At 44.4% G+C, this 72089-nt stretch overlaps 1 protein-coding gene across 2 annotated transcripts; it reads left to right on the top strand.

Moving 5' to 3' along the window:
- Window positions 1-15034: 15034 nt before the first annotated feature.
- Window positions 15035-70075, top strand: ITGA3 (integrin subunit alpha 3). 2 transcript variants are annotated; one of them, XM_044296936.1, is made up of 26 exons: window positions 15036-15548; window positions 34714-34841; window positions 37975-38054; window positions 42352-42595; window positions 42724-42807; window positions 50046-50250; window positions 50664-50857; window positions 50938-51026; window positions 51191-51321; window positions 51997-52080; window positions 52831-52898; window positions 54092-54228; window positions 55503-55649; window positions 57162-57259; window positions 58855-59020; window positions 59100-59168; window positions 59255-59334; window positions 60384-60461; window positions 64292-64394; window positions 64484-64660; window positions 66403-66498; window positions 66809-66922; window positions 67228-67326; window positions 67430-67555; window positions 68485-68635; window positions 69121-69259. In XM_044296936.1, exons 1-25 carry the CDS (start codon window positions 15367-15369, stop codon window positions 68593-68595), a joined length of 3090 nt encoding a protein of 1029 aa, XP_044152871.1. In that variant the 5' UTR covers window positions 15036-15366; the 3' UTR covers window positions 68596-68635; window positions 69121-69259. The 2 variants fall into 2 exon arrangements, with proteins under 2 accessions (XP_044152870.1, XP_044152871.1); XM_044296935.1 differs by lacking the exon at window positions 68485-68635 and having other exon boundaries at window positions 15035-15548; window positions 69121-70075.
- The last annotated feature ends 2014 nt before the right edge of the window (window positions 70076-72089 follow it).

Below are 72089 nucleotides of genomic sequence, written 5' to 3'. Positions count from 1 at the left end.
AGATACCTGACCTCACGGTCAGTACCTGAGTTAGTCTGGCAGTCCAACCACAACCCCATACTGGACCTGTTGAATTTTGGGGCCTGGCTCTGTTCCGTATGTCCCCAGCTGTTGAGTGGGCATCTGCGACTCCTTGCTGCCTTGTGGTTCTCCAGCTTGGAGCTGTAGGTACTTGGTGGGCAGAGGCCAACTGCGCTCTGCCCAGATGCCAGCTCTTCCGCTGGGGTCGCTTGTGGGGAGTCTGGCTCTGAAGAAGAGGATAGGGGAGGGCAGAGGCCGACTGCGCTCTGCCCAGATGCCAGCTCTTCCGCTGGGGTAGCCTGTGGGAAGTCCGGCTGTGGAGAAGAGGATAGGGGAGGGCAGAGGCCGACTGCGCTCTGCCCAGATGCCAGCTCTTCCGCTGGGATGGGATCAGGAAATCCTATCCCCAGGACCTTGTTGCAGATCGGCTGTGGAGAGGAGGAATCGCTTACCTCCTCCTCCAGGCATTCCTGCAGGGTTGGTGGGGGATCTGAACCGGCCGTCCAGTATCCTGGTAGGCCTGGTGCAGAGACCGCGGTCCCATCTGCACCATCGAAGTTAGGGGTGCTGTCCCCCTGTGGTTGGGGATAGAGACCGGTTGTCTCTTCTCTCTTTACAACACACTGCTGCTGGGGAGTCAGACCGACTGTCTCAACTCTCTGTAACGCTGCCTGGTGCTGGGTAGTGGGTGCGACCATCTCCACTCCTAGTAATGCTGGTTGCTGCAGGGACGGGGGACTGACAATCTCCTCTCCCTGTGATCCTGTCTGCCGCTGGGGAGAGAGACCGGTTGTCATCTCTCCCTGTAAGTTAAGCTGTCGATGGGAAGTCAGACCGACTGTCTGGACTCCAGGTAATGCTGGCTGTAGTTGGGGATCTGGGCCGGCTACCCAGCATCCCTGTAGGGCCGGTGGAGAGACTTCGGTCCCATCTCTACCTGCCGTCGGGACGTCTTCCCAGAACCAGTCAATGAAGTTCCCTACTTTCGCAGTTGGTAGGGAAGCAGGGGGTATCTACGGCAAGTCTTCCCAGTTGTAGGAGGGCAGATCTGGCTCTACTTGTCGGGTAGGTTGGGGATGAACAGAGCTGAGCAGGTGTTGGTAGGTCTGCTCCAGCTCCCACTCCCTTGTTACCAGGTGGATCATGTCTTTGCTCACCTCCCTTCCGTCAGCATAATCATGCATGCCCATCCGGTAGTCGTAGATGTCCCAAAACCTAGACTCCTCCGTGCTGTCAAGATCAATGTCCTCCTCCAAGGCATCCCATAGTAACCCAGGTCCATCATAATCCTCACCCTCGGGTCTGTCGTGCTCAGCCATCCAGGGGGAATGTTGAATGACATGCCACCTTAGGGCCTGGTAAGCGTCCTCTAGCCAAAGCTCCTTACATACCAGGTTCTGGAGCTCTGTTACCCAGTCATCCAGGGGCTGCTCTCCCAAGAGACCCATCCGCATCGCCACACGCTTTTGTAGCCGCTGCTCATAACTGGGGAGACTCTCACCTCGCCGCCGCTGGGCATCTTCCAGGGCATCATACCAGACTTCCTTTCTGTCTTCTTCCCTCCAGTCCGGGTCATCATCCTCCTCGTAGTGGAACGCTGTTCGAAGACTAGCCGATTCCATCCTGCTGTAGCCAGGGGCGCTGTACGGATACTAGCGTTGCCCTCAATATACTCCACGAACGGTGTCTCCGAGCTGCTTCTCCTCACACTAGGACGCCATCCCACTGCTTGCCACCAATGTAATGGAACGCCTGGCACCCCGACCGGGTACCTCCGTCGATAGATGCTCCTAGTGCTTTCCGAGGACTCCAAGCACTCCACTTGACACCGTAAGCACTGCAGACCCCACGAACCGCCGCAGCTTGGTTGGGGTCTCACCGTCCTCCACCCACGCTGGACCTACGACAAGGCTCCAGGCTCCAGTGGGTGAACCTCTCCTACAGCCAGAGAGCAGGAACAGCTCTTACAAGAGCTAGTAGTTATGCCAGGGGAGTATAGCAAATCTTCAGCGTATAGCAATCCCCCAGTTTGATCAGTTATCCAAACACCAGTCTCAGCATGATGAAGGATAAAACAGGAACACTTTATTGAGGGCTACTCGCCCGTATTTATGCAGGTCCATATCTGGTGGACACGCCCCCAGGGGACCAGAATGGAGACTGCGACACACCGAACAGATACAGCACATCCCCCCAATGCATCATGGTTTCCTCCTCTCTGCCCCAGAGACAACCGAGGGATAATCTAATTATCTCTCAGGACAAAGGGGAGATCGCCAATACACATATGGAGACAACAGGACAGACATCACCAGTTAAACACACAATGTCACACCCTCCCAGCAACCACAGACATTTAACATATTCCCAGATAGCTCAAGTCTGAGTGCATATCATTAGGTGAATGGCACTCAGACCACACGAATACAATTAAACTAGCCATCTGGGTACCCTCACATAATAAAATACAATTCCAAAGACAGATTTAAGCTGTGCGGCCGACCTGTGTTCTTTAAAGTTAGTATGGGCCATAATCCTGAGGCAAGAGGCTAGCAACCAGCCCCCTCCAAAACACCGTGGCGAGGTTGGTTTCGTCACAACAGACTTCTCCTCTGCTTATTTTCCTGGCTTGATAATGAGACCATGAATTGGCTACTCTGGGCCGTGGAGCCCAAGAGAGAGCTGAGAGGAGAGGGCTCCTCTCCTTCCCCCTTGCTCCTCACTCCATCTCCTTCAACTCCCACGCTCTAACTCCAACCAACTAACTAGCCTGAACTGTCCTATATATATTGTGGTGCTATCCCCATCTAGTGGTGGAAAGTGTGAAATGCACCTAACAGCCTGGTAACAGTGATTCCACATAAGAATGAAATACAGCATGATATAACATGACATAATAAGCTTTTGCAGTGCCCACGTACAGTAGTGGGACGCTGCAGTTACAGCTTCTTCTAACCTCAACAGCATTGCCCTGTAGCGCATACCTCTTCATACACTATACATGAAGGTGTTTTGCACACTCAATGTACAGGGAACAGCTTTGCAGAGGCCTATAAGATGCTCATTATTTATTGATTTTCCAGATGGACCACTCGATGAGAGTAAGAGCATCTGAACACCTTTATACACCATTAGCATGATCTTTGTAATTTATTACTATCAAGAACCAGGATGTCTTGAATTGAGAGTCAGACTGGCCCATCAGTGTACCAGAGGCTCCTCCTGTAGGCCTAGTATCATGTTGTATAACAATAAAGTCCAATGCAATCCAAATTAGAAAAACTTGAGGTATCATGACCTTGGCAGAGAAATAGCATGATTGATCTGCAGCAAAAGCATCAAAAACAAGAGAACATTGAAATGTATTCAAACTTTGAAGGGGCTATATGAGAATCAATTCATTTTTATACAAAAACAGCAACACTCATGTCCACAGGCTGTGTCTGGTATTGCAGCATGAATTCAAGCAAATGGTAATGGGATTCCTAAAAAAGGCCAGAAAAAAACATCCCCTATGATGACTACTTTATGGCATGTATTCCTAGTTCTAAGAACCTTCAAAAGCCTTTCCATACGTAGGTGTGAATGATATCAGTGTCTCTTCTATAATGGTACCGCCGACTTTAGATTCAGTGCTCGGATACATTCAGCTTTTACTTCTGAGCAATTTACTGGACCTATGATGAAGTAATAAAAAATTATACACAGTATAAGCCAAATGTAGAGCACCCGGCCCTTTAAGGAGAATGTGATTGAATTCGTCCTGAACTGTGACCACCATAACTGAATCCACCGTATAATAAATGAACCCTGCAGCCGAAATAATTTCATTACCCTGTTATATTGTATTTTCTCAAGGGCTGGCATTTCACTGTGCATAAAATTACTCTCTGTCTAGCATGTGTGTACTTATTTGGTGGATCAAGCAGATTCTATGTCAAGTGCCCTAGAATGCATGACTCCTGGAGTTTCAGAAATGACAACAGTCCAGAACTATCCCACAAACAGGTTGTAAAATGACTTGGGAGTTATGGAAACAGTGGCGTGTTGGCTGCTCAGATAATTCCGTAATAATTTCCAGACACCCTGCTTAGGGTACTTTCACACTAGCGTTTTTCTTTTCTGTTATTGAGTTCCGTCATAGGGGCTCAGTACCGGAAAAACTGATAAGTTTTATCCTAATGCATTCTGAATGGAGAGACATCAGGATGCATAAGTTCAGTCCCTCTTACGTTTTCTTGAACACCTGCCATTAAAATGTATTAGTGCCGCATTGATGGATCCGTTCTTCCGGTCCGCGCATGCGCAGACCTTTAAATCTGTGGAAAACAAAATACCAGATCCGTTTTCCCGGATAAAGACTGATCCGGTATTTTAATGCATTTGTCAGACGGATCCGCATCCGGATCCGTCTGACAAATGCCATCCGTTTGCGTCCAGATTTCTGGATCTGCCTGTCAGAATCCTCTGCCGCAAGTGTGAAAGTACCCTTACTGTGGGTTATTACTATTTTGGTCATGAAAGGGCTAGATGGGACAACCCCATTGAGGACAAGAGTGGATAAAGATTTCTGTCACCTGCAAAATCGGTATCAAGCTGGCTGACAGTAGCGATGTACTAATGTCAGCTGAACATAACTATATTAGTGCCATCTCACTGTCTGCCGCCGTTATTGAGAAAAATTTACTTTTATAATATGCTAATTAGCCTCTAGGAACAGGGGGGGGGGGACTTTGCACCTGCTCCTAGATGCTCTGTTTGCCCACCTCTTTTCACACCCTTCTTCTCTTGATTGACATGGCCAGGGCAGCGCTGCTCTCCTCCCGCCGACGGTGTCTGCAGTGTAAATCTTGCGCCGTTCAGTATTCGGCGCAGGCGCAGTGAGGAAATCAGCAGCCACCGAGCGTCCTTCCCTCACTGCGCCTGCGCCGAATACTGAACGGCGCGAGATTTACACTGCAGACACCGCAGGCGGGAGGAGAGCAGCGCTGCCCTGGCCCTGTCAATCAAGAGAAGAAGGGCGTGAAAAGAGGTGGGCAAATGGAGCCTCTAGGAGCAGGTGCAACGCCGCCCCCCCTGTTCCTAGAGGCTAATTAGCATATTATAAAAGTTAGTTTTTCTCAATAACGGCGGCAGGCAGTGAGATGGCATTAATATAGTTATGTTCAGCTGACATTAGCACATCGCTACTGTCAGCCAGCTGAATACCCATTTTTCAGGTGACAGGAACCCTTTATAATGCCCCTCAATTTGGTTTCAAATGTCAGCAAGTAAGGTGTCTTCATAAGAAATAGTCCTTATGCTACCCAGTAGACAGAGTTAATATGTGGCACGTGAAGCAGCAATCTTATACTTTAAAAGGGCTGTCCCACAAAGGACATTTATCACCGAACCACCACAACATCAGTGATAAAGTGATAGTTGTCTAATTGTTAAAAAATTACAAACATGTCCTATTCTTGTCCGTTTTACAGAGAAGGATGGGACAGTTCTATAGAGGGCAGGAAGTTCCATCCCGCAATATGCGACCAGTATTTGTGTTTTGTGGATCCGCAATTTGAGGACAGCAAAAAAGGCAAAGGCCGTGTGCATGAGCCCTAATGATGAAAATTCCCATGCAAGACTAGTTAAGAATTACAACGGTTGTTAATGGAGTTCCTCTATCCGAAATACAGAATCATTATCACACATTGCTGAACTGTATACAAAGTTAAGGTGGCTACATATTAGTTGATCAAAACAGACGATTTTAACCAAAACGAATGTTCGTCGGTGAAATGTAGGAAGGAATGATCGTATCAGCCAACAGATGACAGACCATTATCATCTAAAAAGAGGCCGGCCGTGTTTAATATTTTCATCCGATAGTCAAACGAAAGATCTTTCTTTGAAAGAACGTTCCCAGAAAGATGTTACATCCATCACCCAGGATCATTGATCATGTATGGGCAGTGTGAACAACTAAAACGGCCAATATGGACTAAAATGTGTATGGTCGTGTCAGTGAAATGAATGTTCACCAGATGTTCGTTCAACTGCTGTTCAACCATTAACTGTGGTTTCTTTGTATGCTCTGCCACATTGTATCTTTAACATTCATGAAGTCTTCCTTTTTAAATTTGGAGAACCACATGCGAGCTATGAAGACAGCTTAGATGAAATCCCACATCAATGACTGGTCCCTAGCTACTCGCACTCATCATCTCCCTCCAACATCTACTCTATTGTGGTTGGACATCGCCCCTTTACTGCTATATTAGACCTGGTTTCATTGCTGGATGTTTAGCTAAAGGGGATCTAAATATTACATTTGAAAAAAATCCATTATATCCAGTTTTTTTTGAATTCTTGAATCACTCATGTACCCTCAATACTTACTCAGATACTTTGGGACCTTCATCTGTTAGCCAGAGTGGTGAGCTGCTACAAAGAACATCCAGTTTGAACTATGTTATGGTTGATTTGTCCTCTGGTGACACTACAGGAAAACTGCACACTTGCTGATGGGTTCCCTATGATCATTTTAGTGCTGAATGACTCTTCCAACAGAAGAGGTTGTCCAGAGCAGCCAACCTCTTTATTAAAGACATAAGCCAATTTAAGAGCATATCTATCAGGACAGCCCAACTACCACCCAACTTTAAAGGTGCGTTAGCGTTCCTTCCTGACAGTCGGCTGCTCGTTCGTTGGAGGACACTGCTGCATTTACATGTAGTGATCACCTCCACAGTATGAGGACGAGGGATTGCTATTATGATTGCTCGTCCTCACATAGCTACATTGTTTCTGGGCAGCAGATCGCATGATCTGCTACCCAGAAAAGATCATTTAGGTGCCTGCATGAACAACAGGATCACCCTAATGAAAGAGCGTTTCACTCATTCATCGGGTGATCAGCGGCACCTTTACACGGGCAGATTGTCGGGAATGAGTGTTCGCAGGAACATTCATTTCCGATAATCTGTCACACAATGTGCACATTTAATCCACCTTTAGATGCTGAGCTACTCTGGAGAGAAGTGTCTCAGAGGTGTCTGACAGCTGCCTATTCATCCTCCCTCCATAGAAATAACATGGCCTTTCGGGCCAAAAAGAATAGGAGCTGGAAAAGACAATCGTTGGCCAAATGACTGTTGAGCTGATAATTTCTATCTACAGAGAACTTAAAGGGAATCTGTCACCAGGAAATTTACTGTTGGACCAGACACAATGGGGAGGATTTATTCAACTGGTGTACAGTAGAACTGGCTTAGTTGCCCCAATCAGATTCCACTTTAAATTTTCCAAAGGAGCTGTGAAAAATTAAAGGTGAAATCTGATTGGTTGCTATGGACAACTAAGCTAGTTCTACGTTATTATTTATTATTATACTCACTTATATAGCGCTGACATATTCTGCAGCGCTTTACAGACATTAGCATCAAGCTGTCCCCAATGGGGCTCACAATCTAAGGTACTTCACACGAGTTTTATAAATCTCCCCCAATGTCTTGTGCGTTTAGCTCATAATACGTTTCACTTAGCGATCGTTCCTTCTCTTTATGCAAATGAGCAGTTACGTGCATCAAAGGCAGGCTCAAGCCACTCTGTGAACACTTTCTCCTCCTGCCTTCTCTCCGTCTCCTTGATTGTGTGAGCCCCCCAGAGCGTATAGCTTGGGGGACGCATGATGACACGGTCACTTGTTTTGGCATTCGTTCAAGTAGTGGTTTTATTGTTCTGGCGTATGTGGTGCTGTGGTGTTTTCTCCCCCAGCCCCCCCCCCCCCCCCCCCTTCCTTGTTTTGCTACAGGGCCTTACCTGAAGAGAATCCGGTTTCAGGTGGTTCAGGTGTTCTTCTGCCTGGTGACAGCTGTCCATTGGTCCAGTCGTCCAGCAGCGGAAAAAAGTGGATCAGCTGATTGGTAGAAGGCTCTTGCAACGGGAAACCTGCAGGTTTAAAAGAGAGGACATCGCTATTAGGTTCTGTCAGTTTAAGAAGACCTGGACCAGCGCCCCATCCACCCTCCCTTTATATGTCTGTTGCTCTTATTAGGGGGATATTTGTCGGGGTGGTCTGATTGGTCTATTTTTATATTTGGTGATTGGCTAAATTATTTATTGATTGATGGTTATTTATGGATTATTTATTAAATATTTATTTATTTATCTTGCGTATCCCCGAATAAAACAACACGGCCTAATTTTACCCACAAAGAAATGTGTGGTTTCTTTTTTAATTGGTTATTGGTTGGGTTATGTGACCTGTGTTACCATGACACGGCCTAGAATAGAAAGAAGAAGTGCATCATGTGTTGGACAGTATGAAAAGTAAGATCACGATGAACAGTAGCTGTTCACCTTCAGGCGTTACGCTGAGGATGCAACACCTCTCCAGGCTCCCAGTTTCCAGCTGTATGGGTCCACTGCTGCACTCCGTCTACTCATGTCCGGGTAATGGCCCAAATTCAACATGGTAAGTATAGATCAAAAAGAGCACATGGCACTGAAGATGATCCAACAGGAATAGGTATTAGGAGCAGGGGTGCACCTACTAGCCTTTCTGCTGCCTGAGACGAAAACGGTGCCCCCATGCCAATTTCTTAACCTAACCCCTTTGCCACAATGCAGGTACTCATTGTCCATGGCCCTTCCGCTACCCCCCTCTTGTCCCTACCTGGTGCTGCCTGAGGCGATCGCCTTACCTGGCCTCATTGGTGGTGCACCCCAGATTAGGAGGAGGCTTTATTGGTTGTAGATACAAACAACGCATTTCAGGGATGAAAGTCCCCTTCATCAGGTTCTTAGTGAACTTGATGAAGGGGACGTTTCATCACTGAAATGCGTTGTTCGCATCTAAAACCAATAGTCTCCTCCTAATACCTGTTGGGTGATCTACAGCGCCACATCCTCTTTTTGATCTATACTTACCTGATTGACAGGGCCAGGAGAGATGACTATGCAGGAACCTATCCCTGTCAAGGGAGGTAGGGGAGAGGGGCTGGCAGAGTAAGCGGAAGGAGCTTTAAGCACTCCTCTGGTGCACTTAACTGCTCATTTGCATATCAACTAAAGGTACTTTTTCTCCAGAATGAAGTAACCGTTTGCTAAGGCTAGTTTCAGAGTAGCATTAGTGAGATTCGGAAGGCTGTTCCAGCATTGCTGAAAACGACATGATTGCTGTCCAGCCCCATGCTGCACAGCGGTTTTAGTCCAGCCGATTCTGAGCATATTTGCCGGGTTGCAGCTGGATCTCCTCCTGTCCCCATTATACAGTAGTTAATAGAGCTGCACGGCAATCATGTAGTTTCGGGCAATGCTGGATCCAGAGAGACCCGCCAGGATCCCACTAATGCTAGTGTGAAACTGGCCTAAGTGAAAAGTATACCTTCAGCTGAGCTACACCTATACAGCATTGTGCATTTCCTGATGACAAATGACCTTTAATAATCTGAGGAACACCACGTCCAAAGCAGCAACACAAGAGGACTGAAATCTGTGACTTGCTATATATGAGTGTTGATGTTAATTAATGATTTTCTCCAGGGGACTAGTAAGTGATCATGGGGTTCTGATGAAAAACAAACATGTTGCCCCCCTTGAATTATGCCTATCCTCAGAAAAAGTCTATGATTTTCTTGTATATTTTGCCTATGGTTTCTCAGTGCTGTCAGCATTTTGTCCCCTGCCCTCCTTTCTCTAGACAACAGTTCATGTCAGTATGTATGGGGTCTGCCAGACAAGCTTAGGCATTATATGTTTCCTGTCTGGCTCTATAGTGTTTCCTGAGATAAGCAGTGTCAAAAGTACCTGGCAGCCACTCGTCCCTCTCCAGCCTCCATAGTTATTCATAGGCACATTAAGTCATGTTTGGGACGTAGAGTATCCATAAAAAGTCAATATTCTGCTTATTTTGCAAAACAGTAGAAATAATGATAATATTTAAAGGGATTCTGTCACCAGGTTTCACCCCTTTCAGATAAAAATATGGTTATGTTCAGGGCGTCTTCACAATTCCTAATGTGGTCTTATAAATGTAATCTGTAGGCTCATTTTGCTTAAAAACCGCTATTACTAACCTGTCAGTCAAAAAAATAAGGTGCCCAAGGGGATGTTAATGGATCCAAGCTGCCGACCGTTCGTGCCTAGCGCCGCCTTTCCAGACCTCTGCGCCGCCTCATAATCCTCTGTGACGCCTCCCGCACACTTGCGCCAGCCTGGCAGAGCCCTGTGCGCACACGCGAGATGTTACAGCAGAAGGAGGGGGGAGGGAGGGAGAGCGGGAGGCGCCACAGAGGATTATGAGGCGGCGCAGAGGTCTGGAAAGGCGGCGCTGGGCACGAACGGCCGGCAGCTTGGATCCATTGGGCACCTTATTTTTTTGACTGACAGGTTAGTAATAGCAGTTTTTAAGCAAAATGAGCCTACAGATTACATCTATAAGACCACATTAGGAATCGTGAAGGCACCCTGAACATAACCATATTTTTATCTGAAAGGGGTGAAACCTGGTGACAGAATCCCTTTAATAACATTCCCAAAGACAATAGTAACAACAGCAACAACTGCAGGTTTAATAATGGTAATAGTAATAATAGTATCATTTTAGATAGAATGCACACCCCTCCCCCCACTTAGAAGAACTACAGCATATTCTACTGTTAATTCAATTCACAACAAACCTAAAACCCCATTCTCTAAAATTATGCACCTAGTAGCTTCCAGCCACAATGCCCCCTATGCCAGCCTCAATGCCATCAATGCCCCTGTTGTCAGCTACAATGTCCCCATGACAGTCACATGCCCAATGACAACCACAGTGCCCTCAATGTCCCCTATGCCAGCCACAATGCCCACTATGCAGGGGCAATGTCTGTTATGCTTGATATCCATTTGATTGTTAGCTATGGGGAAATGCCCCCCTTTTCCCTTGCACTAATCTCCCCCAATGTGACTACAGGGACTGACCATGTTAGCGTGTGGAGGCAACATCTATAAAATACACAACTTCCTCAATTTGACTTGGAAACCTTTGTAGCAGGAATTACCATCCATTGGTCCACACTGTATGATTTGCATGCAGTCACGTCTGTGGTCTATGAAAGTAATTGAGAGCTTCTCAGCCATGGAGACTAGTGTGGGGCGCGAAAATTCGAATCACGAATAACGCCACTTCGAGAATTCGCGAAGATTTAGAATATAGTGCTATATATTCGTATTCGCGAATATTCTAGATTATTTTCTCATCAGTAACCTCCCTTCTTGCTTGTGGGCCAATGAGAAGGCTGCAATGTCTTTGTCCTCCCTAGCAACCAATAGGAAAGCTGCCTACCCCTTACTATATAAGAAACTCCCAGCAGTCATTTTCTGCAATTCTGAGAGAGACAGCAGTGTCATTGCTGTGCTCTGTGCTTTGCTGAGTCATTACATTAGATAGTCAGATAGTTAGCTCATATATATAATACAGGTAGTTAGGCTCCATTCACACATCCGTAATAATGGGTCTGCATCGGTTCCGCAAATTGTGGAACGGGTGTGGACCCATTCATTCTCTATGGGGCAGGAATGGATGCAGATAGCACACAGTGTGCTGTCCACATCCGTATTTCCGGAGCGCGCCGCCGATCTTCCGGTCTGCAGCTCAGAAAAAAATAGAACATGTCCTATTCTTGTCCGCAATTGCGGACAAGAATAGGCATTTCTATTAATTGCCGATTTGCGCAATTGCGACTATCTTGGAGCACTCTATCTGCTGTGGGGATGAACCCCTCCATCAGTATTTGGCGGAAACAGGTATATGGCACCCCTCAATCAATATTTTGTGGAAGCAGGTGTATCGCAGCCCTCAATCAGTATTTGGTGGAAGAAGGTATATGGCACCCCTCAATCAGTGTTTGGCAGAAACAGGTGTATAGCACCCCTCAATCAGGATTTGGGGGAAACAGGTATATAGCACCCCTCAATCAGGATTTTGTGGAAGAAGGTATATCGCAGCCCTCAAGCAGTTTTTTTGGGGGAAACAGGTATATCACACCCGTTGCAATTAGTTACTCCAGTAGCGTTTGTCCCTCTATATAGCTGCGGTATCGCAGCAGAACTGCACTATAATATAATCTCTAAGTTAGAAAGTATATTATAAGTATATCACACCTATACCAGTCCTTAAAAGGACTTTTGTGGCCCTATTAGCTAGCGTTTGGTGTCTCTAACTGTCCCTGCTCCAAAATGCAACCTCTCCCTACATTGGCAAAACACATAAGGTAAAATGGCTGCCAGATCGGGTTTACTTATAGGGTAGGGCAGTGGTTGGCGAACCTATGGCACAGGTGCCAGAGGTGGCACTCAGAGCCCTCTCTGTGGGCATCCGCACCCTGGAAAAAGTCTATGGCAGGGATCAGCAACCTTTGGCACTCCAGCTGTTGTGAAACTACAATTCCCAGCATGCTCCATTCATTTCTATGAGAGCTCTTAGAAGAGCAGAACAAGTATGCATGCTGCTGGGCACTCTGTCTTTAAAAGGTTCACCATCACTGGGGTAGGGGGTGTGTCCATGTGCTGAAACATCTCAATTGGCTGTCCTGTCCCACCTGATGGATGTGTCATGGGTCAAAGATTGGCGTTATGCAAAAAAAATGCTGCGTGCGAATATAGCCGTATGTTCGCATGTTCTGCGAATCGCGAACGAGCAAATTTCATCGCGAAACGACCGCCGTGCGAACCGCAAGGCCATCTCTAGAGGAAAGCAGGCAAGCACAAGGAGAGCTGGTGGTGGTATTCAAACTCCTAACTTTCTTAAAGGGTTATACCCATCTCAGACATTTGTGGCATATCGCTAGGGACCTGCTCACCGAGCTATTTTCAGAACTTCCACAGTAGTGAATGGAGGATGGTCGCGCTTGTGTGGTGTGCTCAGGAATGGGTTCCAGAGGTGGGAACTACACCCATTGGCAGTGGCGTAGCTATAGGGGTCGCAGCGGTCGCAATTGCGACCGGGCCCCTAAGTCAGGGGGGCCCATGGGGCCCCCCAGGAGATAAGCAGTAAATCCCTGGCCTGGGTAGTTTACAACACTTGCGCGCTGCAGGCGGCGCCGGCGGCCAAGTTCACAGAGGGGCAGAGGCTCAGCCAGAGGAGGGAGGAGGTTTTTTCCTTGTTGCTATGGTGACGGGGACGCTTCTGCAGTGCAGTCCCGGCTCCGCCTCCTTGAACCCGTGCGCAGGAAGTAGCCGTCTGATGTAAACTATTTGGACGCTTCAGGCAGCGCATATTCGGCCGCACCGCTACTGGCGGGAGCAGCTGTCACGGGATCTGGCGGCGGGTCTGAAGCAAGAAGCGACGAAATGGCGGGTGACGGTGATCGGCTGGAGCATTTTCGCGGTGGTGCTTCTGGTAGGCGCTATGTGGTATTAGGGGGCTAGAGGCGAGCTCTGGCATACGGTGCCCACCCATCCAGGAAGTAGAAGGCGGTGTCGTACTGCAGCCTGTGCCATGGGGTAAACAATGCTGGGGAAACGATTGCGGTACCGCACACGCGTCTACAACATGCTACTCATCTGAGGTTGTAGCTGTACTGAGCAGCTGGGTGTGGCTTCATACAAGTGGGCGTGACTTGACTGTGAACTGTACTTTGGTAGCAGCAATCTCCTTCAGGCAGCCTGAACCACTGTCAACTACTGATGACTCTCCAGTGCCCCCATAATAGTCCCCTAAGAGAATCCCGCACTGTCCACTACTGATGACTCTCCAGTGCCCCCATAATAGTCCCCTAAGAGAATCCCGCACTGTCCACTACTGATGACTCTCCAGTGCCCCCATAATAGTCCCCTAAGAGCATCTCGCACTGTCCACTACTGATGACTCTCCAGTGCCCCCATAATAGTCCCCTATGAGAATCCCGCACTGTCCACTACCGATGACTCTCCAGTTACCCCATAATAGTCCCCTAGGAGAATCCAGTGAGCAGGTGAGTGTTCACCTCAGCGTGACCAAATTAATGAGGTGAGTTCCCGAAGATTGGGGGCATTCCTATTACTGGCGGGCACTAATTGGGGGCATTCCTATTACTGGCGGGCAGAGCAGAGGCGCTCAGGATTAGCACAGCATCAATGATGTGTTAATTTTTTTTTATGGGGAAGGTGATGCCGTGCTAATCCTGAGTGCCTCTGCTCTGGCACTAGTTTGTGTGACCGTGACACTGACATGATGGAGCCGGGGGGGACAATGTAAATGTCTGTACTCTGTATGTGACATGGGAATGGGGCCAGGCCGCCAGGAAGGGTTGGGTTGTGTGTTACATTTCTCTCCCCCCCCCCCCCCCCCCTTTGGCCGACCCTTCCTGGCGGCCTGGCCCCATTCCCATGAAAAGAAAAATAAGGTAAAAAAACATCTACCGTATGCACAGGAGGTGGGTGCGGTAGGTGCATTGCGTGTGAGCTCTGGAAGGGGTGGTGGGAGGCCCGATAGATATGTGGGGGCTGGGGGGGCCCATACATTTTTTTTGCTATGGGGCCCATGCATTTCTAGCTACGCCCCTGCCCATTGGACATCTATCCAAGCCACATGGGAATACCATTTTACATGCTTCCAACCCAGGACCATGAATGATGCAAGACCTAGATGTAACAGAGAAAGCTTACAACGCTGCAGCCTTCATTGCTCTTCTAGATTTCTGAAGATCCCCTTGAAGTGACCTGTCGGTGATGAGAATAAGAGTGATAGTACCCATGTGAGGATTAGTCCTTGCTTGTGTGTACACAGGGTGGGTGGCTTGTGTGCACAGATTGTTTGTGAGTGCAGTGACAGAGTTGTGTGAAGTCTGCTGGAACTTTTCACTGCTGCTCCCCCCTCCCAGCATCCCCCTTCCCTCCAGTCATTCCCAGCATCGGCAGGTGCAGGGGGGTGGGCGGCCCCTTTAAGGGAACCTGCATGGGATCTGTACCGGGTGTAAGGGAGAAGTTCACCGGAAGAAAAGAGGGAAGGGAAAGCCCAAAGAGAGACTGGGAAGGTGGAAATGAAGGAGAGAAGGAAAGGGGCAGCAGCCAGTGCAATGGGAGGGCCTGGCACAGGGTGCAAGGGCTGGAGGAGGGTCTGACAGAGGGAGGGAGGCCAGCACTCAGGTCTCACTCTGCAGGAGGTGACACAGGAGCTGCACTAGGAAGCGATCTCCACTCATGGCATAGTCAAGATTCCTTTGGGATCAAGTTGAATCTTCTGAGGAGCCGAACTGCAGCCTGCACTGGGACCTATGCTGCAGCTGGGGGCAAAGGCAGGACCGAGAGAGAGAGAGAGCCCACTGACCCAGGATTCTGATCAGCACCAGGGACAGAACCAGCAGAACACCACCTGATTCCGACATCTGAAGGACTGGGATGGCTGCAGGGATGAGGCTGGGTCCAGCTGGGCTCTGCCTGCTCCTGGGACTGTGCCTGGCATGCTCCGGCTTCAATGTGGACACCCAGTTCCCGGTGATAAAGCAGGCGGGTGTCCCCGGAGGGTTCTTCGGCTTCTCGGTGGCATTTCACCGGCAGAGTGAGGGGCAGCAGCGCTACCTGTGAGTATAAGAGACGGGCATCTCCGGGGCACAGGGCAGGGGCATCTCTCAGGTGGAATGTGTCTGTACAACAGGTGGGGGGAGGGAGGAGAAGAATGGCCTCCTGGGGTAAAGGGGTGAATGTGGGCATCTCCGGGCAGTGGGATGTCTGCTAAAGGACCAGGGCACAAGGTGTGTAGGGCATGGATATGGGTACATCAGGGGAACCTGAAAGTATGTCTACAGGTGAGGTACTCAACAGGGTACCCTCTGGAGTCTATGACCTATTATTTATCTGTATATTCTATCTATCTATCTATCTATCTATCTCTATCTATCTATCTATCTATCTGTATATTCTATCTATCTATCTATCTATCTATCTATCTATCTATCTATCTATCCATCTATCTGTATATTCTATCTATCTCATATCTATCTATCTATCTATCTATCTATCTATCTATCCATCTATCTGTATATTCTATCTATCTCATATCTATCTATCTATCTGTATATTCTATCTATCTATCTATCGATCTATCTATCTATCTATCTCTATCTGTATATTCTATCTATCTAATATCTATCTATCTAATATCTATCTATCATCTATCTATAATCTATCTATATCAATCTATCTATCTACCTAATAGCTCCATCTATATGTTCTTACTTATATACACAAACAGAGCTATATATATCTATACAGATAGATAGATAGATAGATAATAAAATTGATAATAGATAGACAGATATGATATATATATATATATATATATATATATTAGATAGCTATAGATATGGCAGTAGAATACCTTCCTTCATACATGTTGGGTAGCGGCTGGATTGGACATGGTTAGTAAAATGGATGATACCTGTGGCACTCTGGTCCGGTGTGCTGTAATGTGATGTGGTGGACTGCTTGCTTATTGATTCATTGATGGGACTCTCGTCTGGATAGTGTACCATGTCTGGTGATGGAAGAGGGCATATACATGCATGAAAATAGATGATGTCTGTGTGGGTGGTGTATGAGGGGGTCTACCATGACCTGTACCAGAGGATATATAGGGGTGTCTTTCAGCAGATGTGGAATGAGACAGTATCTGCTTGAGCAGGGTCCTCCAACCTGTGGGCCTCCACCCTTTACAAAACCACAACTCCCAGCATGCCCAGGAAGCCACATGGAAGTTGCGGTTTTGCAACATCTGGAGAGTCACCGGTTGTTAAACACTGCGGTACAAGGCGTAAGTCACAGTACACATGGAGGCCATGTCGCTCTTTGTTCAGCAAGGTGTGCTTTTCTGGGTGTGAAGAGTCTTTTAAGAATTACACGTGGAGGACATGGAAGGATTAACTCAGCAAGACTGTATCAGTATTGGTGGCTATGGGGATTAGGTTCTGCATCTTACTCCTTGGGTGGGGGGCAATGACAGCGTTGAGGGTCGTGACTGATATTCTGGAGTTGTTGTGGACCGGCAGCTAAGGTGTTAATGCGCAATGTGCTGCAGACTGGCACAGAAGAGGTTAATGTGCAAGGTCTTGGCATGGGAGGGGCTCCTGGGGATGTTCTGCTGAACATGTAGCTGAAAGCCTTTACTTTCTTCCGCCTTTGTTCATCTCACCTGCAGATAAGAAAGTTTTACAGTGCCTGCAGGGCGGGGTGTGCAAACAGCTATGTACAGACCAATGGTACACACTGACACAGCAGTGCCGGGTAGTATGTGGCGGTAAAAGACAGTACAAAGCAATAAAAAGTCTACACGACCCCCTATGGTTCTACTGAACTCAACTGGATCATATGTTAGTTCAGCAGAACCGCAGGGCCTGAGATTTAGGCTAGGGGTACACGTAGCGCCTCTATCAGCTGTATTCCACAAGGTTATGTACAACTCCGCCATAGCATGGTAAAAGGTAAAATCAATCAGCACTAGTGTAGACCTGGCATAAAGCTGGCCACACACGTTAAACAGCTATCACTCTCGGCTGAGCATTCATGTGAGAGTTGTGGGACACCCCCATACATATTGGATGTTAGGCCAGTCCCACCAAAATCGGCAGGCTGGGTTGATTCTCTTTAATGTGTATGGTCATACTTAGACAGGCTGGGTTGATTGTCTCTAATGTGTATGGTCATCTTTAGACAGGCTGGATTGATTGTCCCTAATGTGTATGGTCATCTTCAGACAGGCTGGGTTGATTGTCTCTAATGTGTATGGTCATCTTCAGACAGGCTGGGTTGATTGTCCCTAATGTGTATGGTCATCTTCAGACTTAGGGCTTATGCAAATGGCTTTGCTGCATGTATGGGTCATGTATGGTGGTATGTAAGCCACGGTGAGAAGTAATTAAAGGAAATTCCCTCATAAAGCCTTTCAGAGTTAATAAAAGTCCACGTGCCGCTGTTTGGAGCCACCATGGGGCACCATATCCTTCCCCAGGAGCTAATATGTGCTAATATGTACCTAATAGGTTGATGGTTGAGCAACCGTGGATCAAACGATTGTTACAGCTACGTTGCTATACATATTTTAGTCCAAATTGGTTGTTACGGTTCTTTAGACTGGAAATACATGTTCTTTGACAGCATATTAAGGACAAATAATGTTTCTGGGAACATTCTTTGAAAGAAAGATCAGAAATAAAGGATCTTTCTCCTATCAGCTGAAAGTTTCAAACATGGCCGTCTTCTTTTCATTGATGGTGATGTCATTGGCTGAAACGATCATTCGTTGTTGAATTTCTCCATCAAACGTTTGTTATAGTTGAAATGGTCAATTTTTGTCAATTTTAGTTCAGTGTATATGGGCACCTTATGGTCCATAAAACTGCCATACTAATGTAGTGCCAAGTACAACACTTTTCGGACATGTTTTATTTTCGGTACAGTAGTGCTACAGTCTCTAGTGGCGCTACTATATGGATAGACTAAAAAGCCTTGAGGTCCTGGTACATGGGCCACCAGGGCAGTTATTGGGAAGAAGCGTTCCTGGGAAGGAAGGTTTCTTCCTGATTATTGCCCTGTGTAAAGGTGTCACCGATCACTCAATGAACGAGTAGGCCCTCTTTCATTGGATGAAAGCATCATTGATGCGGTCACCTAAATAATTTCTGGGTAAATACGGATCTACTGCCCAGAGGCAATTATTCTCTATGGTGATGCAGCTCGTCCCCGAGAGAGGAGATGATTCCTGCATGAAAATGCAGCTCTCACCTCCTCTGACAAGCATGTCTACCTGGGGAGGTGCAGCACCCCCTCAGGCCTGGTACTAGACATAACAAGTGTATCAGTTCTACTGGAAGTGTTCCTATAAAATGGAAATGCCTATGCAAAATGGACATGCTGGGCAGATTTCACTACAAGAGGTACATGGTTTTCTCTTACTTGTGACCTTACCAAGTGAATTATTGTGTTAAGTTATTAGATTTTCAGTGGATGTTGTTTTGACTGCTGTGTCTTATTAGTAAATTCCTGGTTCCTGACCACAGACCTTCTGTCTTACACATGATAATGGGTGATGCCCTCCCATGCTTCCTGAGGAAGTGTTTGTCAGTCTTCCAGTGTGTCCATCTTACCAGGATGCTACCGGATGTGTCGATAAATTGAATATTGAGATCTGAGGGGAAAGCTTCGTGAAGGAGTGGACCTCATGCACAAACATCCCGATATGCCCTGACAGCCACAGGTTGAAGATCACTGGTTTATGTTTTGAGCTCCTTCTTTTAAACCAAGGCAGGGAGTTTGTAGTTTAACAAATTTGTAATTTTTACATTAGTAAATTTTTGAAATTGGCACTTTTTAGATATAAAAATATTGTAGGAAAATGTGAAATTCCCTGTAGCTGTCCACTGTTTAAGCTCCTGGACCTCCATCTCATGTCTGTGATATGCCAGAAGATAGAAAAGTGTGTACAAAAATGTACATGCCCTTTAATCGGTGCACTTAACTGACCAAATGACAATGACAAACGAAAGAATCTTTGTCTCATGATCCGCCCCCTAAGGCGGAGTGCTCTTTTAAATGCAGGTGTTACTGTAGTTAAAGGGGCTTTCCATCACAGAATGATCACTTTATTATCAGTGGGCGGTCTGACGCCTAGAACCCTTACTGATCTTGAGAATGAAGCAGCCATAACGCTGCAGCCCTTTCAGAGTTTTTCCATGCACCGAGCAGCTCCTGGCCATCTGCTGTGAATATTTTTTACCTTTCTGGCATTTTTTTTCCATAGGAATGTATTAGTGCCGGATCCGGCATTCAAAATACTGGAATGCCAGATCCGTCCTTATACACAGTCCGAAAAAAAGGGGAAAAAAATTAATGCCGGATCCGTTTTGCCGGATGACACCGGAAAGACGGATCCGGCATTTCAATGCATTTTTCAGACTGATCAGGCATTTGTCAGACTGATCAGGATCCTGATCAGTCTTACTAATGCCATCAGTTGGCATACGTGTGAATGTAGCCTAAATTACTACAATGTCAAATCACCCCCCTTTTCCAATTGTACATATAAAAATAAATGATGAAAAAATAAACCAAATTGGTATTCCTGTGTGCTAAAATGTCTAAACAATTCAAATATGAAAGTATTTATCCTGCACCTTGAACACTTTTTTGGTCATCTCACCCTCTGATTTTTTTTTTACCGTAAATGAAAAGTGATTAAAAAGTGAACTGTATCCCAAAATGGTACCATTAATAATTACGGCTTTACCCACAAAAAATAATCCATCACATGGCCCCATAGATGGAAATCTAAAAAGTTATGGGTGTCAGAATATGGAGACACAAAGCAATTTTTTTCCAAGGTTTTAGTATCGCTAGATCACAGTGAACACCCAAAAAAGGTAATGCTACATTCACACTCTCGTTTGGTGAGGATCCGTTTGTATTATCATTACCATAGCCAAGACGGATCCGTCTTGAACACCATTGAAAGTCAATGGAGGACGGATCCGTTTTCTATTGTGCCAGATTGTGTCATAGGAAACGGATCCGTCCCCATTGACTTACATTGTGTGTCAGAACGGATCAGTTTGGCTCAATTTTGTCAGACGGACACCAAAACGCTGCAAGCAGCGTCTGTGTCCGCCTCCAGAGCGGAATGGAGACTGATCGGAGGCAAACTGATGCATTCTGAGTGGATTCTTTTCCATTTAGAATGCACTAAGGCAAAACTGATCCGTTTTGGACCGCTTGTGAGAGCCCTGAACGGATCTCATAAACGGAAAGCCAAAACGCCAGTGAAAGTAGCCTTACTTAAAACACTATGGCCTCACAAATAATTTTTTCCCCATTTTTTAATGTATGATACAATAAATTAATTGGTCAAAATTGATCAAAAAATAAAATAAAACTTGTCCCCAAAAAACAAGCCTTCATATAGCAATGTGAAAAGTAAAAAATGTATGGCTTTTGGAAGACGAGCAGACAGAAAACGACAAATTGATAGTCCACCTTCACGATGAGTATATTTTTTGTACTATTTTTTATTATATTTTTTATTATAGGTGAGGATATCCACAGTTTATACTGCTAGTTACAGTACATAGCTGTGGTGCCATACTCTGTGCCCTGTTTACCTGTATGAGTAGGAGTGTGCAGTACAGTATATAGTAGGAGTGACTATATAGGTGTGTGTGCTTAGTCTCTCTTTCCTGCCACGCATTCCATAGATTCTTGGAGTGTTCTCTCACCACCTCCCTTCTGTACATACCTAATCTCTAAGAAAATCTGTGCCCTGTGGGGGCAGAATTCATTCATTCACCCTTCAGTAAAAAGAAAGAAATGCTGCTCAGTCTATACCAGGGTGCGGATCACGCTCCTGGCAACATGTACTGTACCTGGGAACAATAGGACCAAAATCCCATAATCCTTTATAAAAAAAAATATAATTACCACGTGTCTAATAAAGTCCAGGGAAATTTTTCAGCTTAAAGGGCTCCTAAAGCTGATACTAAAATAGAAGAGAACATGTCAGATTCTCTTACAGTGCTCATGGAGCTCCTTGTTTGTGAACATACGCTGCCTTAGATACAGATATATGAATTATATGAATCTAAGATTTCATCAAGGAGAAAACCTGGGTTAGACAACTGGTGAGTAGATATAGTTGGGTACTCCAATCTGGACACCCCCATCTAACACAGATCTTGACTACGGAGAACCATCAATGTCGATTGAAGTGAATAGAGAATCTTCATGGGTGCTATGACCTGGGGTTGTCTCACCATCAGCTTTACCCCCTGGAGAACTATAGGCCACTGCTGTAACTCTTGCATTGAGACTTGGTCCGGTGGTTTTAGTTGACTCAAGAATTCCAGTAAACGAGTAAAAACCTGTGTACAAATGAATGTGTAAATTCTACCTTGTGAATCTCAAACACCTAGTTTAAGGACTGTTTGTAGACTACCCGCGATCTCTGTAGGGTCAAAGTGTTAAATTACACACATACACATCTATAACAAAGCCACCCCCATCCTTCCCATTCAAAGTTTGTTCTTGGTCACTTGCAACAGAGAAAATATTCATCAGTAGAGACAGTACTGGAGACAGTAGAAGTTTTATTGAGATTGTAATAGGGAGATCCATCCATGCTCTGTAGCTCATAGTCATGCCAGATCAGGTGCCAACGGTGCTGCCATGCCAGTGGTAAAACATATTAATTTTCTGTTGGGCCCTCCCTCTGCAATGCACAATGAGAAAAAGTACACTTAAGAACCAAGTTGAAGTCCTAAACTATGTCAGATGGACTATTCCATGGTACTGCGCCATCCATTGTGTCCCAGGTGTTGTGTGTGTCTTTTTAATTTGTTCTGGTTCATCGAATGAAGATACCATTATTAAAACTGTCCCCTTGAACATTAGACACACACTGTTAGTTCAGGGTGGTCTTCAGGATAACATGTACAGTTGCCTTGTGTTGACCCAGTTGCATTTTGTTGAATTTCAAGAAACTAAATGGCATAGTACCCAATCCTTATTCAACCAAATGTTTTGTGATCCTCCTGTGTGAACCATAGGTTTAGTGATCATTAATTGTGCTTAGTGATGGTGTTTTTAGCTGTCTGTGATGATCTTGTAGATTAAAGGGGTTTTGTGGTATTTTTTAACCAACGACCTATCCTCTGGATAGTATCTGATTGTTGGGGGTCTAACACCCAGGACACCCCCCTCCCCGACCAGCTGTTTAAGAAGAACGCAGTAGCGTTGTGGCCTTCTTTCAGCTTTGCCTAGGCCATGTGATATCATGTTCACATGACCTAGACGCAGCTAGGCCTCATTGAAGTGAATGGGGTAGGGCCGCTATACAATGTATGCTGCTATGCGAGCCCTTCTCAAATAGCTGATCGGCGGGGGTCCCAGGTGTCAGATCCCCACCAATTAAATACTGAGGATAGGTCATCAATTAAAACATCCCGAAAAACCACTTTAAGGTCCTTTTTATAATTTCGTGTATAGTGCTAAGTTCCATTGATCTATTAGTTTGGTAGCAAATGCTTGTGATTGAGAGTTTTAGTCCTTTGCTGGTGCTCCACTAGTTTAGTGTCTATCTTGTCTGACACAGTGGATTAATTGTCTTTGCTTCTAATACATTTGTTTAGCACTTTTCCGTGGTGACCTACAGTGTATTTGGAAAGTCTTCAGACCCTTTCACTTGTTTTACATTTTAAGTTGGGGACTTGTGCTAAAATAAAATAAAAAATCAAGTTTTCCCCATCAATCTGCACTCAATATCCCATAATAATAAAGCATAAATAAAATTATAGAAATGTGTTAAAAAGGAAGTATGCAGACCTTTTGTTATGACACTTGAAATTTAGCTCTGGAGCCTCCCATTTCTCTTGACCATTTTTGAGATGAGATAAACTCAGTAGATTGGACATATTTTGGAAAGACACACCACTGTCTACATAAAATTTCCCAGCTGACAATGCATACTAGAGAAAAACCAAACTATGAGGAGGAAAGAACTGCATGTAGAGCTCAGAGACAGGATTGTGTGGAGGCACAGATCTGAAGAAGAGTACAAGACATTTCTTCTATACTAAATGTTCCCAAGAGCACAATGGCCTCTATAATTCTTAAATGGAAGATGTTTGGAACAACCAAGACTCTTCCTATAGCTGGCCACTCCATAACAAAAAAGGGCCTTGGTATGAGAGGTAATCCGGAACCAAATGGTCACTCTGTGTAATGCCTATAGGTAGGGACAGACACGGACAGTGAACCTTAACCTAAACCCATCCCGCTTTCCCTATCTAATTTCAATGCAAGCTCTAGGTAGCAAGACCGCAACTGGTTGAAAGTCCCTATGCTACTTACATGCAGACAAACACCAAGAGACAAAACAAAAAAAAAACAGGGTTATAAGTAAATGGGTCAGAACCAGGAAAGATATACAGTACCAAACAAAAAACAAAAATTGGTCAGAAGACAAGCCAAGATCAGAACCAGTCGGACCGCGCAGTACCAAACAAGAGACAGAGAGTGGTCAGAAGACAAGCCGAGGTTAGAGGAACAAGCAATAAACTATACACAAGAATACAGCTAGTAAGTCAAAGACTATCACTGGCACTGGTATATATCCAGGAAGGGCTGTAAATAGAACACCAAGTTCCGGGATCAGAACCTGATAGGTCAAGACTTGACGCTCCATAGTCAGAACACTAGCAAATAGTTATAGAGCAGCTGAGCACTCAGCCCACTGATAGTCTCTCCCAGCAGATACTCACTGTTGCTAAGGACGCTGTCACATCACCAATGGGAGTGGCTTAGCAACGCGTCACTCCTCGAGCAGTCACGCCAAAGCTGGAGATCTCACCGCTGGAGTAAAAAATACAATGCTGCAGCACTCTGCAAACCAAATAAAGTGCAAAAAAGTATTCTAATGCTATGCGTATTATGTAAATTAGAGATGCTTGGCAAATACATTATCTCACCGCTGGAGCCTGGACAGATGAGTTAGTGAAACTGTGGCTTCCAAAGATGTGAGTTCCAAATTTACAGGTGAGAGGAACGTCCAGAAAGTCAGCAATCACTGCAGCATTCCATCAATCTGGGCTTTATGGCAGAGTGGCAGAAAGAAGTCTCTCCTCAGTAAAAGATATTTGCAAAAACAAACCTAAAAGAGCCTCAGACTGTGAGAAGCAAGATTGTCTGGTCTGATGAAACCAAAATTAAAGGGGTTGTCCACTTTCTGGCTTCTGTTGACCAATGTGTTTGTGAGATGACTATATGACACCTACTAATATAGTCTATTTTCTATATTTCATAAGGCATGCTCCCTTGTTTACAAAGTCTTTTGAGCTGTCCACACATTGAGCTGTCCATAAGATGGCTGCTGATGGAGGGTCATGTGACCAGGATAATCACCTCCATTTGATGTCTCCTCCATTCAAAGCCACTGCACCTGCTATCTGTACTTGTTCTGTTGGAAGTCTAGTGCAGGTGCAGTGTGTTTCAATGGAGGAGCTATCAAATGGACGTGATTTATCTGGTTCTAATACAGGACATCTATGTGGACAGCACAAAAGTCTTTGTAAACAAGGGAGCATACCTGATAAAATATGGAAAATGGTGCAGAATTTCAACAAGGACTATATGATCAACAATTACCAGAACGTGGCCAACCCCTTTAAGCTTTTTTGGCCTCAGTTCTAAGCGTTATATTTGGAGAAAACTAGGCACTGCCCATAGTCTGCGCAATGCCAGTTAAAGGATGGTGGTGGCAGTATCCTGCTGTGGGTGTATTTTTCAGTGGCTGGAACAGGGAGACTGGTCAGATTTGTGGGGAAAGCTTAATGGAGCAAAGTATGGAGATATTCCTAATGAAAACCTGATCCACAGTGCTCTGGACCTTAAACTGGGTCGAAGTTTTAACCTCCAACAACACAATGACCCTAAGCACAGAGCCAAGACAACGCAGTAGTGTTAGGGACAACTCTGAATTTCCTTGAGTGGCCCAGCCAGAGTACCGACTTGAACCGCACGGAACATCTCTGGAGAGACCTGAAAAATGCTGTCCACCGACAGTTGCCATCCAACCATTACAAAATGTGAAAAAGGTCTGAAGACTTTCCGAATGCACTGTACTTGATGAATATCAATCCCCGATGATCTAGTGGTTTAGTGTACTTCTCTATTTACCCTTTGTATTCTCATTTCCTTGGTGGCCCTGTCGTCATTCATCTGCCCAGTGAGGTATTGACTAGTAGGATTATCGTGCTTCGTTGGAGATCCAGTGATTTACTAAATATTTGTGATTTAGGCCAATACAGTTTTTACAGTGAAGGAAAATGAAGATTACTAGACTGTGCAAGGACCCACCGTGGGTTTGGGGTTTGTGGGGATTGATAACATGTTGACCTCAAAGTGCAATTATGTTTTTGAAAATGAAATTAACATAAAATGTGTTGTGTCTCTTTAGTAGAGTCTGTTTTGGGACTATCAAGATTTTTCTGCTGCATTCCAATCGATCTCTTAAAGGTTAGAGCAGTTATTAAAAAAATGATTAACCGTCGCTCAATATTACTGCTTGGTTCAACATTCTTCTGTATAGGGTATCATTGTGACCTTTGCCCATCGTATGCTCTATTTTTGAACAACAGCCATAAAATGGCTGCCTTTTATAGGCTAAAGCATCATATATGGGGATCAACACTTGGAAAGCAGCAATAGAGAAGCAAGCGAATGCTCCTCACTTAACATGGCCATAAACACAAAGGCCCAGATTTACTAACCCTGTAGAGAGCGTAAACATAGGCAGGTTATCTAGACCTGCACCAGATTTTTCACAGGGGCTCAGCCTGGATTATATATCTGACACTATACCAACATTTTAAGCAAGTCTGGAAAAAAGTGTAGAAACCCTAGCTGCGCCAAATTGTTCCAAAGTCGCACCAATTTGCATTACTTTTTAGGGTACATTCACACGAACGTAAACCGTCCATGCCCGTGCTGCAGACTTCAGATTCGCGGTCCGCAATGCCCGGGCACCGGCCGTGTGAATCCCGCATTCACTCACTTGAATGGGTCCACAATCCGCAATATACAATATGTGAGCTTCCGATCCGTGCCTCCATGCCGTATCTTGAGGTTTGCAGACCCATTCGAGTTAATGGTCCGCAATACGGGAACGGATGGCCTACGGTTGTGTGAATGGATGCTTAGGGCTGTATTACATCAACAGATTATCTGATAGATTTTCTGAGCAATCATTGGTCCAGTTGGCTGTTTACACACGCCAACTATTGGTCTGACTGGTCAGAAAATCTGATGGTGTAATACAGCCGTTAGACAGACAAACAGGCCCTGATTTATCATGACTGGCGTGTGCTGTGGTGGTTATGATAGGGCATGCGCCACCAGAAGAGACGTTTAATTCATGAACAGGCGCAGACCTTCTGGCGCCAGACTAAAATCTTTGGTAGTTTCGAGCTGCCGTAGATTTCATCCATTATTTATGTCATTTTCTGGTGTAAATAATGATAAATGTGTCTGCGCCCATGGGCCCATTGCACCCCACCCTCGCCCATTGCACCCCACCCAGGAGTATCGTACAGGCGCAGGCACTCAGCGATACTGCGCCTGCGCGGGATTTTGGAGGCCAAGAGAGGAGGAAGCAAGGACGGTGCAGTGAATAAATTAAATGACGTAGTGGAGGGGGCGGCGCCGTTCGGCAAGGATGTAGGAGGACATTTATTTCTTAGGAGGCGTGCTGGGCTTGGAAGAAAGGCGGGCTGGGCACTGCAGGGGGGGGGTTACTGGGCACTAGAGCAGAGTAATAACGCCCCTCTGGGCACCTTGAGACTTAATTTGCATATCAGAAAAATCGCTTTTTCATCTGAATGAAAAGTTGAATAAAAGAAAGAAGACACATGCAGGAATAAAGGTACTTTATTGCACATTGCTATGTTAACAGTATTATAGGCTCAAAATAGGTGACAGATTCCCTTTGAGTTATATAGAATCTTTCCCCATAAAACTATATATAAATCTGCTTATCTCCTCCTGCTCTATAACATGCGGCCGGCAGGTTGCACTGCATTTTCAATACAACAGGTTCCCTTTAAGGACAGAACAAGACTCATATTTATCTTAAATCAGTTCTCCAGTAGTTGAGTACGGTAAATGGTTTACTTGCTTCTAATGGTCTCCACTCTATAGATCTGAAAGTGTATTACTTCTACGCCTACTCAATCAAGGTCTACAGATCTATATAGTAATCTGTACAGCAGCCCTCCCTGGCCTAAGGTCTGTCTCTGTAGGCCACAGTTCATGTCTGCAGTTCTCAGGTTGAGACATGCTAAGAAAGGGGGAGGCAGGAGATGTATCAGGAGGCGCTGTAGACTTCCCTCAGCTCCCTTATCTCAGGGGTCAGTGTAAGTTCTTACCAAGTGCTGAAGACATCTTCTGTGCATTGTGCCGTGGCATGCTGTCTTTGTTCACGGGGCATATCGTGTTGTAGCTATTATTGTCCCTCCAACCTGATATTTAGTGTCTGCTTGCTGTTTATATGGACTACGGAAAAGAACACAAATTATTGAAAGAGGGAGCACCTCCATATATGAAAAATACTTAAAAAGCAGGCAACTAAAAACAATAAAAAAGCTCCACATGGACCAAGCCAAATGGAACTTGTGTCCACCTAATTATAAGTACAATTACAAACTTCAGGGACCCGTGAGGACGCCATGTCGGGATTCTTTTCTCCACAAAGACCACTCCTAGTCTCTATTCAGGTAATCTGTATTGGTTTATTTTTTGCCTGATGTTTATTTGATACTTTCCATTCGCTGTTCAGTTTTAGTCTTATTCTCCATATTGCACTTTTCATTGTGCATACATCTTTGTGCTTATAGCCATTCCCAAAAACAATGATGCTCTGGGGATGAGCGATGACAGCAGTGATTGCTGGTCTACATGCAGGCATCGGGCAAGAACCACTTGTTCCCAATAATTGCCTGAGTCACAAAAAATCCTTTAGTTACTTATCAGTCATATGCTCGTTTGGACAAGTATTCCTTACACCTCAAATTCCCCCCCCAACACATTACATAGTTGTCTGGTCCCACTGAGATTGGCAGGTTTGGCTGACCAGGCATCTAAGCAAGGCAACAAAGTTATGGAGCCACAAAAACTATCCCCCTCAAAAAAATTGGTTTTAGCATAATGGACATTCATGACACATCCACAGTAGATTCCTTAAAGGGATTGTTTAGCCCTGGGAGCCTTTTGAGCAGACCCCCTTCCAAGGTGGCTGTACCTGTGGAGGAAATCATTTTTAACTGATCCCCTTGTCTGGTTCCCAGTGCTTTGGTGTCCACGCTGCAGCTCTTTAGTCTTCCTACATCAACATCTGTTTGGTGCAGGTTACATTGCCGCAAACAGATGATCGGCCAGGATGCCAGGAGTTGATGACCTATCCTGAGAATAGGCTATCAGTATCAATCTCCTAGAAAATCCCTTTAAAAGAGTTGTCTGGATTCCTTAGAACACACCATCAATGTTTGGTTGGTAGTGGTCCAACCACAGGTTCTCCTGTCAATCAGTGCAGTGAAGGAGCCATGGCTCTTTCTGCTTCATTGTTTAAAGAGGCACAACTTCTCGTCCGTACCGGCATCTGTGTCTGGTCCTGCAGCTTGTTTCCAGGTCAAGTGATGGTTTCCATGTCCCTTCATTGTGCTAGGTCCCGGATGTTGGACTTACACTGATCAAACATGGATGGTCTACCTAAGGACCATGACCATGGGTCTATAGAAGGTATGCCAAGCATGCAAACATTTGCTTGCAAAATAAAGGTCATGGGAGCCCTGGTCTTTAAATAGGCGGAGGTCCCAGATGTGAGATGTACCATAAATGTTTAAAGCCTCTTAAAGCTATTCCTATAGGCCAGTGATGGCGAACCACGGGTGCCAGAGGCGGCACACAGAGCCCTCTATGTGGGCACCCACACCCTGGAAGAAGTCTATGGCATAGCAATATGCTTTAGACTTTTCCTGCCATTCATCATCCCCAGGACACACTATAAACAGCACAGGCAGCGCATTAAATGTAGGCTATTAATCTATTATAGATAAATGATAAAGGACATGAAAGATATATTATATTGGTATTTAGGTTAAATTGCTGTGTCAGCACTTTGCGATAAATAAGTGGGTATTTGGTTGCAGTTTTGGGCACTCGGTCTCTAAAAGGTTCACTATAGGCCATGCTATGGGTAAGGACATTGAAAGTCGGCATTCTCACTGCCTGCACTTTCCAGAACTGATTTGAGTTAGAGGTTGGCACCTATGATGTGCCATTCTTTTATTGTTACTGCTAGAAGTTATGAATGAATTACTAGCAGTTTGCAGAGTCCACATGGGTGTTACCAGTTGAGAATGTGTCCTTGCACAGTCTGCCACAATTCAGTCTATGATACCAGTGTCAGACTGTGCAGGGACACACCTGGAAACGCCCCCCTGGACCTTCATTGCAAACTGCTAGTAAATCATAACTTCTAGCAGGAATAATAAAGGAATGGCACAACACAGATTCAGTGACAGGTCTTCCAATGCCCTCCATGGGAATTAGCAATGCACTTGGCATGGCATAATAAAATTGCAGTACAGTGGTAGCGTCTCTGCCAGTGATTCTAATATAATGCCAACCTGCTGTGTAGCTTCAGGATCAACCCAGTCGACATAAGTGGCGGCATATGTTATGCATAATGCCCACCCTAATTTATATGCCTGAGCACTATGGTACAGTATATGTAGCTTGCGGTTTTTGTGCATCGCGCCCACATTGTGGTATTATTACATATATGATTTGGCACCTGTGGTCTGTGGAAATTGCCACATTACTTCTCTGTGTAATCGCCCGTCATAGTAGAGCTGGCAGCAAGTGTGTGCTGGCACAAGCCTGGCCTGGTCTCTCGTTCTTTCAGTGTAGCATTGTATGTCATTGAAGCTTGGCACAGCACCCATGTGAACTGCCCATGCTCGTCATTGTGCTGCAGTGTGTGTGCGTGAATGGAGGCTGGCACTGCCCGCTGTGTGTCACTCAGGGTGTGGTATGATAAATGCTACTTCCTCTGATTCACCCTAGGCATGCCAACAATGCAGGTAGCCTCCGGTTAGTCACCGACAAATCTTTTACCGTTAGTTACTTGGGGGATCATTCACCTCATTAACCCTTTGTAGAGCAGAAAGTGGTATCATTATTCCCAGAAGGGGTTTCCGTCATAACTCCCTCCAACCCCGCCCTGCAGTAGATCAATTACACAACACTTACAGGTTCTTAAATTTATTCTGCTGCAAAACAAGATCTAGCAACCCCCAGGTCTGTACGGCTCTGCAGACATTAACCCCCTCAGCCCTGAAGTTCTTTATACAGACAGCCACAACTCCTATCATCTGGCAGAGAACAGACAGTATATAGTCACCCTGTGACTCTGCGGCTGTTGTGGCACTACAAATCCCAGTATACCTTTGCCAGGTTTTATAGATAATCAGATATTAACTAAGCTATTTTATTAGTATCCTGGGCAAATCATATTCATATTAATGTAAAAAATGATAATCAGAGCTCATATAATACATGGCAATGTCTGTGCCCCGTGAACAAAGTCAGCATGCCACGGCACAATGCACAGAAGATGTCTTCAGCACTTGGTAAGAACTCACACTGACCCCTGAGATAAGGGAGCTGAGGGAAGTCTACCCAGCCCTGTACCACACATGGAACCAGAGATCTCCCCATTCATTACTCCAATTGTTCTGCTAGATCATCTTCAGCCTGGCAGATCAGGGGCATGTCCTTTCTACTACAGCTCTCTCCCTGTAACTGGCACAGCTTCTAAGGCTACTTTCACACTAGCGTTGTTTGAATCCGACGTTCAATTCCGACACCGGAACTGCCCGCCGGATCTGGAAAAACGTGTGAAAACTGATTACATTTGAATCCTGATCAGGCTTTCGATCACAATGGAAAAATGCATTGGAAAAAACGGATCCGCCATTTATGGACTTTTTTTCCCTATTTTTCGGGTTTAACATGCAAAAGCCGGATCCGTTTTGACTGAACATACGGCGTTAATGCAAGTCAATGGGAAAAAGTCCGGATCCGGCGTTCAGTCAAAGTGTTCAGGATTTTTGGCCGGAGGTAAAAATACTGCATGCTACGTTTTTCTGAAAAGCCTTATCAGTCAAAAAGACTGAACAGAAGACATCCTGATGCATCCTGAGGGACGGACTCTCCATTCAGAATGCATTAGGATAAAACTGATCAGTTCTTTTCCGGATTTGAGCCCCTAGGACAGAACTCAGCGCCGGAAAAGAAAAACGCTAGTGTGAAAGTACCCTAACAGAACGTATGGTTGGTAGCAGTCAATGATTAAAACTGAGCATGTGCGACCTGCACAGTGAGACGGACAAAAGACTAAGGAAAAGAACAAACAGCAGATGGCGCTATACAGATGCATTTTATTGAATAACTCAGTGGCTATAATACATTTTTAATTTCATGCAATTACAAAAGTATTCAGATCCAGATGCTGGTTTGAAAAATCTAGAATATGTTTTGTGACAACCCCTGGCACCTACATCCCATAGAAGCAGTTCTTGCAGTTGCTATGGACCCTGTGCAGAGGGGCCCCAGCTTGGGTTGGTTCTGTTCCTGTTTAATGGGGAAAGACTCCCTGAAACTGTGTGAGCAGTCTTTTTTGACTGTAGCAGCCAATCATGGCACAGCTTTCATTTCATATTCTGCCTCCAAAAACTGAAAGCTTTGCTGTGATTGGTTGCTGTGGCAACCAAGGCAATTTATCATTAAAAGCCCTGATTCTCTCTATAGACAAGACAAGTGGTCTGCAACCTGTGGGTTTCCATTTATGGTAAAACTACAACTCCCAGCAGGCACTGAGCACCACAGATGGAGAACCAGAGGTTGCAGGCCTCTGCTATAGACAATGCTTTGTCAAAAGAATAGCCCTGAGCACCCCTTTATATAATGGGCGGAGGGGGAATGGCGTGAACATGTACCAGGATATGGCAGAAGTTTTAACACCCGAGGGTTAATACACTTGAATTGTTCACGTCAGGCACATTCCCAGTTTGGTGATTCAGACCAGTCAACCTTAGTCTAAACAGCATCGGCATACTGGTGGGTGAAGATATGGAAGGGAGTGTAAATTATAGCCTGGAGGAGGATTACTAGCTGGATATATGACTTCTGTTTGGATATTATAGGGCAGATGGAAGGAGCACTGACACATAATTGGAATAGTTTGTAGAATGTAGGTACATAGGTGGTCATTTATAAAACTGGTGTAAAGTAGAACTGTCTTACTTGCCCATAGCAACCAATCAGATTCCACCTTTCATTTTCCAGAGGAGCTCTGAAGAATGAAAGGTGGAAGCTGATTGGTTGCTATGGGCACCTAAGCCAGTGTTACTTCATAGCAGTTTGATAAATCTCCCCCATAGACCTACTGGAGAGGCCATGTAGCTTGCCAGAGGATTTGTAATAGTGTGGGGCCTCCCTAGAAGTTGGAGTCATACCCCATGGTTATGAAGTCTGTGAGGGCAGTCTCACTTCAGCAAATGGCATAATACAAGGCACTTACTAATGTATTGTGAGTCTCCATATTTTTCCATCACATTATACACTGCTCGCTTCCATGGTTACGACCACCCTGCAGTCTAGTTCTGGTGGCTGTGATTGCTCACTATAAGGGTCCATTCACACATCCATGTGTGTTTTGCGGATCCGCAAAACACGGACAGCGGCAGTGTGCGTTCCGCATTTGGCGGACCGCACATTGCCGGCACTAAGAGAATATGCCTATTCTTGTCCGCTATTGCGGACAAGAATAGGACATGTTCTATTTTTTTCAGGATCGGAATTGCGGACCCGGAAGAGTGGGTCCGCAATTCCGGATCAGGGCCACACGTCGTGCGGCCCCATAGAAATGTATGGGTCCGCAATTCCATTCCGCAAAATGCGGAATGGAATTGCGGATGTGTGAATGGAGCCTAAGAGAAAGCGCTGGCCTCTCTGGTTGCCGGGACTATGGAAGCACGAATAGGCATTCATGCCTAGCAGCTCATGTCCCGGCCATCGCATATCTGCTCTGCAGCGGTGGTTGTAACCATGGAAACAAGCAATGTATAATGTGATGTAAAAATGAATCCGGCCAGCAAAGGAGGTAATATGGACAATAACAATATATTAGTAAGTGCCTTGTATAAACTTTCTCAACATGATAAATGCCACTTGCTGAAGTGCCAACCCCTTTAAGTATCAACTTGAGAGGTGCTCATGAAGTGTGGCACAAGTGCTGTTCATGTAGATGTTCATTGTGATTTTAAGTTCAAGGGGCTGGCCACTTTCTGGCTACTACAAATGTATTTATAAGATGACTAAATGGCACCTACTAATATATCCTTTGTTGAAATTCTGTGCCTTTTTCTATATCTCATAAGGTATGCCCGCTTATTTGCCAAGTCTTTTGTGCTGTCCACACAGAGGTCCTGTCCATAAGATGGCCGACGATGGAGGGTCATGTGACCAGACACATCACTCGGTCTCCTACATTCAGACTCCCTGCACCTGCACTAAACTCCCAGCAGTGCAAGTGCAGATGGCGGGTACAGTAATTTACTTTAACAGAAAGTGATTTGCCTGGTCACATGACCCTCCATCAGCAGCCATTTTATGGACAGGACCTCCGGGTGGACAGCACAAAAGACTTGGCAAACAAGGGGGACACATCTTATGAAATATAGAAAATGGTGCAGAATATAAACAAAGGCTATATTAATAAGTGTCACATAGACATGTTAGTCCTAGGTATTCAAGCCGTCAGGTCCGTTAGACAATGCCGGGAATCGGTAGTCAATGGGGTCCTGCAGGAAGACGGCAGTATCTGGCAATTCCGGATCTGGAGAACTCCAGCAGAACAGACTGCCAGAGTTCGCTGCTGCAAGTATGAAACTAGCCTTACAAATACATTCGTCAAAAATAACCCGAAAGTGGACAACCCCTTTCAGGGCCCCAATAATGCAAAGCAACAGTGCTCAATTTAGAGGACTGTAGCTGTCATACAAGTCACCTCTGCGATATATCTACAGCCTATATGATCTGTGTAATTATATACGTGTGTGCTAATCTAATAACTCTATTCTGTCCCTACAGACTGCTGTCAGGAGCTCCCCAAGACGCAGCGCCCCCCAACGTGAACGTGAACAGAACAGGAGCCGTCTACGCCTGTCCCATCACAATCTCCAAATCTGACTGTTTCAGAGTCTTAGTGGATCAGGAAAGTGAGTTTATTGGGGTACCAGGCGGCTACATTATAGCAGTATGTCACATGTGACACTCGCCGGTCTAGGTGGAAATGGGGAATGTAAAGGAGTCAGATGGGTGCAAATAAGGCTCAAGTAATAGCATCAGTGGCGAGTAAACCAAGGCAGATGCCATGGAGGACATGGGGGCCCTTAGCTTTTTCTAGAGGGCTTGTTTGCCCTTCTGACATCACTGGTAGTAATTACTTGTATTTCCATTAGCTGGGCGGCTGCCTACCAGTTATATTGCTGTGGTACAGTCATTTAGGCCTCATGCACACAAACGTATTTTCTTTCCGTGTCCGCTCATTTTTTTTTTTTGCGGACCATATACGGAACTATTCATTTCAATGGATCCGCCCCAAAAAAAGGAAGTGACTCTGTGTGCATTCCGGTTCCGTATTTCCGTTCCGCAAAAAAATAGAACATGTCCTATTATTGTCCGCATTCCGAACAAGGATAGGACTGTTCTTTTAGGGGCCAGCTGTTCCGTTGCGCTAAATACGGAATACACACGGACTTCATCCGTATTTTTTGCAGGCCTTATTATGTAGCCAAGCGCTCCTTCTGTTAGTTTCAGCAGGGCAAATATGACTTTATTGCTGGGCCTGGAATTTCATGTGTCAGGGGTCCACAGACCTGATGTTTCTCAGCTGCTGGTACGCCCGCATGTCTCCAGCCCGTGGGAGGCACAGGATGGTGGGAGGTATGGTCTGACAGCTGGAGAAGAGCAGGTTTATCCTACACTGCTGTGGTCACCAACCTGTGGCTCTCCAGCTATTGAAAAACTAGGCTCAGGAACTTTTTTTTAAAGGGGTTTTACGTAGGATAACGTAGGATTAGAAAAACACGGCAGATTTTTTCCCCCTCAAAAACAGAGCAGAGCCACACCTGTGTGATATTACAGCTCAGCCCTATTCAAGTCAGTGGGGCTGAGCTGCTATACCATACACAACCCATGGACCGGTGCGGTGCTGTTTCAACCATGTTTTCTAATTGTAGACATTTAGACAACCTATTTAAAGGGGTTATCCTATGAAAATTGTTTCTACAGAACAGGCGATAAAAAACTGATCACCAGGGGTCAGACTGGTGGGAATTCCCGCAATCCAGAGAATAAGGGTCCCCTGAACAGCAGTAGTGTATATGTCGGTCCTTTCATGTCTGTGGGACTGACGGACTGCTGTCTACGACAGCCCCATAGAAGTGAATGGAGCGGTGAACTGACTGCCACTACTTCTCCATTTGGATTTGACCCCCTGCAATCCGTTACTTGTCACCTCTTCTATGAATAGACGATAAAGAATTGTGTGGGGTAACTGCCTTAGGCTACTTTCACACTAGATGCAAGGAACTCCGACAGGCTGTCCCGGCGGGTGAACAGCCTGTCGGATCTGTGCTGCCTCTAGTGCAAGCGTGCCCCCGGACTACCGCTCCGGCCCCTTTGACTATAATGGGAGCGGGCCGGAGTTCTAGCAGCAGCGCGGCAAACATGCCGAGAGGCGGCGGAATAAAAGTACGACATGTCGTAGTTTTATTCCGGCCTTCTCTCGGCATGTTTGTCATGCTGCCGCCGAAACTCCGGCCCACCCCCATTATAGCCAATGAGGCCGGAGCGGTAGTTCGGGGGCACGCGTGCACTAGAGGCAGCACAGATCCGACAAGCTGTTTACCCGCCGGGACAGCTTGCCAGAGTTCCTTGCCGCTAGTGTGAAACTAGCCTAAAAGGGTTTATCTGAATTCTAAAAGACCCCCTCCAATGGCCGGGCCCCTCATATACATTATACTTACCTGCTCCCTGTCCCAGATCCCTGAAGCGGCGCGCCCCAGAAGACCATTTTTTCTGGTTTTGTTTTCACTTATCCCTGTACTGTGAAATTACAGTAAACATTATTGCCTGTACTGTGACACCACTGTGAGCATTATCCCCTTACTGGGAGATTACTGTGAACATTGTACATCTGTACTGTCACACCAGTTTGAGAATTATACCCTCACTCTGACATCACTGTGTGCATTATCCCTGTACATTGTTGTTACTGTGAGCATTATCCCCTTACTGCAACGTCACTCTGAGCATTATCCTCTCACTGTACATCACTGTGAGCATTATCCCTGTACGTTGTTGTTACTGTGAGCGTTATCCCCTTACTGCAACGTCACTCTGAGCATTATCCTCTCACTGTGACATCACTGTGAATATTAACCTCTTACTGCGACATCACTGTGTGCATTATCCCTGTACATTGTTGTTACTGTGAGCATTATCCCCTTACTGCAACGTCACTCTGAGCATTATCCTCTCACTGTGACATCACTGTGAGCATTATCCCCTTACTGCAACGTCACTCTGAGCATTATCCTCTCACTGTACATCACTGTGAGCATTATCCCTGTACGTTGTTGTTACTGTGAGCATTATCCCCTTACTGCAACGTCACTCTGAGCATTATCCTCTCACTGTACATCACTGTGAGCATTATCCCTGTACGTTGTTGTTACTGTGAGCATTATCCCCTTACTGCAACGTCACTCTGAGCATTATCCTCTCACTGTGACATCACTGTGAGCATTATCCCCTTACTGTGACATCACTGTGAGCATTATCCCCTTACTGTGACATCACTGTGTGCATTATGTTTATGTATTAGGGAGACCAAAATAATCCTTAAACTTTCCATGTTCTGAACTTTCCGCTAAAGGTGGTCATGGTGTAAACAGGGATGCTCTGCCGACAAAATAAAATGGTACAATGCATTATGGGTATTGCAAATGTAAAATGAGGGAAGGATAAACTAAAGAAACATATGTGTATCAGGTTACCCTATAAAAGGGTTGTCTGGGATTAGAAAAAGGAACTGCTTCTCCTATACTCGTCCATGGGCTATGTCTGGTATGGCAGCTCAGTCTCACTCACTTGAATAGCATAGAGCTGCAATACCAGACACAACCAGTGTATAAAAGTGGCACTGTTTCTGAAAAAGCTGAGGTTATTTTTTTCAAATCCTCAACAACCTCTTTTTTGACAGTATATTATCTCTCCTACTACAGACTGAATGTGGGAGAACACATTATACTGTATTTTACTAACACTTTGACACTCTCTATGCAGATCTGCCTGGCACCAATGCAATTGAGGACATGTGGCTGGGAGTTACACTGTCATCACAGGGACCTGGAGGCCGCGTCCTGGTAAGTGATAGCTGATGGTTTCATATTTGTGCTAAGAATAGCAAAAACAGGGAAAAGCTGCAATATTGTTTAACCCCTCAACAGTCACCTCAAAATTGAAAAAACCTACCTGAAAACGTAGAAACGTGTGCATTCCGTTTCCGTATTTCTGTATGTCCGTTCTGCAAAAAAATAGAACATGTCCTATTATAATCCGCATTACGGACAAGGATAGGACTGTTCTATCAGGGGCCAGCTGTTCCGTTCCGCAAAATACGGAAATCACACGAATGTCATCCGTATTTTTGGCGGACCGCAAAATACATACGGTCGTGTGCAAGAGGCCCAACTGATGGAAATAACTGACCACATAACTGAAGTGTGAACTTGGCCTAACCCCTCAGATGCAGTGGTCAATTGCGACCATGACATCTGAGCGGTCTTTCCACGGGAGTGGGCCAGAATGGCTCCCCCATGCCAAAGCAGAGGAAACCGTTCAGTTGCTATGGTGGCCTCAAATCTTCTGAAGGCTCCGATACCTGTCACAGCGATGTTCCTATGGAGCCCTTCCTGTGGTCTGGATGGTAATGAAAAATTAGCTGAAATAATTCCATATAATTCACTTTATACTACGCAGAAAACATTTGTGCTCACTATGGCACTGTCCCAAACATGGCCGCGGTACACCAGGATATTGGAGACGGCCTCACATCTGCAGTGCATCAGAATTGTCACTGGCTCTTAGAACGAGAGGACGTCTAATACAATTATCTTGGTGCAATGACATTGTGAGACCGCTGCTGGTGCTTGCTCTTCACATTTCTGTGTAGGTCATATGGTCTTAAAGGAACAGTAGACCTAAATGACTATATAGTTTATATCAGAAAAAATATTTAAGAAAGATATTAAAGAATCCCTTCCCTATCTAGATCAAAACATAATCACAGCATGACAGCCATGATCGGATGCTGGGAAAGTAGGGTGATGACCAATACGGCCAGCATTGCAGTTATGTAAGCAGCTTGTATGAATAGGACACAAGTACCAGCAGCCCGGACTGACATTGACTGCCATGCCAGGTTCATGTAGAGACGCAATCAATCTACCCTCAGCGGCTACAGATCAATAAGGCTAAGAAAGCCAGTGCAGCTGTCTTAATGTTTGCAGCATTGATTATTCTAAATGGATTAAGAATTAAGATATATTAAGAATTTAATATAAGGCGGACTGCATTTTTCTCTTCTAGAATCTCATAAGTGCTTGTGGAACAATAAGGTTAGGGCATCAGCTCCATTTTCTGCAGCTAGGGGGCAGCTTCCTGCAGCAGAAAACTTCTCCCCCGCTGCTATGCCCATGTTACCTAAGGGCCGTTTCACACGAGCGGATGCCGTGCGTGGCATCCGCTCCGTGAAAGAGTGCCAAGACCCGCTGCAGACTGCAGAGGCACGGAGCAGTAACATGACTGTTACTGTTACTGCTCCGTGCCTCTCTGTGATGTCTTTCCTACGAAATCACAGTTGTCACTGTGATTTCGTAGTAAAGAGATCACAGAGAGGCACGGAGCAGTAACAGTCATGTTACTGCTCCGTGCCTCTGCAGTCTGCAGCGGGTCTTGGCACTCTTTCACGGAGCGGATGCCACGCACGGCATCCGCTCGTGTGAAACGGCCCTAATTGGTCCCCAGCCAAAATGGAAAGTATTAGGGAAGGGGTGTAGGCCTCAGTTTCCTCTTCCAGATTCAGGAGCTTGCAAAAAGTCTTGCAAATTTGCATGTGGGCATGTGCTCCTTAGCGCGTTTACTATTATTTGTAGGGTTAGTGTCCCTTTAAATGTCTCATTATACAGCATAGAGATAATTCTGAAAATGAAAAGGAAGTTTGGTGAACGAGGGAAGGTTGGTAAATTTTCCACTTCTCTTCCCTTTGATGGTAAAAGCTTTAGTTGGAACATTTTACGAATGCCCTAATCTAGGAGGATCCTGTTCGAAGGACGCCTCTGTTATATTTGCACCTTTAAAAGGGTTATGAGTACATATAGTACATGACAGTCTCTTTCTAACAAACTTAGAACCAGCGCTGTACCTCACATGGATCCAGAGATCTCCCCATTCATTGCTCCAATTGTTCTGCTAGATTTTTTTCAAGCTGGCAGCTCGGGGGCGTGTCCTTTCTCAGGGGGTGTGTCCTTTCTCAGGGGACGTGCCATTTCACAGGGGACGTGCCATTTTTGCTTCCGCTGGTGGCAGTTGAAGGACGGAAATGAGCATGTATGTCAACCTCAGTGAGCTGGACAGAGCATTTAGAAAAAGGTCTAACAATAGGTGGCGCTACACAGATAGATTTCAGTGAATAACTCACTGGCTATACCTAATTTTTAATTATGTGTAATTACAGAAGTTTCCAGATCCAGGTGCTGGTTTGAAAAATGTAGAATATTTTTTATGGGACAACCCCTTTAATGCCTATAAGATGGCCTATGAAAGCTGAACTAGTGGGCACCATCATGCCCACAGTTAAATCCATTGGTTGGAGAGGAATAGAGCACTCTTGTGCTCGCTAGCCCTAACCTAGAGGTGGACGATCATGAGGACCATCTTAGGATGGAATCCTGATCATTAGGAAATGTATAAAATGAACAATCAAAGATGAAGTTGAGGATATGATTTCTAGAGGAATATGGTCTGGGGCACCATAGATTGCTCTGTACAGTATGGTGCCTCTAGTGGCTGATTTTGGAATGAACATGCCACAGATTAAGGGCCCTTCCACACAACCATATGCCCTCCAAGATATACAGTCTGTGAGCGGGCCATATGTCCCGAAGCGGCATTGATCGTGCGCACAGGAGCGCACAGCATCATAGACTACAATGATGCCATGGACGTCGGGCCGCCAGTGGTGCTATTGTCCTGTACACATAAGATCATATGAGTGCGGGACAATAGTCCCGCGGGCGGCCCGATATGCACAGCATCATTGTAATCTATGATGCTGTTTGCTCCCGTGCGCACGATCACTGCCGCTCCAGGACATATGGCCCGCTCACGGATCTTAAATCTCGGAGGGCATACGGTCGTGTGCAAGGGCCCTTAACCATACCTGCAGTAATGAAAAACCTTTCAACAAAGCATCCTACAAATTTCTTCATTTATATCAGCAAAAATCATTTCCCAGACAAAACACTTACTACCCTTTATGTTTAACCCTGGAATAAAAATTGTGGATGTAGGCGATACTCACAGGATAATTAACATACTGCAAATTCAGGGGTTTTCTCTAGATTTTATTTATAGATTTAATTAATAAAATGTAATATACATTGGCAGACGAAGCAGTAGGGAATTTTTTTGCCATTTGTCAGTAAATCGTTACTATAGAGTTCTTTTGTGACATTTCATAAATGTATTATTAAAGGGGTTATTAAAGGGTGAGTTGCTTTGCATGTCAGCCCTATTCAAGAGAATGAGGCTGCAGTGTAATACCATACACAGACAAAAGCCGTATTGTTTCTGAAAGAAGTCAGCCATGTTTTTTCAAAAACTTTTTGTCTAGTCAGGTGACTGCATCTCTGTATGCACCTACAAGGTATGTGTGCACCTAACAAGGCGGTTTATTTACCGCACATGTGTAAACTGGGAATGTGCAGCTGACAGTGAATGTAATAACGATCGTTCATGCCCTGTTCATTTTGCTTTGAGCCATGTGAAAGGCCCTTTAAATGTGCATCGATCAACTGGAATTGGTCCATGTAAGAGCCCTTAAAAGCTGATCACAAAGTGCCCTCAGGAACAACCCTTCGGTGCAAAGCTGTGTAGTTAGTGCACATTACAGCTGACACTGTACTGCAATGGCCAGGATTAGAGACTACTCCGTTCCTGGTTGTTTAACCCCCCCCCCCCAGATGCTATAGTCAATAGCGACTGTGGCATCTAAATGTTTCGACAGAGGGGTCTACCTCTGTCACCCTGTCAGTCTCATCATGGGTCGCCAATAGGTTTCAGGGGAAGCCAGTGACCTAAACAAGGCCCCCAGGTCTGCCACCTGAATATGCCTATTAGGCCCTGCCCACATACAGCTACCTCAACAGAAAAAATGAAAAGTTTTCGCTCTTGTAATGCAGTGATTAAAAAAATTTAAAAATCCCATTGTCCTCAAAGCCCAAAAATCTATGTCCGTATGTGCTAACTAGACCATTAGAGAGGATTGTTTGATCTTGATTATTCAAGATTAAAATATAACATTATAGCTAGGCCAGGCCTAAGAGCACACTATATGAAGATGTATAGCATTAATTTCTTTCCTTAATATTCCATTGCCAGATGTGTGCCCATCGGTACTCTGTGGTCTTGAAGTCTGGAGAACAACTGAAGATGATAGGAAAGTGCTACGTACGGGGCAATGACCTGGGATACAGTGATATTGATGACTGGCAGACCTATCATTATGAGATGTGTGACGCTAGCAGTGACCACCAGAATACTGGCATGTGCCAAATGGGCATCAGTGGAGGCATCACTGAAAACATGTTGTACTTTGGAGCTCCAGGTGCCTACAACTGGCAAGGTAGGACATCCCCATAAATAACATAGAAAGATGTGTTTATGAGTAAATGTGTGAATTACATGTTTGTATGGAAAAAGGCTTAAAAAGAAAGAATTGATGTTTTTTTTTTGTTTCGTCATTTATTTCAGGTACAGACTATGTTCTACAGAGAGATAACTGGGATTTAATGGAAACCTCGTTCCCGAAGGAGGGTCTATCTAACATCTACTTAGGTAATCATTGTACCATTGTCTATTTTGGAGATACTATTTTTGATGTTTGTGCTACCTGATGGGAAAAACAGTGTAGACAGATAGCAAGGGAACATAGGTGGAACTTCGACTGAACAGAGGTGCAATAAGCTGAGTTTTGAGGACTTGTGAGTTCTTGTTTTATTGAACTTGAGTGCAACACTTGATGACAATAATCAAATTGCTATTCAAGGTGGTTGGTAAAAGAAGTGGTGCAATTACAGAGTTTTACGTTAGCCAGAGCAGGACGTTTTTGTCCTTAGATCGTACCAGTGCCATCTAGGTATACATAGGTTTAGTTCCAAACCACCTGGTCCTATAATCCTATAATCCCTGTTCCAACGTAGATATTACTGTAGATATTACAGATTCATTTGGCTGAGCCAAATGGTAATGATTACAGGGGTATTAGGTGGATAGCAAACTTCTTCATGGCTGGTCTTCACAAATGGCACATGAACAGTAAAACGGATCTCCTGGCACCCCAACTGGGTACCTCCGTTGATGAGCATCCAGGCACTCCACTTGACACCGTAAGCACTGCAGACCCCACAAATTGCCGCAGCTTGAATGGGGTCTCGCCGTCTCCTACTCACCCTGGACCTACGACAAGGCTCCAGGCTCCAGAGAGCGATGCAGGAACAAGCTCTTAAAAGAGCTCAGTGAGTATAGCCAGGGGAGTATACAGCGTATAGCATTCCCCAGTGTAGATACAGCCTTTCCCCCCACACATGAGACGAGGCTCTATGTTAAGGGTAAAACCGGAAGCTTTAATGGGGCTACATGTCAGCCTTTTATGCAAGTCTTCCAGTAAGGGATACTTCCCCTGGGGACCTTGTGGAAGACTGCAACAGTTTATACATTAGCCAATCATATGCATTTACAGTATTGAAACCTTTCCAGCAATTGTACACACAACACCCCCCCCCCCCCTTATCTGTGACACAATCAACAAAATACAAGGGGCGTTGCCTGTGATACAATTACCAAACACAATTAACAAAACACAATAGGCTCTGCCTGTGATACAATTACTAAACATAATGGGCTAACTTAATCACAGGAAGAAAACATACATTTTTCCCAAAACACAGAAAACACCTCAAAACCCAACATATCACCATAATTCTGGGCGAACAACATATCCAAAAATCACTCAGATCCTGAGCAGGGGTTCCCGAATTCCATGGAAGTCACATTTGGCCGACCGCAAGCATGGCTTTCCTGCCCAAAACAGTACCACATATTTAGGCTGTGCGGCCGGTCTGTCTTCTCCTTCAAAGTTAGTATGGGCCATAATCCTGAGGCGAGAGGCTGGCAACCAGGCCCCTCCAAAACCCAGTGGCGAGGTTGGTTTCGTCATAAACAGTATTACTGCAGTGTCATTAGTCTGTGGTGCATCAACTTGTACAATCTCTCCAAATGTATAAGGCTTTACTCAGGGGTAGTGTTTCCTTAATTTTTTATAGCAAAAGCTCAGTAATTTATATAAGAATTAGTTCTGTCAGGTGCCTCTCTCATCAGCGCTACCATGGATCTGGCGAAGCATGAATGCTTTCAAGTAAACCAACCTTAATATCTAATCCCATATACCATGCTGATCACAATATACCTGTAAACCCCTTATTATTTGCTCTACATATGGATCTCCTAGTCAAGGTGTCCCACACTAAACAGTGTTTTGGGCATGGAAGTGTGGTATGAGCCCGTTTGTATTGCTGAGGAGGCTCATGGCAGAGAGGATAAGCAACCCTATTAGTTACCTCCCACCTCTAATTGTACCCCTGGCTTAGCCAAAAGGTCTATTCTAGTGAAATGTGCCCTTAGTTATTTAAGCTGGATGTGGTGACCAAACAATCTAATCCAGGACTGTTCTTTCATTGGTTAACCAGTATGACCACTATTCCAGAGGTGGTCATCTAGATTTCTAGTCTGCTTGTATGGCCCAGGAAAGCTGCGTCTCAGTATATACTGTCACTGCAGGACAAATGTATAAATGTGTCAAATGACTGACCATCCGTGTAAAGTTAATTAGCTGTACATATCTATTAGACAGTTGACCTGTCATCATCAGCACTACACCCATTATTCACGCATTAAATCTTACTTGGAATTGCGGTTAAAGTTTATGTCATTTTAGAGTATGGATCACGCTAAGCTGTAAGGAATGCCCGAGCTTTAGTCAGGACTTGTTGTAAAGACAGCTTCCTCACTCCACTTGTCAATGTGACTCATTTCACCCTTTAGTTTTTTTCACTCTCTCTTTTTTGGGTGTGTTTTCTTAAAGGGCACTACAGCATAGTCATTACTCCGTTAATACTTTTGCCCACTTAAAGGGGCTGTGCTGTAGGTTAACCTCTTAGGGACATATGACGTACCGGTACATCATGATGTTCTGGTACTTAAGGACACATGACGCGGGAGGTTTAACTTGCTGCAGCTCTCCTCTCCTCCTCCTTTCTGTGTCCGGGAGCGAGGAGGGAGGAGATATATATTTTTTTCTGCTAGTTTTAGGGATAAGTATGTGAACACCCGTTAGGGCTGCGCATCTTCACTCGTCTCACGATTCGATGCGATTACGATTATCAAGTCCACGATTCGATTCGATTCGGCGATGCATCACGATGCATCAAGATTATTACCCAAGTCCCCTTGTTTTTCAATTTTACATCAAAAAATTAATTCAATCAGTCAGAAATTGCACAAAAATATTTATTTGTATCTATTGTCAGGCGGATCCGTCTGACAAATGCATTGAAATACCGGATCTGTCTCTCCGGTGTCATCTGGAAAAACGGATCCGGTGTTTATTTTTTCACAGATTTAAAGGTCTGCGCAGATCGGAAGAACGGATCCGTCAATGCAGCAATTTTAATGCCGGATCTGGCACTAATACATTTCAATATAAGTTTAAAGCTGGATCCGGCAAGTGTTCAGGATTTTTGGCCGGAGAGAAAACTGCTGCATGCTGCGGTATTCTCTCCGGTCAAAAAACGTAAGAGGGACTGAACTGATGCCTCCTGAACGGATTGCTCTCCATTCAGAATGCATTAGGATAAAACTGGTCAGTTCTTTTCCGGTATTGAGCTCCTAGGACGGAACTCAGCGCCGGAAAAGAAAAACGCAAGTGTGAAAGAACCTGAGAGACCATCAGTATTAGGCTAGTTTCACACTAGCGTTCGTCGGTCCGTTCGTGAGCTCCGTTTGAAGGGGCTCACGAGCGGACCCGAACGCCTCCGTCCAGCCCTGATGCAGTCTGAATGGAGCGGATCCGCTCAGACTGCATCAGTCTGGCGGCGTTCAGCCTCCGCTCCGCTCGCCTCCGCACGGACAGGCGGACAGCTGAACGCTGCTTGCAGCGTTCGGGTGTCCGCCTGGCCGTGCGGAGGCGAGCGGATCCGTCCAGACTTACAATGTAAGTCAATGGGAACGGATCCGCTTGAAGATGTCACCATATGGCTCAATCTTCAAGCGGATCCGTCCCCCATTGACTTTACATTGAAAGTCTGGACGGATCCGCTCAGGCATCTTGCGCACTTAGAAAATTTTCTAAGTTATTAATGCAGACGGAACCGTACTGAACGGAGCCTCCGTCTGCATTAATATGATCGGATCCGTTCAGAATGGATCCGATCAATCGCTAGTGTGAAAGTAGCCTTAGTCCTGGAGGTTTCAGGTTGATAGATCCTGTGTATCCACAATCACCATCCTCTCAGTAGGGACTGATACACGTGTGAAGGGGCTCTGATGGTGCAGGATCAGTAACTGTCAGTAAATCTGACACCCCAGCAGTTTCAGATCCCTGCCCTTAGCTGAGAGTTGTCAGTGTGGATCACCTCCTGCTGGGAGCAATCTCCTGAATAGTGTGAGATAAATGTAGACATTCCCAGACTGGCCACTAGGGGCCGCTGTTTGACCGCCTTTCATAGACCCGGAACCTAAAGTTCCGTCCACTGTAGACGGAGGGGAAGAATAAGAAGATACACAACCGGAAAAATAAAGAAGAAACATGGAGCGGGCGGCAAAGGTATGAGAAGCGGCAATATGAGCTGTGTAGGTGGCAGGCGGTAGGTGTATATGCTGTGTAGGTGGCAGGCGCTTTGGAGGTAGATAACTCACCTCGCCGCCAGCCACCGCACGTCCGCACTGCCGCCTGCTTCTGAGTGTCTGACTGGGAGCCGGAGATGCGCGGAAACCACGCCTCCGGCTCCTCCTCACTCAGTCAGACCCGGCTCACTCAATGTTGTGGCCACCCCCTCTGACACGTCAGCGGGAGGCGGGAAAGAAGGCGCCCAAAAACTTTTTTCCGACTCGGCTGCACGGCGGACGCGTCGCTAACGTCATTAACATGCATCGATTATTTAAAGCAACCGCATCGATGCAGAATCGCCGGGGGTCGAATCGCGATGCATCGCTGCATCGATTATATTCGACAGCCCTAACACCCGTGCCCCCACACACACGCACACTAAATCAAGATTTCCACACACGCACACACACACACACACTCGCCTATGGCCGGCCGGATGTTCTCGGCCGAGGAGGCATACGCCCAGCTTGCCCCAGTGGGGCAGCTTCTGCTGTTCCCGACATTACAAGATCCGACGCATGCCCAATACAAATCAGTGAGGGTGCCGGGCGCATGCGCAGAAGATGAAATGGAGTCCGATGCCCATAGATTTGTATTGGGCATGCGCCGGATCTTGTAATGTTGGGAACAGCAGAGGCCGCCCAGCGAAGTGAATATTGATGAGCTGGGCAGCGCTTCAAAACGGCGGTTGGGGGGAGGCTGCCTGGGCAGAAGTGAAGCAGAAACGCCGCCCCTTGGGCAGAAAGACGAGCAATTCTATCAGGTTATAAAACATCATTTTACAGTCTTCATAAGGTGGACAGGGGTTAGACTTATATGTTTTTAATACACGATAGAAGACCTGTGCATGCATATATACAGCTAATTATGCTTATTCGGCCTGACAGTGTCCCTTTAAGGTGAAAATGAGCCCGGTCCTTAAGGAGTTAATATTAATGACCTATCCTCAGGATAGGTGGTCAGTATCAGAGCGGCGGGGGTCAGACTCCTGGCACCCCTGTTGATTCACGCGAGCGCTACTTTCTCTTCACAATTACCTAAGTTTCATCTCGCTTGTAGAGGTGACGCAGTATAATGACAACTGCTTTTCCCATAACACCCATCTGGACCTTCAATGCAAACTGCTAGAAATTCATTCATAACTTCTAGAAGGGATAATAAGGGAATGGGAGTTATGGAAGCATCATTCTGCGTTACGCTGTTTACGTAGCCCCCATTCAATGTAATGGGAGTTACATAAACACTGTTTCCAGAAGGCTTGCCCCCTGAGTAAATGACAAGATGGGACACCCCCTTTAAAGGGATATTTGAGTCTCAATATACAGTATAAAGCCTTTTCAACGCATATCTAAAAGTTATGCAAATTTCTGATATACCTGGCATATCGATTCCTTACAGTTTTGAAGACCTCTGCTTGCAGTCACGAAATGGGACACTTGTTTACTGTCAGAGGGCGAAAATCCATCCTGGTCATGTGATGATCACAAGGGTGTACAGCCTGTTATCAAGACAAAGCTCTGATGACTGCACTTAAAGGATACAACTACACGGTGCGGTCGTGAGTCATTTAGGGCACGGCCAGCTGCGGTGCGGCCAATTATAACTGGTGCGGCCAATTATTTAACTAATAAATAACCTCATTGTATAAGCGGTCTTCATCGTTAATGGCCGTGCAGTATTGAAGGTGCTACTTTGGTGCGCTTTGTCTGCAGCATGTGGCTGAAAACCCACCCAGAGTGGCCAATTGTCAACCAATTTTGAGTTATTACCTTTGAAATTGGCCACTACGAGTGGGCAGGGTAACGGTCACATACTACAGCTATGGTGTGTAAACCCAAGGACCCCCGCACTGGTGTGCTCATCTTCTTCAGCAACTACAAGAAAAGATCTTATCCTAGGGCGAATTGATACCCAAAATATAGAAGTTTAAATACTGCATAACTTTTCATAATTTTTCAAATATGCAATAAATAATCTTTATTTGCCAATTCTAGAATACTAAAATGATTTGTCTATTGATTTGTCCTGTTGCCCCTCCGAAGAACATCCTGATTTGGGATGGGTTTGGCAGCAGACAACTTGCTTCCTGAGTTACTGTATCTTCCTCTTTATGATCCAATTACAAGAAAGTTTTTAGAGGATAATTGTAATGGGACATCTCTCTTAAAACCTGCTGGCTGCCTGCAGCCGCACCTAGGGGAACATATGAGCTTACTGTAAACTATCTTATTATTGAGATGAACGCAGTATACAGTTAGATCCTTAGCTCCCTCTAGTGGTGACTGCATGTGATTAATTAATGGGGCATTCTCTGCTTCCAAAGGATATATCACAAATGTTTGACAGATATGGGTCCCACTTCTTGGACCCAAACCTATGTGGAGTTAGGGAAACAGCATGCGGTGAATGGGGAGTACTGTACAGCCACTTAATTTATTCTCCAACTGGATGCGGGCACAAGGTAGGTTGGGGCTCAGGGGACCTGCATTGTCCACTTAGGTACTGGTCGCAGAGGTGGGAATACCACTTTAATTTTATGTCTGTAGAGAGTTTTGTATCAGTAAATTAAACAGGTTTTCTGGGATTCTAATATTGATGACCTATCCTCAGGATTAGAGATGAGCGAATTTCAGGTTATGAAATTTGTTCACGCTTCGTTTACTGGTAAAATGTGAATTGCGTTATAGATTCTGTTACCAGACCATAACACAACTCTATGACGGAATGCCTTTAGAGGTATTCTGTTATTCATTCCGTCATAATAGACGTCTATGGGCTGCAAAACGGATCTGTCCCGTTTCCGTTAAATAGGAGAGGACTCCCCAGTATTATGTATTAATTGCACATGGTAGGGGTCCTGCTAAAGATTTTGTACTGGGTCAAGTCCTCGTAGTTGGTTTATTATTGTAGAATACTTCATTATGTTAAAGACTGTTCTTGGGAAATGTCCATCACTTGCATTGACAGATGGTCATACACATGGTTATAGCCTACACAGTAAGCATCTTATTTCATAAGATGGGGATCATGGTATCATAAACTGAGGAATATGTTTGATAGGAGAAGCACTCTTGACTTTTCTTAAAATCAGATACTTTAACTTTAATCATTTTATTCTTCTCTTCCACAGGGTACTCTGTACAGGTTGGCAAGAATATATTAGCGAAAGATAAACTCACTGTTGTCTCCGGAGCTCCTCGTTGGAACCATAAGGGTGCGGTGTATCTGATGGAAATGGAGGAGAAAGCCTTAAAACTGAAACAGGTGCTGAGTGGGGACCAGGTGGGGTCCTACTTTGGAAACATCATTGCCCTGGCTGATTTTAACAATGATGGGTAAGTAGTAGAATGGCAGTCAATATAGTGGGAACTATGACCTCGTACATGACGCCCATACTTGTTGAATTCCTCTGTAGACTTACAGACTTAAGAGTATATTAACATAGTAACATGAACGAGCAAATGCATGCTGAAAGATAATCTGCTGCCCGCACTCCGCTATCCTGCATGGGGATGAGTGATAGCATAGCGATGGATCCTCCCCATATTGTGGAAGACATCGCTGCATGTAATATGCTCTGCTAGCTATCTGCTGATTGCCGGGAGGAAACGCTTCCCGACAATCGCTAGCAGCATCTGGATTATTAATACACTTTTTAGTGGTTTCCCTGTATGTCCTATGTAATTGTTATGGTATCATTTATATTGTCTCAAACTCATTAAGATCTCATTACCTTAATTCATCTTAGTTGGCAAGACATAGCAGTTGGTGCTCCCTATTATTTTGACCAGAGGAAGGAAGTTGGTGGAGCAGTTTACATTTACACCAATGAAGTTGGAAGTTTCACTGATAAGCCATCTTTAGTGTTGCAAGGTCCTACAGACTCTGGTTTTGGTTTTGCTGTGGCAAACATTGGTGATATTAACCAGGATGGTTTTGTAGGTGAGTAGCATCTGTAATGTATATTGTAACCTATTGTAGCCTCAGTGAATGTTGCGTAATGCAAATTCTTCTCTGTCCAGACCTGGCTGTAGGGGCCCCTTTTGAAGGAACGGGCAAACTGTACATCTACATCAGCAATTCTAATGGTGTTCGATCCAAACCCAGCCAGGTAATGTATTGCCAAGTCCCTGAAGCACCTTTTCACATAGTTCTATCCTATGCGGGTCTATTTGTCTCAATGGTAAAAGAGTACAAACAAACCCTGTGTAGTCTGAAGCCAATTCCAGGTGTCAAAAAAATAACAAAATTAACATAAAAAAATGGTCTTTGCAGATAATCGATGGATCTCAGGTTGGCGGGATACAAATGTTTGGATATTCTCTGAATGGGGGGATGGATGTTGATGAAAATTCCTACCCAGATCTGCTTGTGGGCAGTTTATCTGATCAAATGGCACTGCTCAGGTACTACTCCTTTGTCTTGCGACTATAACCATATAGTGGACATGTTTCCAAAGCTTGGGTATATTATCTAAGAATAGGGCTAGGATATGTATAATAGACTAGTGCTATGATACAATAGACTAGGGCAGTGATGGCTAACCTTACCACTCCAGCTGTGGTAAAACTAGAACTCCCAAGATGCCCCCCTTGCTTGGCTGCTCTCAGAACTCTATAGAAATAAATGGAGCATGCTGGGAGTCGTAGTTTCACCACAGCTGGAGTGCCAAGGGTAGCCATCACTGGACTAGGGCTATGAAACTGTTATGATACTGTAGACTAACGCTGTATTAGACTAGAGCTATGACACAATAGACTATATTGTCATATAGATTCCATCACAGCTTATAGGAAATTGTTACCTCTTAGTCAACTGAAAATGGGTGAGTTGCTTTTCAGCAGTATTACAATATCCTTGAATCATTGGAACCCTGGTACAAATGTCTTGATATCCAGGGCAAGAAACCCAATACATCATTGAGACCAGTGCCTGCAGGCTTTCTCTAGCACTCACTTTTGATATGCCATGGTGTGGGTTTGTGGGGGTTGGAGGAGGTGTCTGCTTGGATAATGCACAGAGAGTAATGGACAAACAGTAATCTAATATCTTTGATCTAATTTCTTATTATTATTTTGTAGATCTCGACCTGTTATCAATATCTCAAAAGAGTTCTCTGTAACACCAACACTTGTGGTCCCCAATCAATGTACTTCTTCAACATGGTGAGAGTTTCATTAATTTCTAATATACTGTAAAATGAAAAGTTCTGCAACTTTCTATAATACTTTTTAGAGTTTTAGGTCTGTTTGCTGACAGTGAATGGAAACAATACATTGTTGTGTCATATTAATGGCCATCTTAGGGCTTGCATGCTCTCAGTTGTGGTTTACTCCATTTCCCCTCGGTATTTTGTACAGTTATTGACAGTAGACTGTTACGACAGTGGCTGTGGAACCACTGTGTAAATCAAGAGATTTGACTTTGGGCTAATTATAAGGGTGTTATCCTGGCAGTACCCTGATTTTCACCCTTTAATTCCTGGGAAAGGATCTGAACTTCCATGTAGGGTAACCACCAGTCAGCTGCTTCCCGGAGTAGTCTCTGTATGATTGACCCATGGAGGTCACAGACACTGGTGCAGAGCAGAGCAAAACCATAGCCAAGGACAGGCAGAGTATGAGCAGAGGCCTAGCTGACAAGCAGGCCGCAGCCTGCGTGGAGGGATAGAGCAACCCCAGCTTGGTCCACTGGGAAGGGGAGAGTAGGAAGCGGGTCGGCGCTGCTTGGATATAGTAATGTGAGACTGTAAGTTGAGCAGCTCTAACATAGACCCTTCCCACAACTTGACCTCTGCTAGTTCATTGCCTATAAGGATAGCCATGGGATTGATGGAAATGTAGAATGATATATTTTTAGCCTCCAGTCCTATGACACTGACCTTTTTCTTCTATATGTGCTCCCCTATATTACAGTATGGATGTCCGCCTCTGCTTCTCGTACATGCTAAGTACGGGTGACTCCAGTAACAAACAGAACATTAGTGAGTATTTCAGTGTGTAAAGACCAGTGTATGATGCTGTGCATGTGTGCAAAGATTTGGAAAGTATATCTGTATAGGTCATCAGTATCTGATCGGTGGGGTCTGACACCTGTTTGTGAAGGCAGTGGAGCTCCTGTGAGCACTGTGGTCTTCTCCCTGCTCACCAAGCACAGTGCCGTATATTGTAACGTGACTGCTTGGTATTGCACCTCAGCCCTATTCACTTCTATAGTACTTAGCTGCGTCTAGGCCACGTGACCGATGAACGTGTCATCACTGGCCTAGAGAAGGCTGCGGCTCTACTGCGAGCACCGCAGCCTTCTGAAACAGCTGACCAGCAGGGGCACCGGGTGTCGGACCTCCTTCTATCAGATACTGATGACCTATCCAGAGGATAGGTCATCAGCATAAAAGTCTCGAAAAAACCCTTTAAAGGAGAAAAACAGTCTAAAATCTTCCAGATATTATGGTGGATATTGGAATTGTGGAGGTATGTAAGCTTGCATCGTTAACAGCTCCAAATCCAATACAAAGATGTAGAGTTAAATGATAAAATTCTGACTGTCTGCAGCTTCCACTATTTTTAATTTGACCATATAAATAGATTGTATTAATTCATGTTTTGGTCGCCTTTTAATTAGGTCCCATAGTGTGTAGTATCCAAGGAAAGACTCATACTAACCTTCTGTCCATCTCTCCAGTCCTGCACTATGGTTCAGTTTGATGATATTCCAGTCCCCTGCTTCTTTACTTCCAGGCGGGGTACAGACTGAGTCACATGCGCTGCTGCAACCAATAACTGGCCTCAGTGGTAACTTGTCCACAAGTGGCACATGACCCAAGAGTGACATGCCGCTTGGGAACACATCACCGCTGAGGCCAGCCATTAGCTACCGCTGCGCATGTGACCCTGTCCATACCCCCACTGGCAATAAACAGCTGAAAGATCACTAAACGAAGCTAGGGCACATGACCGGACCTGTGGGGAGCAGGTGCGTATGAGTCTTTCATTAAGTAACACACGCTATGGAGCCTGATTAAAAAGCAACCAAAGCCTGGAAATTCCTTTAAGCTCATAAGCTCCCTCTAGTGGTGGCTGCAAGCACTTAAATTTATAGCATGTCTATACAGGGAATGTATGTAAATAATTATACATTTATTTAATAATAATTATGTCTTTTGCTAAATTTTAGCTCTCCAGTACACTGTGGAAGCTGACTTTGATCGGCGCCCTTCTCGAGTGAAATTCTTAGGCACTGCAGGAGGTGTTTACAAAGGATTTTTCTCAATGCCAGATACAAAATGCCAAAATCTAAAGCTTCTGTTACTGGTGAGGAATAGATATAGCCTTATACTCTATGTGCACCAAGGTGTATATGATACTTATACACATATTCTCTGTGCTTGCTTTGTTATGTTATGTTAATGGAGATGCTAAATAGTAGATTTACTTTTAGTCATTGTTTGAGGTGGAGGAGGGAGAAGGAAACCTTCACCCTACTGGATGTTTGTGCCTTAGCATATTCTAGTGGTGGTGAGTAATGTCAGCCATAGTTATCATGATATCAATGGTTGGCGAGATATCTTCATAGACTTAGATGCCGCAGAGATGGGAGTACGATAAGCAGATTCTCCCTTCCTAGGGGCAATTACATAATTACATGATACAATTCTGGATGTCTGCGGTCACCACCAGGTGGAATTCACAGCATATGGATTTTATACAGCTCCCATTGAACTTACTAGTTGCTATATATACATATCTAAATGCAGTGAGTTCCCCTAGTGGTGGCCTTAGGTAAGCAGAATATCTTTTCACTCATTGACAGTCTGAAGGGAAACTGTCAGTGCCAAGCCCTCTCTCAACATAGTAGTTGCATGGTCTGCGTAGCTACACTACTGACCTCCTGCTCACCTGATATGTGGAATCATCAAGGCCTGAAAGCGGGTTTGGAGTCCAGTCGCTGGTCTGAAAGGATGATGTTTAATGAAGTATGCATAATGAAATAACAGCCCAGGTTAGGTACACAGATAAGCGGCAACCATGTGTAACCTGAGGCAGGCAAGTAGTCAAGTAGCAATTCACAGCAGTTCATTCAGGAAGCACAGGAGCTGCAAGCTATACTAAAGGCTGAAGGCACAATGAGGACGTTCATGGGTGGAACCAATCAAGACATTGGTGCTTAAAGAGTTCTGTGCCCCAGAAAAAGAAATCTACACCCACAAGGAGGCTCACAGTCCATCTCCAACGGCTCACAACCCTCCCACTTTTTGTAAAAGTGGTGAAGGAGGTGAAAAAAAGGAAAAACTTTATAACCTTTGGAGCAAAATGGAACTTGCTACAAAAATTTGCAACTTTTGTATGCCATAAAACTGGTGTACAAAGTTGATACATTCTCTCCAATAAGTCCAGGATCTTCATTACCTTAGTGAGATGAGTTAATGCAGAAGTTTTGAATTCTGACACCACCCCACATACCATGTGCTGTATGTTGTTTAGATCCTCTTCATCCAGGTTAACTTCTAATTTTTCTTACTATATTTCATCCAGTTTAACATTGTCTCGTTCTTTACCTTACTTTCATTTATTTTTATTCACCCCAGGAAAATTTCCGAGATAAGCTCCACCCAATACAAATTTCACTGAAGTACAACATTCTGGAGCGTGAGCAGAAAAATGTCAGGAGGGTTGTTAACCTGGACAACTTCCCTGTCCTTAACCAAGATCAGAGCACAGAGCAAATGCTGGAGGTAAGTCACCTTTAAAGTAACTAAGTCAACATTTAAAGTAACTAGGTCAACACTTGGGTTGACCTAGATTCCTCCTGTAATGGGTGCTGCTTGGTAAAGCTCTACCTGGCTTTGCCTTCTCCTGGCAAAATCAGCAATTTGCTAGAAAAGTGAGAAGCTATATCTATGGCAATTAACTGATCTTTGCCATGGCTTATATGTGAAAGGGGTTTATGAACGCCGCCCCTGGGCAGAAGCCAATTAACATATTGAATAAAAGTGTTTTTCTGAGAAAATCAGCGATGGACAGCAATATGGGGAATGTAATGGAGATCCTGATGTTAGTGTTCTATAATGGTGATTTTAGGTGAAAGATCCCTTTAAGATATAGATGAGGAGGTGAGATGCGGGCCACAGCACAGAGCCAGCCCTGCCTTGTCAAACATACAGGAGAATACAGCACTAGATACCTATTACATCCAGCACGTTCTCTTTCCCCATTTTCTCCATTAGGTCCAGAATGTCATGACGACTTATTTCAGCTATGCAGAGTTTGTCACACAGACATATTAGATTCCTCACTTTTCCATCATCCTCCCCACCTTTGTGCCCCAACAGTGCCATCCTGATCCCACCCCCAATACTGTACCCACTGTGATCTCTAATGCCCCTAAATACTAAACTGCAGAAAAAAAGCACCACTATTAAAAATAATGCCCCCTGTAGTGCCCCAGAAGTAATAATGTCTCCTATGGTGTTTCCAGCTATAATAATGTCCCCTATAATGCGCCATAAGTAATAATCTTTCCTATAGTGTCCCTAGTATTGACAATGCCGACTATAGTGCCTCCAACAATAATAATGTCCCTTATTGTTTCCTCAGTAATTATAATGGCTCCAGTATTAATAGTGACCCCTATAGTGACCCCAGTAATATTAAAGCCCCCTGTTGTGCCTCCAGTAATAATAATTATTTCACAGTGCACCCAGTAATGTCCTCATGGTGCTCACAGTAATGCTTCCAAAGGAATAGCTCTCACAGTGGCCCCAGCAATGTCCCCAATGGTCCTAAAGTGGCCAAGGAGAAAAACTAAAATAATACTTGAGTCCCATTCCTCACAGCCATCTGTGATGCAGGCTTTGGGCATTTTCTGGCCTACGGACTGAGCTGTATGCCGGTGCGTGTGGCCAGTCACGTTGACGTTATTGTGCTGTGTCCAAGCGCAGGTGGTCATAATGACATCATTGCTTTGAGACCTCTGTGCCAATTTACTGTTTCATAGGACTCAGACCGATGCCTAAAATGGTGAACAGCAGGGCAGGGAACCATCAGCTCCCATGCACCGATGCAGTATTGCAAAGAATGGGAGGTAGAAAGGACATGCCCACCGGCGGGATTCCGTTGTAAAAATTGCTGTGTGAATGGCCTCTAAGTGTATTCTACATTCTGACATCCATAGAACACAAATTCCAAATGGAAACATGACAATAAAAGTGCTTAACATCAGCAAACTGTACACTTTTGTTTTTCAGGTCCACTTTAAGAAAGAGTGTGGAGCAGATAATGTGTGTAGGAGCAACTTACAGATGCAGTATGACTACCTGAATGAAAACTTAGAGCCATTTCCAAGGTCAGAGCACTAATCTTTCACTAGATCTCCTCCTATTACTCAATATAACCTCTCCCTATATATCATCCTATTACTCCATAAAACATCTCCCTATATCTCATCCTATTACCCCATATAACCTTTCCCTATATCTAATCATATTACTCCATACAGCCTCCCCCTATATCTCCTCCTATTACTCCATATAACCTTTCCCTATATCTAATCCTATTACTCCATACAGCCTCTCCCTATATCTCCTCCTATTACTCCATATAACCTCTCCCTATATCTCCTCCTATTACTCCATATAACCTCTCCTTATATCTCCTCATATTACTCCATACAGCCTCTCCCTAAATCTACTCCTATTACTCCATATAACCTCTTCCTATATCTCCTCCTATTCCTCCATATAACACCTCCCCATATCTCCTCCTATTACTCATATAACCTCTCCCTATATCTCCTCCTATTACTCCATTTAACCTCTCCCTATATCTCCTCCTATTACTCCATATAACCTCTCCCTATATCTCCTCCTATTACTTCATATAACCTCTCCCTATATCTCCTCCTATTACTCCATATAATCTCTCCCTATATCTCCCCCTATTACTGCATATAACCTCTCCCTACATCTCCTTTATTACTGCATATAACCTCTCCCTTTATCTCCTCTATTACTGCATATAACCTCTCCCAATAGCTCCTCCTATGACTCCATAAACCTCTCCAATAGCTCCTCCGATGACGCCATAGAACCGGCCGAGATCGCCAGAGAACGCGCCGAGAGCCGCAGAGGACGCCAGAGCACCGCGCCCAAGAGCGCCGAGGACGCGAGAGAAGAGGCCCGAGAGCGCGGCCGATTACGCCAGAACCGCTCTCGAGAGAGCCTCCGAGGACTCCAGAGAACAGGCCCAAGAGTCCTCCTGGACTCCAGATAACCCCTACGAGATCTCGCGATTACGCCAGAGACCCTGGCGCGACGCGCCGAGGACGACAGAGAACCGCGCCCGAGAGCGCCGCCGGACGCCAGAGAACGCGCGCGAGAGCGCGCCGAGGACGCCAGAACCGCGCCGAGAGCGCGCCGAGGACGCCAGAGAACCGCGCCCGAGAGCCGCGAGGACGCCAGAGAACAGCGCGCGAGAGCGCCGCAGTGGACGCAGAGAACAGCGCCCGAGAGGGCCGCAGAGGAACCAGGAACTCGCGCCCGAGAGCGCCGCCGAGGATCAATATAACCTCTACTTATATCTCCTCCTATTACTCCATATAACCTCTCCCTTATCTCCGCCCTATTACTCCATATAACCTCTCCCTATATCTCCTTCTATTATTCCACATAACCTCTCCCTATATCTCTTCTTGTTACTCCATATAACCTTTCCCTATATCCTATTTCTCCATATAACCTCTCCCTATATCTCCTCCTATCACTCTATATAACCTCTCCTTATATCAACTCCTATTACTCCATATAACCTTTCCCTATATCGTATTACTCCATATAACCTCTCCCTATATCTCCTCCTATTACTCTATATAACCCCCTCCTATATCGCCTCCTATTATTCCATAAAACCTCTGCCTATAACTCTATGTATCATTTTCCATAGGGTAAATGGAACTCAGGTTCTCTATTATAACTTAAATGTCAAGAGGTTGCACCTTCGAATAGTTGTGACCAATTTCCCTACTGCAACCTCCTCAGCAGACGATGCACATGAAGCTATGTTAAATGTCACATTTCCAGGTGAACTTGTCTTCTCCGCAGCGCGACCAGTAAGTGGCATGAAGACTGTGTTATGTACTGCTATAACAGACCTCTAGACTAATAATATTTGTATTGCTGTTTTGATAGGTTGGTTCCTGTGTCTTTGATGGTACTGTCTTGTGTCAGCTGGGAAACCCCTTCCGGAGGAACCAAAGGGTAAGAAACCAATTTATAATTGAATTGTTTGCAGAGTATATTCAGGCTGTGCTGCTATATTCTCTACCTACTCCTGTCTTCTATAGGCTGAGATTGACATCACATTTCAAACCACTGGAATTGTCTTGAAGACCAGAGAGGTGACCACTGCACTCCAGCTGTCCACGTAAGGAATAGCCACAGAACGTTAGAGGAGTCCATGTGCAAAATGTGAACCAGAGTGCAGTCAATTAAAGTGGGGTCTGTAAGCTATGGCACTCAGTGATGGTTAGAACAAAGTGGCGGTGGTGCTCTACAGATAGCTGTTCTTTCGTTTCCTGTTGGCAGTATTTAGGAAAGGATCGGATTGGCCATAGACTTGCAGAAATTCTGTTGAATCTAGCTAAGACTCTGTCATGTGCCACAACCCCTTAGTTTTAGCTATTATGGAGTTCTCAGCACATATTCTTGGCATCTTAATGGGGTTTTCTATTTAAAAGAATATAATTTTATATCTTTCCTTTTCGGAAATTTTGAATTAAAGAGGGATGGACACTCATCTGTGAACTAGAGAAACTCTAACACAACATCTCTGCATTACACTGAAGCTCCATTGATTTCAGGTGGTAATTTGTAGTGCTCCATTTTCTCTTTTGTAAAGCCTCATTCACACGTCTGTGTCCATGCTCAAATCCATGAGCAGGTGTTCGGTGATGCATCCGTGTTGGGCCCGTGTGTCCGTTTTTTTGCTGTCCGTGTTGCATCTGTGGTTTTCATGGACCCATAGATTATAATAGACGTGATGGGTCCGTGAACACAGACAAAATAAAGCATGCATCTGTGCTAAAAACACTGACCCACGGACCGTGCTGATGTCTGAATACACACATTAAAATGAATGGGGACGTGTGGAGAAAACGTACAGCACACGTCCGTGAAACACTGACGTGTGAATGAGGCTTAACACTGTAGGGAAATTGGACATTTGCTCCCAGGTTTCCCTGCTGATTTCAGCTGATCACAGGGGTTACAAAGAGTGGGATTATCTGTGATCCACTTATTTCGAGAGGTCCTTCTAGCCTAAAGAGATTATAAAATATGGACAATAATCCCTTTAAATCTATGAGGCCATGTTGACTTGGGCTGATTTATAGCTCTGGATAGTGTAGAAACACCAAATTCTTCATCAAGTCCATTCATGTAGGAAGCCCTGATTCCTTTGTTTTTCCCTTTTAGACTGAGTAAACAGACCGGTCTGGAGGAGGAATATGCCGATTTCTTGGTGGACTACACATTAAAGACCTCATTATCTGTGTAAGTAGTCCCTGAAATGATCCTCACTTATAGAGACAGTACACAGAGAGGAGGAACCCAGCAGCAGGGAATTTTCTTATGGATTACATGTGTTACTGGGGTCTGCCATATTGGATGTGTGCTTTATGGCTGCTGCAATAGCCCCCATATTCTTATACAGTCTACAGAGGGTTAATCAGAACAGTGACGTAATGCTGCTTATCCAGTCCCCCTGCAGTAAAAATGATCTGTCATTCAGTCATTTTAATCCCCTTGAGTGCTTGATAATAATCCTTATGATAAAAGCCAGACTTTACAGCATAGTGGAAAAGTGAGGCGCAGAAAGCAGGAAATACCAGCCTTTTGTGTATTCTTTAGTGACTGTGGAAACTGGAATGTGTCAGAAAGCATGTCATATAGATACAATAGGGGGGGGGGATGAGGGGGGGGCTAACCTCTCAACACAAAATTACATACATGTGCGTCATTTGCATGTGGGGTATGCAATGAGCATCTGACAAGCTTAGCCGACTTGATATGTGGCAGCTGATACCTGCCAGCAATGACCAGGATAGGAGATAACTTAGATCTCGCTTATTTAACGCCTCAGGGGACCCGTTCAATAACGGCTGCAGCGACTGAGAGGTTACGCGGAGAGAGGAGTCTCCCTCTGACCTCTCATCAGCCTTACCCATGGTGAAATTGCATGGTTCCCATCGGAGCCTATGGCACCCTTGGGCCTTCTGAAGGCTCCCGGGCCTGCCACAGTAAACTGCCTGTTAGAGGAAGCCAGCAGAGTTCCCATAGACTATTGCAGTTTATAGTATAAACCAAGGATGTCCAACCTGCAGCCCTCCAGCTGTTGCAAAACTACAACTCCCAGCATGTCTGGACAGCCTACAGCAAAGCATGGTGGTGGTGGGAGTTGTAGTTTTACAACAGCTGGAGGGCCGCAGGTTGAGCATCCCTAGTATAAACATTTAAAGACATCACATGTTCAAGTCCCTCAAGGGGATTAAAAGTAAAAAATTGTTTATATATATATATATATATATATATATATATATATATATGTATAAAAAACAGTAAAGAATTAAAAGTCACACCCTTTCTCAATTTTACATATAAAAATAAAACTATAAAAAATAAACATAATTGGTATCGCCACGTCCAAAAATGTCTGAACTATTAAAGTATCAAAATATTTATTCTGCGCAGTGAACACTATAACAAAAAAATAATAATCGAATGCGAGGATTGGTGTTTTTTGGTCACCTTGCCACTTAAAAAATATGTGAATAAAAAGTTATCAGAAAAGACATATGTATCCCACGATTTAGTGCTGAAACGCGTCACTATGTATTAATAAGTGACTGAAATAAATTGCAGCAGTGAAAAATCTATCGCGAGTGCCGATCTTCCTTCTTCATATCCCAAAGTCATATCTTACCAATAAAAACTACAGTTTGCCCCGCAAAAAAAGAGCCGTCACACAGCTCTGTAGATAAAAAAAAAAAACATGAGTTATGGGTTTCAGAATATAATACTGGAAAGATTTTTTTTTCAAACTTTTTTATTTATTTTTAGTAGTAAAACACGATAAAACTGTTTTACCAATCAGGTATTGCCAGCATCGTACTGATGCACAAAATAAGGTCATCATGTCATTTTTAGCGCACTCCCATCCCCCAAAAAAGTGTTGGACTTGTCGGGGGGGATTTCTGTTTTGCCCCACACAGAATTTTTTTAATCGTTTTAATAAAATATATGGTATATTGCGATATTAGCCCTTTCAGGGCACTGCCTATTTTTATTTTTTAATTTTTTCCTTCCTGCCTTCCAAGAGTCTTCATTTTTTTTATTTCGCCGTTCAAATAGATGTATGAGGGCTTGTCTTTTGTAGGACAAATTGTGTTTTTAATGGCACCATTTATTTTACCATAACTAGTACTGAAAAACTGTAAAAAATATATATATTTTTAGTGAAATTGAAAAAAAAACACAATTCCACACACTTTTTGAATATCGTGCAAAAGTCAATTTATTTTAGTAATGCATCTTAAAATTAGAATTTTGTGAAAAGGTTCAATATTTTAGGCTCAAAAGGTCACACTCTAGTCAGATAATTAATCCATATCCCCTGAGCAAAGGGTACCTTAAAATTGTGACTTTGGGGTTTCATAAGCTGTAAGCCATAATCATCCAAATTATACCAAATAAAGGCTTGAAATATCTCGCTTTGCATGTAATGAGTCAATCTTATATATTAGTTTCACCTTTTAAGGGCTCTTTCACACCTGCGTTCTTTTCTTCCGGCATAGAGTTCCGTCGTCGGGGCTCTATGCCGGAAGAATCCTGATAAGTTTTATCCTAATGTATTCTGAATGGAGAGAAATCCGTTCAGGATGCATCAGGATGTCTTCAGTTCCGGACCGAAACGTTTTTTGGCCGGAGAAAATACTGCAGCATGCTGCGCTTTTTGTTCCGGCCAAAAATCCCGAAGACTTGCCGCAAGGCCGGATCCGGAATGAATGCCCATTGATCCGGATCCGGCCTTAAGCTAAACGTCGTTTCGGCGCATTGCCGGATCGGACGTTTAGCTTTTTCTGAATGGTTACCATGGCTGCCGGGACGCTAAAGTCCTGGCAGCCATGGTAAAGTGTAGTGGGGAGCAGTATACTTACCGTCCGTGCGGCTCCCGGGGCGCTCCAGAGTGAGGTCAGGGCGCCCCAAGCGCATGGATCACGTGATCGCATGGCACGTCATCCATGCGCATGGGGCGCTCTGACGTCATTCTGGAGCGCCCCGGGAGCCGCACGGACTGTAAGTATACCGCTCCCCCGCTCCCCACTACTACTATGGCAACCAGGACTTTAATAGCGTCCTGGCTGCCATAGTAACACTGAAAGCATTTTGAAGACGGATCCGTCTTCAAATGCTTTCAGTTCACTTGCGTTTTTCCGGATCCGGCGTGTAATTCCGGCAAGTGGAGTACACGCCGGATCCGGACAACGCAAGTGTGAAAGAGGCCTAAGTTGCATTACTGGAATAAATGAATTTTGCAAGATATTCAAATTTTTCGAGTTTCACCTGTATATGGGGGATTGTTTTTTTGTGAGGTAAACTGTAGTTTTTAATTGGTTCCTTTTTGGGTTACATACATTTTTTTGATCACTTTTTTGTAATTTTTTTTTGAGAGACTAGGTTACCTAAAAACTGTATTTTTCCTATGACGGCGTTCACTGCACACGATAAATATTTTAATAGTTCTCCCATTTTCAGACGTGGCGATACAATTGTGTTATTTGACTGTTTTTATATGTAAAATTAAGAAAGCAGGATGATTTACATTTTCAATGTTTTGTGGCTTTTACAATGTTTAAAAACATAAAACTTTTTTATAGTAAATTTTGGTCCCCTTAGGGGACTTGAATATGTGATTTTCTGATTGCCGGTACTATAGACTGCAATAGCATACTATTTCAATCTATGGGATGTGGCTTAGATACAAGGGTCTCAAATTCTGTGACATCCTTATGCTGTTATACTGTAGGTGTGTAGATGGGACACCTCCTTTATATATTGCTATTTAGTGATGTTAGTAACATGGGTGAATGTGTGACAACCTCTCCTTTATGTCAAAGGTGGTTATACTTTATATGATGTCTGAACTGCAGTTTATATGGATCTCAATAAATGTAAACTGCTAAACAGATAAAGAGCAGATAATATAAAAAAGTAATAGGTGAAATATTTGGGATGGGGGTTACCGTTTAAATTGGACTAAGAGACACATTAGTATTTAAATATTAAAGTCTCCTTTCTTACTCTTTATGATGGGGACTACACAGAATGCCCCAGAGCGTACAGACCTATTTCAGTGGTCAAGTAAAGGGGGAATCAGCCATGAAGAGAGTGCAAGATGTGGGAAGCCCCGTGGAGTTCGTATTTAAGGTGAGAGATGGTTGGGCAGTTGACATGCCATCCCAAACTGAAGGTTAGTAACCAGAGGTCTTGAGCTAACCTGTCAAATTTTGTTGCAGGTTAAAAATGAGGGTGAACCCCTCAACGATCTGGTATCCCTGATCCTAGCTGTGGAGTGGCCCTATGAAGTCACCAATGGGAAGTGGCTTTTATACCTTACAGAGGTGCTGGTGGAGACAACAAACGTGACACAGTGCCAGCCTGCCGAAGACATCATTAACCCTTTAAACCTCACTGTAAGCCTACATTCTGCATCCTCTGAGAATATATTTAGGATGTTTGGGACTACTAATCTGCAGACATCCCATGTGTTACTGTATGTTACAACAGTATGTTTTGGCTCCTTTGGATTTAGAAGCTTTTTCCTTATATCTGAGGTGCCTGCTGTTCCAAAAGCACATAGACTGTTTACAGTAGGCATGGATTCACCAAATCTAAACAAGCAGTTGAACTCCATAAACTGTTGGCCATGTCCAGGTCATGGTTCTCAGGGTGGACCCATGATCCAAAGTTCAGACGGTAACTAATATACAAAACTAATGCTGTCAAGATAAGCCATGGTGAAACATTTGATTACCATGCGGCAAGTCAGAAGCATTCTGAACATTAGATTAGGAATAAAAGTTGGCAGCAACGGGATGTATGAAAAGACACTGAAAAAGAACCTGGCACTGTGAAAATGCAGTGCACTCTTCAGGCAGCATGTTATAGAGCAGAAGTTGAGAAGATTAATATATAGACTGTGGAAAAAAAATCTGCAAAACTTGTGATTTATACAGTGAACAAAAATATAAACGCAACACTTTCGGTTTTGCTCCCATTTTGTATGAGCTGAACTCAAAGATCTGAAGCATTTTCTACATACACAAAAGACCCATTACTCTCAAATATTGTTCACATATTTGTCTAAGGCCTCATGTACACGATCATTGTTGTGTTCCGTTCCGCAAAATGGGGTTCCGTGATCCGTTTCCGTTTTTGTTTCCATGTGTCTTCCTTTATTTTTGGAGGATCACCAGACATAAAGGAAAGTAAAAAAAAAATCTAAGACAGGTTTGCCATGCAAATGATAGGAAAAAAACGTACGCGGATGACAATCTCTTGTGTGCCCCCGTGTTTTTTAGCGGTCCCATTGACTTGAATGGGTCCGCGAACCGTTTTCCGCGAAAATAATAGGACAGGTTATATTTTTTTGATGGACTGATGGACCGAAACCACGGATCACGGATGCGGATGACAAACGGTGCATTAGCCGAGTTTTCAACTGACCCATTGAAAGTCAATGGGTCCGCAGAAACTCACGAAAAACGGCACAACGGACACGGAATAAAACAACGGTCATGTGCATGAGGCCTAAATCTGTGTTAGCGAGATAATCCATCTCACCTCACAGGTGTGGCATATCAAGGTGCTGATTAAACAGCATGAATATTGCACAAGTGTGCCTTAGACTTCCCACAATAAAGGGGACCTGTCCTCTGGACAGGTCATCAGTATCTGATCGGCGGGACACCGGGGACCGCTCAAATGTTTGAGAAGGTAATGGCACTCGCAGTAGCGTTGCAGCTTTTTCTCAGCTCACAGTACATTTGACAGTGGCTGTGCTTGGTATCACAGCTCAGCCCTATTCACTTCAATAGGGCTGAGCTGCGCCTAGGCTATGTGACTGATGAACATGTCCTCACCTAGCTCAAAGCTGGAAAAGGCCGCTGCACTACTGTGAGGGCTGGTGCCTTCTCAAGCAGCTGATCGGCGGGGATCTCGGGTGTCGGATCCCACCGATCAGATACTGATGACCTATTTAAAGGATAGGTCATCAGTAAAAAAACTCTTGGAAAGCCCTTTTGACTTGATGACTTTTTGCTGCATTTTCAGACAATGACCAAAATACTGTTGCCAACTGTGATAGCTGTTTACATGTCTAGTTGATGGCCAGAGTCATACTCCATCTCAGTGACTTGGTTTTTCCTTTGTTCAGCTCAGTGGAGGTAGAAGAAAGAAGAGAGATACTGTAAAGTTGGATTTGCCAGATGTAAAAGTTTTGCAAGCCGTCAAAAGACCAAATACTCTACTGGTAAGAATCAGCACATAAATGTCCGTGTCTTGAAACCTCACAGAAGGATGGGATTGTTGTTATCATGGGATGGTTATTGTCTCACATTCTTGTCCCATCCTTACTGCACTACATTGGCATAAAACTATAGGAATATTCCATCTTTTTTCTTGATGGCCATGAATGTGAGCATTTCTTCTTGGTGGAAACCTGTAGACTCCCTACTCATGTTCTCCTTGAATTTGCATAGAAAGCTGACATTTGATGACATTGTATAGCATGCGTTTTCATGCTTTCACCTGTATTCTAATATTCTACATTGTGTTTATAGAGGTGTGCGGGTGGAGGAGCCAACTGTGTGCGTTTTGAATGCCCATTGAATGACTTGCAAACGACTGCCAATATTACTGTGCGTGCAAGAGTCTGGAACAGCACTTTCTTAGAGGTGAGAAACATTGTTGATTTAATCCCTCATTCTTTTAGGGCAATCCCATTTGCACAGATAATGTGAAGCGAGTTTGCATCTGTATTTTAGACCTGTAGGCACTCTGTGCACTGCTCTGTGAGGCAGCAAATTCTCTCCTAGAAGAAATTTTTTCTAGGGGAATATGTTATGTCATGCCATGGAACGATATAGTGCACTTTTTGCACCATACTGTGGCTTACGACCATGGATCCATAACATGGTCATAGGTGACGTATCATATTTTACTTCTGTCCTGAACTCTAATTTTTCTAGTGTTTCCTCAGGATTATAGATATGCTGACAGAGTTTGGGTGGAAGGATCAGCAGGACTTTATCTGAAAACCGATATTGACTCCATAAAAATGCCAAGCCACCATGTATTGGTAAGTGTTGCGATTCAACGTCAGTTTGTGCAGATGTATTTTCCTACATGGATTAACCATAAATTATTTCTATTCATGTATGTTTTACTTTTGACTTTTTCAGTTTGCAGTCACAATAGACTCAGAACTGGTAGAACCACCTCCGGCTGAACTTCCGCTCTGGGTGATAATTGTTGCAGTGCTATCTGGAATTTTACTACTAGGACTTATCATTCTGCTCCTCTGGAAGGTAAGAGATGAAATCTCAAAAGACAGAAATTTATTGTTCATAGGTGGAATTTTTGTAATGACTATGGACCTGCTAAACGTGTATAAAGATCAAATACAGTCACAAGCAGTCCTGTACTGAGGGTTTTTAAGTCCAGCAGAGAAATAACCCTTGAGAAATCAACATAAAGTGGAACATGATTGAATCAAAAGTTGGCTTCGAAGGGAGTTAGTTTCTGATAGACCTTTATGAGGATGTTGTATAAGAGGCTCATGTGTTAGAGCATGGACCCTTTGGTATACTGTCGGGCAAGTCCAAATGTGGATTCAATTAAGGTGATAAATGATAATGTTCTCATATGCTTGAAAATGTCAAGTGTATCCCAGCCCTGTCCTTTGTAAGAGTGCAACCCCTGCTTGACCTGTTGTTCCTCGCTTGCTTATATATTGATATCATTTTTGACGCTCCTCATCCTATACGGACCACTTCAACAGGTTTACAGTCTTTCGACTTGCTAACCAGGGCTTTCTGGTCTCTTAGTGCCCTTTTACACGGCCAAAGATAGGGACAGTTAAACATTCACTCCCGATAATTGCCCCATGGTAAGGTGCCACTCATCAAACAACAAACAGGCAAAAGCTTGTTCGTTGAGCATTCACATCTTAACTGTAAAAACAGGGATGTACTGTCCACAACCATTGAATCTGTATGGTGATGAACGACTGGAGTAGTGATCGTTCATCCCCATACAGAGGGGATGATTGCTGCATGTAAATGCAGCTCAGCTGCTGCTCAACAGTTGGACAATGATCGGGAGTCAACAATACATTCATAATCATTACCCTGTACATCAGCCCTGGTAAAAGGTCCCATATACTTGTTTTGTAATAACCTGTGACAATTCCCAATGACTTTCCTGTTCGGCCCCTCATCACTCTCCTGCCTTGTAGTGTGGATTCTTCCGGAGGGCCAACACCCGTGCCAAGTATGAGGTCAGAGGTCAGAAGGCTGAAATGAAGGTGCAACCATCGGAGACTGAGAGATTAACACAGGATTCCTGAGTACGACCTCTGACCACTGACCCCCAACCCTGCCCCTCGGGTAACCAGACAATCTCAGCCAAGCATTTGCAAACCTTTCCTGCCTCCTCCCACTACTTGTGTCTTTATTTCTGGTTCGCCATGGTACCTGATAACTTACTGTACAATCTTAAAGCTAATGTATCTTTTTTATAGGTCTATCCTCTATTTAGTCTGTCTGGAATTATTTTACAAAACGTCTTATATTTTTCTGCCTTTGTGTCTATTTCACACCTAACCATGTCTAAATGCCATTCCTAATTTTTAACTACTACTCACATCATCTCTTGTCTATATTCCATCTTTCTTCTTTATCACCTTCCATCTTAACCTATTCATATACACAACTTCACTGTCTATGGGACTGTCCCATATCAACTCTTCTATCATTGTACCTCTTCTCCTTGGTAACTTCTATTTCACAACCGTATGTGTCTCAACATATTCTAACCACAACATCCATGTTGTCCTTCCCGCTATGTCTCCTTGCTGCCCATGATTCTGCAGGTTGGATTTTTCCATCGTGTCAGACATTACAGCCTGGCCCAAACTCACTATGCTGTGTGTGTCCGTCAAGATGAAAGACAGAAGCTGTGCGGCAGGCTACCAGACAGCCAGAGACACTGGGTCACCACCTGGAAAGAAACGGCCAGATACTACTGAGAGCATTCTATTGCCAAGACTCATCGGGAGCTGGACTATCTCCTTTTTTGACATTGGCTTCTTATTGACAATGGGGACATTTGAAAAGGGTTTGGGGGACAGCTGTAGATTATTTTATGATTGACTTTATATAGGAATTTTATTATTTTACTATGCTGGAATAGAAAAACACCAAATTATCCTGTAGCACTCGAATGTGGGCAGCGTATTTCCATTTGACTTTGGTGCCATGAAATAAGGGGAGGAGGGTATGACCTAACACTGGAATAAAGAGACAGAGTTTCCTGTAACACTGGAATTATGGAGACACTGGAGAAACATAAATTATCCAGCAGAACATGGGTACGGAGACCTGGACTCATTCTATGCTTTTTGTGACTTTGGTTAAAAGACACTGGAAAAACTCCTTTAGAAATACATTTTTATTGTATATCAGAGCATGAACGTCCAGATCTGGAGGAAGCACTGGAAACATTTGGATGACACTGGATGAACTAATTCCCTTACAGAGATGACTCCTCATATGTATTGCACATAATAAGCCTGTATTTTATACAGTGAGCCATATTTACGAGTATAGATATGGTGGACATATATGGACTATATGTAACTCGGACAGTTCCAATGAATGAAAAATGCTTCCTATTTCAGAAAACACAATGCTCTATATTGTACAGCATGGTTGATGTGGTATATGGAGATATCATACTCTTCCAGTCTTTTCATGATGTTCATTCCACCCTAAGATGTTATCAACAATATAAAATCATGAAATAAATTCCTGGATCTGTAAACCTTCCCCGTGAATTCTATTTGATGTAAATTTAAATCAGATGTCCACTTTGGGTAATGTATTTTTGGCCATAGGTTCCATAATGTAGATGATAAGCTGACCACTGGAAGTACTATTGCGGAGATCCACAGCAATCAGCTGTTATTTTTGTAGGAACCCAAAGTATAGTAAGGGGATCATTTACTATGCTGAAATACGCCTAAATTAGTATAGTAATATAGTAATATAATTATTTCAGGCGCAGATAGTGGTGCAAAGGTTAATTGCCGCGCCATCTGCGAATTCGCCCTGCTCACGCCAGGTCTTTTATTGTGTGCTAGGAAGCGGATGGGCCGGCAGGCCCGTCTCATTCCCTATTTTCTACACCTGTTTTAGGCATAGAAAAAGATCTAAATGTAAGGCCACTAAGAAACGGCCTGACATTTAGAACTGGCGCTGGATGCGCGTTTAGGGCTTTATTAAGACCAGCATCTAAAACACCGGTCTTAATAAATGTGTCCCTAAATTTTTAGTTTCTCTGCAGCAGTAGTTGGTGTTCAATAAAATTAATAATCAGTCCATGTAATGCAGTCGTTTATGGAGGCTGATGTGAATCAAAGAAAATCAAATAATGATGTTCATATATGATCACTTGCATAAATCAAGAAAAGGAGGAAGTGAATAGTGATCTGGACTATTTAAGACGTAACTTTTACTTCTTATACATTAAAAGATGTATCCCTCAATATTAATGAAAGATCAATGTGAATACAATTTTCAACGATCCCGCACACAAGGGACTCCTTGGAAACAGAAACAACCGTGTCCACACTTATACATTCAGTGTAAGACACTAAAAGGTAACAAGAGACAATATGCACTAGCACCTTAGGTGTACAAATGAAAGGTAACAATGGCCGGTATGCACTGGCACGTTAAGTACACAATTAAGCAATGATGTTGGAGACGACATATAACAGTATATACATAATGCGCGGCGGCATCAAAGAAAAAACACAATGATTTGTTGCCAAAGGTCACCATGCAAGAGAATGCACAGCTGCGCCTGTATCACGAAGGTGCATGGTGGCACCAATGAAACCCAGTGTCCTACCCTACAGATGATGGACTCTTCAGACACCTTCATTTCACAGTTTCTTGACAGGGTGGTCCTGTTCGATAATGGGAGTTCCTTGAGATATGAGGGAGTCACAGGAGGATGATCCTATATGTCCCTGGATGACCCTATAGGGCCCTACAATAGCCCTACTATTCTATCCACGGAGTGTCCCACTAGTTGGGCCCCCGTCCGGAACCTAACCCTGGAATTGCGTTCCCTATTTTGACCTGAAAAGATCCCACCTACCCCTGGAATTGCGTTCCCTATTTCACCCTGAAAAGATCCCGACATGCACGTTTCTGAGGCAGAAACAATCCTCTCATCAGGGGAACATGAAAAGTGGGCTATAAGTAGTTCACTTGCCGGAGTCCCTTGTGTGCGGGATCGTGGAAAATTGTATTAACATTGATCTTTCATTAATATTGAGGGATACATCTTTTAATGTATAAGAGGCTGATGTGAAGAATGAGAAAGGAGGGTTAGAAACTAAGAAGGTGTAGAATGAAGAGAAGGAAAAGAGAGGATGACATGGAGAAGACATCCAAGATTTGTTGTGTTATAAACATAGACATGTGTATAAAATGATTTGAAAATAAGCAAAGTTATAAATTTCCAGTAATAGACTTCCTTAGTACTTTGCTAGCAGCAGCATATGGTGCAGTCATGGGCCTATATGTAGTGCACAATGGTTGGTTTTTAATCCATAAAGAATTTGTGAGTTTAATTCATAAATTGTGGATAAGTATACATTTTTACACCTTCTGTTAGTCTGATTTCCTATTGTTGGTTATGCCTGATAAAGAAACTGGGAGAGGGTTGGCTGGCTATGAAGGGGTATGAGAAGGCCAGTGTTTTTATTTTTTTTATAATATACACATCTGTGCTAATTTTACTTTTCTGTCTGTAAGTAATGTTGGTCAC

The sequence above is a fragment of the Bufo gargarizans genome, chromosome 6 (assembly GCF_014858855.1).
Source record: "Bufo gargarizans isolate SCDJY-AF-19 chromosome 6, ASM1485885v1, whole genome shotgun sequence".
In the NCBI taxonomy this organism is placed as follows: Eukaryota; Metazoa; Chordata; class Amphibia; order Anura; family Bufonidae; genus Bufo; species Bufo gargarizans.
The sequence above is the reverse complement of the archived record's forward strand: the minus strand, read 5'-3'. Positions and strand labels throughout refer to the sequence as shown.

Coding starts and splice junctions, on each gene's coding strand:
- ITGA3 (XM_044296935.1), top strand. CDS start 15,367: ATGGCTGCAGGGATGAGGCTGGGTCCAGCTGGGCTCTGCCTGCTCCTG. Junction 57,260..58,854: donor AACTTAGAGCCATTTCCAAG/GTCAGAGCACTA, acceptor CATTTTCCATAG/GGTAAATGGAACTCAGGTTC. Junction 59,169..59,254: donor CCTTCCGGAGGAACCAAAGG/GTAAGAAACCAA, acceptor TGTCTTCTATAG/GCTGAGATTGACATCACATT.